The 70,912-nt window shown below is 39.0% G+C and overlaps 1 protein-coding gene across 1 annotated transcript; it reads left to right on the forward strand.

Moving 5' to 3' along the window:
- Positions 1-16,391: 16,391 nt before the first annotated feature.
- On the forward strand, positions 16,392-51,726 carry RAB11FIP2 (RAB11 family interacting protein 2). The gene is made up of 5 exons (XM_005508160.4): positions 16,392-16,992; positions 27,969-28,411; positions 29,103-29,565; positions 42,609-42,654; positions 46,892-51,726. The coding sequence occupies exons 1-5, from the start codon at positions 16,640-16,642 to the stop codon at positions 47,117-47,119; spliced, it is 1,533 nt and encodes a 510-aa protein (XP_005508217.2). The 5' UTR covers positions 16,392-16,639; the 3' UTR covers positions 47,120-51,726.
- The last annotated feature ends 19,186 nt before the right edge of the window (positions 51,727-70,912 follow it).

The following is a 70,912-nucleotide window of genomic DNA, read 5'->3' on the forward strand; positions in this document are numbered from 1 at the left end:
TATCAGTTTAAGCTCTGTTGTCATTCAATTAATCTCCAGCACGGCTTCAGTAAAGAGATGCTCTCCACTCCAGATAGCTGGGATAATCGTTAATTAACCCATTAGTCTTGCTCACTTCACAGTTCCTTTCCTTTCTCTGCTCCACTGTCGTGACACCACTAGATGTTTTTCCTTATTTTGACAGGGCTAAGAATCTACCTTTTTTATTTGTTTGTTTGTGTTTTTTTTGTTTGTTTGTTTTGTGTTGTGGGTTTTTTTGTGTGTGTTTGTGTGGTGTTGTGGGTTTTGTGTGTGTGTTTTGGTTTGTTTTTTTTGGGGTGTTGTGTTGGTATTTGTTGTTGTTTTTAAGAAGTCAGGATGTTTTTCAAAAGAATGTGAGGAACACCTGTGTTTTCATGTGGAAGCTGTTTTTATCTTCATGCTGTGAACCGCTAACTTCCAGATCACCTTCCCGTCCATATGTCTATCAGATGTGTTCATCTTGCGCTGGCTTGGCCAGGCTGCTTTTTTTTCCCTGTGAACTACGAGCTTATCTGACACTCAGCAATACCTTTGGCAGGTGAGTTTTAAAGCTATGTGCTCTTCAGATAAATCTCAGACGCTGTGCTACAGGTATGACCGCTGTTCCCAAGAGTCTTCTGCTGTGCTCCGGCCCATGGGGCCACCAGCCCCTGCTCCCCAGGGAGCCTCACCAGCTCCAGCAGCATCAAATACTACGGAAACTCTAAATAATTGCTGTGTTTCCTTGTTATTCATCACTTGCCCTACAAATTGTGTCGGTATCACTGTACAAGATAGATTATCGAATAAAGATCCCATTATTATTTCTTTGAATCTTTCTCAGGACAGAAAAAAACTGAGATGATTGTGTGAACTAAGGACTGATTAGTTTAGCTTGAGCAAGTGTCCCCATATCTGGCTTTGGGGTGTAATACAACCTTTCTGTTGTCTCTGAAGTATAATAACTCAGAAAATATAGGGGAAAAGACACCCTCAGATATTTTTTCTCCTTAGACAACAGAAGCTGGTAGACTTAGATCTAATCGTGATCCCTCTTAGGTTAATAGTGTTTTAATGACTGACTTCAGTAGCTATGAGGAAGAGTCCACATACACAAATACTCAGGAAAGGTCGGTTCACAAGAACACTCAGCTTCTGGGGACAGGGAAAGAAAAACAATTACTGTGTAAAGACAGTTGAGATCTTCTTCTAAATAAAAAGTTGAAAAAAAAATAAGACAGGTTTTCTGGTTGAAGCCAACCTTTATTTAATTTACACATTTAACTTGCATACCTGTGTACTACTGCTACACAACAGCTAAGGTTCTTCGTTATAACTACAGGCTTCTGAAATATGTTTTTCAGCCTATTCTGCCTCTATCTTGTATTCCACCATGATAAATCTTTAAACATATTATATAGCTACGTTTCCTGAGATTTCCAATGTATGGATATTTTAATGGCATCTACAGTACTGTTTAAATGAGCATAAAGAAATAAAATCTATGGATTTCAAATGCTTCGAAGTTTAAAAGCAGACAGAAAAATAAGGAAGTGAGGAACTGATGAGGTATAATGAACTACAATTGCTTTTCATTTGGCATTTGCAAACATGGTTAAACCATTGGAATCTCTTCTTGCATTCAGACATGTTTTAAAGAGCTTTAAAGATTCTTTCTTTGTATAGATGCTGCGTGTTTGGAATGGTGTGAACCAAAGCCCTACTCTAGACTCTTCTGTTCCAGTGTGTGGCTGTGCATCATAACCCAAATTCTGCAGCTGAGGACCCTCCCTATTACATCCAGGATTGCCAATTATGTAATTGTATAAACAGTGAGAAGACAGAAGGAAGGAGCTGCTGCTGTTTGCACAATGAGGAGGAAGATGCTGAGATACAGCAGTGTTTGAAAGAGTTGCTGTACATGTACCACACTGATGGAAAAGAAACAAAAGAACAAAGAGGAATGTCAGTTCTTATGATTTTAGACACTTCGGGAGTTGGAGTCAGCACAGAAAGAAAAAAAGGCCAATGATATTGAAAAAAAAAAATGAAAAGTAAAGCAGGACAGAGAAATGAATGAGTCAGCCTCAAGATCTGTGATGGTGATGATAGTTCCCACTCACTCAGTCACTGCTGCTGAAAAAATAAAGTGTCTTCTGATACCAAAAGAGAAACAGGTAAGAAAAGCACCGCTAACAACTGTATCTGCAGAAAGATAAACTTGCACATGCAGCTTCCCTAGCAAGCGATGATCTGAAAGGTCTGGATTACTGTCTGACTGCCTGGGTTAATATATTTATAGTCTATTTTTCATGTTAAATATTTCCAAGTTGGTGATAATGGATAATTTTTTTCTTCTCCTCTCCTAAGGTGTGCAGCAAGCTGAGTTTTGTATCCAAATACACGTGTCTCATTTGATATTGGCTTAACGGCTACTTTCCCAAATACAATAATTCCCAGCCTCAATAGCATTTCTGCTGTGATTTATATAACAGCCAAGTTCAGGGACTTTTTTTGCTTTCTCTGACAATATCTCCTTGTCCCCCCCATTTTTTTTTTTCTTCTTGTTTATTTCAACTCAAGATGGACTTGGGGACAAAAGTGGAAGTTATGCTAATGAAATTCTGTGTTTCCCGCTTAAAGATACTGGCATAATCTTTCAGTAACATGCTTATTGCAAATTTAAGCATGCAGGATCTCAATTCAAAATTATTCTCACTCTCAAAACTGAAACAAATACATAAAAATCTCTAGAACACCAATTTAAATCACAGCAGAGAGCACCACACCTTGAAATCAACCGTCAAGTTCAAATATAATCCTGAAATTCCACCACTAAAGATGCCGTGTGGTGAATCTAGCCCAGGATTTTGTCTGTAGATGCACTTTATCAAACACCCCAATGCTGGGACTGGGAGAACAAAGTGAAAGCAGAGTGACCTCCCCAGGAACTGAACCGACTGCAACCTGTCCGGAGCTGGATGTCTGGTTCTGGTTTTATTTCTACAAGGCTCAAGTTAAACTATATAAACTGTCATTTCACAGAAGAACGTACGCAGAGCCCTAACATTTGCACTGCCTGTCTTGCTGCCATCGTTAAGAGAACCTACTGCCTTGTAAAAATGTAACTACACGTGTTTCATAAAAATCGATATAAAAATAACAACACCAGGGTACTTACATCTTTCTGGAACAACTGAATTCTGAAACACGCATCTCTGGTTCTTCCTCCCGCGAATGGATCAGATTACATTTCACTAGGTAATAAAGTGCGGTACAACCGCCTGCCCAATCTGTTTTCATCTTGTCTCATACAAAGTCTCAGATATACTTACTCATTATTCAACCTAATGGGCCTGCGTTTGGCATATATTGAATGTTAGCGCTCTCCGTGGAAGCTGCAGAGGTTAACTGCTCTAAACAGTCTCTTTCCTTCCTTTCTGGGCATGTTTTCACCATTAATATTAGAAACAACAGAACTGAATACCATAATACCCTAGAATGAAGGTGCTGGTACAAATGACAGTGATGAAGTAATAGAAGCATTTTTTTTTTTGCCTTAATCTCTGATCATCCCAATGGAACTTGGCCCATACCTGGAAACATTTTGAAACGTGCCAGGGAAGGAATCTGCACCTGTCAAAATGCTTGCAGAATTGAAACTCCACATTATGAAGCATTATCAGCATTCTTTATTCATTTTATTGGTAGCGTTTGTGTGATTGTGGCTACGCATGACAAAAATGAACACGGTCATGGAGACATTACACCATTCGCTCAACTGTCATTTCAGTGCAGGAAAATAATCTTTCTAAATACAAATGACTTAAAGTTAATTATGAGCTAAATCACGGTCATTGTAGTCCTGTAAGTAGTCCTGCTGCAGCAAGTTAAAAACAAAATTAATTTTGAAAGCACAAGCTTGAAAAATATTTGTATGTAATTCGCAGGCTTTACAGCAAGGAATGACACAAATTGTTAATCATCCTGCACAAAACTGAATAAGCCCTTGATACAGTTGAAATATTTGCTCTGGTTTTGCGCTATAATGTATTTCCAGTCCCTGCACTCAAAGTAGATCCATCACATTTTGATGTGGTTGGGCTCTTTTCAAGGTGTGAAATTGGTAAGAACCAACACCAAAGGGAAAAAAATGATTTTAATACTGTGATGTGCCACTTGAAGCAGTATTACCCTTTGGCTTTGAGCCAGCAAACTCCAGCGAGAACTATTTTATAGCACATGACTATAATAAAAGATATTTAAACATGGCCTAACAATGGATTAAACTAGTAAGACATAGTTTGTGTTAGATCCCAAGGATGAATATCAAAAATAGAGGCAACAGTTTTGAAACAACAGCCAGCAGTGAAAAGTTTACATCTAATATAAACCAGACGGTCCCCAAAATAATTTGTGGTTTATTTAATTCTTACCGTTCATCTTGTGTTCTTTTGAGTAAGCTAAAGTAAGACACCCGCCTGAAAACACCAGCTGGTTTAGATTTTGGTTCTGGATCTCTAGTGATCTGAAAAACTGTAATCGGCATCTGCGAGGGTGGGAGTCATTTCTGTACACAGGAAAAATACGGGTTTTCGGGGGGGGAAAGGCAGCTTATGAGAAGGTGCATTTTGGAGAAGAGAGAAAAACCAACCCCGCTAATATATTATAATAAATTACTGTTTTGTCATTATCTGGTTATATTTGCACAAACATCAATTGCATGTGAGGCCTGAAAAAGAATGTCTCATTGCCTTTAATATGCACTGCAGTGCGCACCCATACAAAATCATTACTGTAACAAAACCAGCTGCGTGTAATAGAAAGCAAATGATTTACAATGTTACTATAAGAAACTACTTTATTTCATATTATCATAAAAAGAACAGCACTGGAAATTTGCATGACAAACACAAGAATCCAGGAAATTCCAAATCTAATTCGTTTTTACGTTTTAATAGGTATTAACTTACGGAGGTGAATTGTTAAGAGCATTTCTTGAAGAATATTTCCAGAGAGTTTAGCTGCAATATTGGACCTCGCATTTAGTGAAATGCAAACTACTCTGGTAGATGAAGAAAACGCATATAAGCCTTAAATAGTGGATTCACTGCTGGACGTAAATACATATATTTGTTTTTATCACCATGCTATGGCTGAGGGTTCAGCTCTATCAGGGCATCTCTCAGGTCACCAGGACATCACTCCTCTGAACAAATATTGCTGGATTACATGCTGTTCTTAAAATTTCGGTTCCATTATCAACGTGTGCAGTTACTCTATTCAGTTATTGTGAAATTTTAAGAAATAAACATAAGCAGTTTCAAACCCAAGTTCTGCCCGGTCATACAGAACAGTTGGGTCACTCAAGTGATTTAGCAGATTACGAAGGACCAGCTCCCACGAGTAAGGACACAGAACTCGATCTCACACACGTCACGGAACACGTTTCTGCGGTATTGAGGAAGGTAAGCCGATTTTGTGTGACTATTGAAGGAGATAACAGCTGTTACCAAAAAGGTGGCAGGCACGTAAAACAAAAACTGAAGTCTTGAACAAATGAAGTTTTATAAGACCCAGGCAGGACTCAAACAAATGTTCAATGAAAGTCACTTTTATGGCGTTGCTTTGGTTTATCGCAAGGCAGTAATAAATGTGTCTCATTAAAAGCCAGTAAAAGAACACCACCTACACCACCAATTGCTGTAACTGCAGATATAGCAGATCTGGAATAGTTACCTAAAGACCCTCATTTCCTAGCATTTAATGCTTCCCTGTCCATATAAACTAGCTTTCTATGGATTTAAAGACTGTTGGATGCTAAAAGCAGCAGCTGTTGCTGGGAAAACGACACTTTCAAAGCCCCGTTTTCTTTCTCAAGGTGAAGTTTGAGGGAGGTTGAATGAATATGGAGCTCTCCTTGGGTAAAAAAAAAAAGAAGCCAGAGGAGACCATGCCAACAGAAAGACAAGCAATTGCAATTCCCCTATTCGGGCTAGAGCGTAAGTGTTGTGCCTCAGCTTTATTGCTCAGCGGGTCAAATTCATTCCTGGTGAAATGGCAGTTCCCATGGTGAAGCCGCAAGAAAATTCTGAAACCTTCTGGCACCTGTCAAGAAACGGGGCTGTGAAAGTGGGGGGAGGAACTGGCATGTAGAAGCTGGGATTAAGGGTGGGAGCCACCACATAAAAGGTTATTCTTGTTCTCGTTGTTAGAACTTTTTTATTGCGTAGAATTTACATACATGCTTATTAAGTGGTTTAAAAAAGAAGCCTGACAGATATTAAACAGCATGCCACACTCTTTATGCTGCTGCCATACAGATGTGTCCAAAGCATAAACAGACTTACAGTCAGCACTCGGTTGCTCTATGGGAGAGTATCTCTGTAGTAAAATTCTCCAAACTTTTCAGGACAATTAACTTGAGAATTGGAAAGTTTCTGCCCCCCCGCCCCAGATTTGATCCTTTGCTTGATCTCTCACTGCTTTGCAATCATTCAGGGAAAATATATAGCAAGTGTTTTAATACCCTAGATCGAATTTCCTAAACCTAAGCTAGCAGCAGAATTACTAGGCCAGGGATTCTGGCACAAGAAGTACAGCTGTGTGTGAGCTGGTGGGAAAACTACTGGAATATCATGACTAGTCTTGGTGTTCACACTTCAAAGAAGCCATGGAAAATTGAAAATAGATCAGAAAAGAATGATCTCAAGATCTGGAATATCTGCCTTGTAGGGATAGATGTATGCCGCCTAATCTGTTTACTTTATCAAAAGAAAGGTTAAGAGACTCGATCGTGATGTATTAATACCAACATGTGGAGAAGATTTGTAAAGGCTGTGTAATTTAGCATATAAAAATGAATCAAGACCGAGAAGATGAAAATGGTCAAATTCTGATTTTGGGTAAAGCAGATTGGATGAACAGTGAAGTTCATTAGTTATCAGGAAAATGTCTACAGATTGTGGGTTCTTCAAACCAGAAGCTTTTCGGTCAAGGCCTGGATGGGTCTGACATCAGAAGACTGGGGTTGCTGGGAGAGGAATTCTGGCCAGGGCAAATTTGTTACTCATGATGATTCGTATGACCAAGGACATGCTGGGGCAGGTCAATCTTATTCAGTTGAACTAGTTGGCAAAAATCAGTGTTGGTATATGAACCACGGAAAAACTTACACCCTGGATGATCCCCTGTTCACAGGATCGCTGATGCTCTGGGAAGCCCTGTCAGCTGTGCTTGGCTTGGTGTGCAGCTCCCTCTTTCCTTCCCGATACACTCCGTGCCTGGACTTTTTGCAGAAAATACAAAAACGGAGCCAGGTAATTTGCTTTGTCCAATCCCACTGGTGCCAGCACAACCCAGCTGCTCTAATCTTCCTTCTACCTCTCTCCCTCTTTTCTCTCACTGGCTCCTAAATCTCAGGTTTGCAACTGGAGAGAAAAGTCTGGGAAACTGTCTTACTTGGGAACATATGCTGGATACCTAAACACTAAAGTGAATCTCTGTTTCTGCGACCTTGATATTGTCTCTAGGGACAGAAGGACCCAGGCAGTGGCAGGACACTCTACAAAAGATCCTGAGATAAAATAACCAGCCAGAACATCTGATTGCCAAGGTGGAGCATTTAATGACAGAGCCTCTTCTATCACTGGGAATGAAGGTGGACATGCTGCGGCACTAGTATGGGGGAGAGAAAAAATGAGATTGAGCAGCAGCAAAGAAACAAAGGCGAAGCTGAAGGAAAACGAAATATGGAGATGATTTAAAATCACTTATGAGACCTGTGCCTGCTAATGCATTTTTTCAAATGATTATGACTTACATAAAATACATTCAGACATCTTCTTCTCATTAGAAATACTAAGTTGAAAAAGATATAACCAGTATCCCAGTGTGTTCCTCTTACATGAGCTTTTGAACCACAGCTACGAAGTTGCATCCAACATTGGTATGCCTTAACATCATATGTTGCTGGATGATGAGACATCTGTGTTCTTACATGGACAATCATATTTATTCCAACATCAGTGAGAGTGTTTCTAGAGAACAATTGCTGATGTGTTAGCATGGTTTCTATTTTTCTGTTGAGACTGGTACGCTTCATCTTTGATTTCATATTTTTCTAACAGATGGGAGTTTCAAAAGAGCTGTTATAGAGAGGTTTTACTGTTATTCACTGCTCTTTCACTGTTAGATAGCCAATGCTCTCAAGCATCAATGCAAAAAAGAGGGAACGCCATTGGCTTAAGCCATGAAGACGCAGTGAAAACCCCAAGGTAACGACCAAAGTAAGAAAACAACTCATTTTTGCCAAGAGCAGGTCCATTCAAAGTGTTGGGTGAAGCAGCTCAGAGGGTGACACTGTTAGTATTGACTTTTTTTATGAGGCTCAACCAGAAAAAGCTCCGGTGTCAAACTTGCATAGCAATTCCTCTTTCGGGAGCAAAGACAAAGGATCGTGAAGTGCGAAGCCATATATATCCAACAAAAGGTTGTAACACCAAGTAACTGTTTTCATTTTTATTTACTCAGACTCCAAAAAGACCTAAATCTGACTGCATGGCTTTGCTTTCATCCACAGGTACATTTTCCGAGCGCAATTCTAAAGCGATAGCGGACAAGCTGACAGAAGAGACTCAGCAGATTTCCAGTGCAGGGGAAAGGGCTTCAGAGCTGCAAATAATAATCAGAGGCTAAATTCTGCTCTCTGTCACACTGGAGAAAATTCAAAGTAATTACCCCACTGACTTCAGTGGAGTGATCCTAGATTTATATTACTGTAGATGACAGCAAAAATTGGACCCAATATAGAAATAATTTATCTAAGGCCTTAAGTGTAGTTGCACAATTCAATCTGTAAATAATGCCACTAATGCACATATGGCTAATTTACATTGAGACTATGAGAACATATCCAGTGCTGATTTCCAGGACGCCTGAAGCACTAAGCAATGCCAAAATAAATTTGCAGTATTCCCATAGCCCTTACAATACTTCCAGCTTTTGGTGTTGGGAAGAAGATGCACTACAGATATTTTGGAAAAGTGAAATTGTATCTGTTGTGTGACTAGGTATTGAATAATTCTTACAAAAGAGACATAGGAGGCTGCAAACAGCACTCCACGTCTACTTGCACGAGCTCTGCAAGCTCTCTCCTCTCAATAAGTTGTTCTTATCTAATTTGTCTCTTACTGGGAGCAGAATTTTAGGAGCAGCTTGAGTTTTCTAAGAATAAACCAAGCTTCAAAGGAAGGAGGGTTGTAAGCAACACTGGAGAAGAGTGCTTGGAGTACATACGTTTAATGCACATAAAACTTAACTACAGCAATTTAATTTAGATTCCTTCTCTAATCACATATTTATATTAAGACCTCGCTGAAGCCAAATTGAAATTTATATTGCTAGGAGGAAAAGATGATATAAAATCTGAATTATTCATCAACTCAGCAAGAGAAAAAAATTCTCCCCAAAATACCAAATATTGTTCTGGGCTTTATACCAGCCCTGCAATGTGGGGTGAAGATTTAGAAAATCCATGTCATGGTTTAGCAGCACTTGTAAGGAGACATGTTAAGTCTGAGTCTAACAAATACATCTACGCTCCTTCCTTCCTAAAATATTTTATGCTATATTAGTTTATTTTACTCTTTTGTATCATCAGGGAAGAAGGGTTCTCCTGTTACCAACATGCGGGAGGTGTTGAGACCCTGCAGTTAACTCCAGATTAATCACGGCTGACTCAGTGCTGCAGGTGGATTCCATTAGACCCTTCAACAAGAGAAAAGACATGGGGTAGTCCTCTGGTAGGAGAAAAAGCCCTGGGAAGAAATTTTGGGGGTAGCTAAGCCTGGGAAAAAGTCTTGAGAATGAGCAGGAAGCTTAAATGTGTTGTTTTAGTTAAGAAGACCAAACTTCAAGGAGAACTTTTGACTCTTTTTGAGGAGCACACTATGCTTTAAGGTGGGTAGATATTTTACCAGCTTATTGCAGCTGCTAATTTAGTACACAAAACAATGATGGAAGTATAACAATTTAATCTTCTCACAAATAATTCCCTTGTGTCTGCCCTCATATGGCAGCCTGCTGGTGTTGAATGTGTAGGTCCTATAATGTGTTTTGAAGTCCTAAGGAGGAAAAAGAAGCAGAAAATTTCAGAGCTTCCATTATTAGAACTTTTTTTTTAGGGTATAATATTTTGGTATTTGCTGAGATTCTCCTTAAGAGAGCTGATAATATTGGACAGTTTCTGAGGTAATGGTCTCGGCGATCCTCAGAGACCTATAAAAAGAGAGTAAATGCATGAGTTATTTAAACCCAGGAAAAATACCTCTGAAGAAATCTCATACTCAGACAATGATAAAAAACTTCTTTTTTTTTTAGTTAGTTCATTAGGAGACCAGAAAAAAGGTCATAATTTTCAAGTTGTTTGTTTCTTTTGCTAATGTTTCTTAGGTTCTGTCAAGCATGAAAAATCCTATTCTCTGCAGAGGTGACCAAGTTATTCTTGACTGTCCTTTTATGCATTGGAAATGGACATGAATCATGAAAGTTGTTTGTGACCTTCAAGCATGGGACACATATTGAAAACAAGAAAAGAATGTGAATATTTAAGTCTGAAAACAGCTGTCATGCAGCCAATTTTAATTTCTAATGTAACTCTTCAGTTTTGACCTGCCATTTGTGTTTCTATGATTTTTGGGTACCTCTCTAAGAGTCAGTTTTAGGAGAGCTAAAGGCAAATTTGAATTTAGCCCTTAGCATTCAGTTTTAGAAGAGTTGCTTGTGACTGGTCCTGTGCTACGTATTGCTGAGGACAGTCTGAATCCGGTCAGGTCTATGGCCTTTCAGGGCGTCTGTATGTATCCCGTAGCTATTTCATGTTAGAAGTGCTCAAGGAGTTTGTGTGATGGGGATGCTTTGACAGAAGAGCAACATCTTTTGCCTACTTCCCATTTGTGCAAAAGCTGCTGAGAGCTGTGTGTCTTCATGTCTTTAAAAGACTGAACTGAAATCTAACCCGGGCACCTGACTCACATCTTGAGACACAGGCAGTTTGGGTCAAATCTGGATGACTGGCAAGTTTAATTATAGCATTTGATGACTGTTTTACAGCATTTAGGCCTCTTTGAACTTCACAATGGATGACAGTGTTGAAAGGCTGTGAAACAAGTTCAGCCAAAAACAAACCAAAAAGATGACGCTTCCAACACTCCTAGTGGTACCTGGTGTTTATTTGAAGTCTGACACTGCACAAAATTTTAGTGTATCAGTGACTTTGGGTTTCTGGTTGAAAAGTACCAATTTCTGTCAAAACTATAGACAATTCCATGGGCATCTGCCTGATCTCAAGCCCCCACTCCCCTCTTTAAAGATACATTTCCTTTGTTATGTGTTGTATGATCCTGTTTATTGCTGTCATGTAAAAAAGCCAGCAAAGAGTGAGGCAGGGGAGACACAAATTGCATCCTAAGCAGAGGGGAGGATAAACCCATACCTGGCTGGAGAGAATACGGGCACAGAAGTGATGACAGTGGCTGTACCCAAGAGCTGGAGGATGAGATCCCACTTCTGAGATGTGCTGTAGGATTAATGTGAAAGGTAAAAGAGAGCACACAGAGCAGGACAGTGCCAATTTCACCCAGCCTCAGAAAACCATGAATGCCTGGGGATGCAAAATTTGGGTTCGGGACAGAAACATGATGAATATTCATCTAGTTTTGTTAATATTTACGTCAAAATACTTCCCGTTAATGCATTCTTCTCAAGCCAAGAGAGCAGACAAAAACAGTAGCTTGAGAAAAACTTTCCAATGCACAGTGGTGGGTTTGAGCCCAGCTATTTGATTTCTGCAATCAATTTAATCCTAGTGAATTCCTGGAGAAGTCACTAATTGAAAAAATAACAACAGCTAAGATAAAGTTAACAGACAACAATGTTCAGTCTCAAAATTTGCATAGTGTCTCCAGAAAATGTGCAATCGGGACAGTTGCAAAAGCTACTGGAAGTTAAGAGTCAGCTGGGCAGAAAGGAGGAATTTGTTACATTTTTGTACAAAACCCGCCTGTGCCTCACAACTGTATAATGTTCTAAACAAACACAGTGCCCGAGATCTGCCAACAAAGAATTATTCAGCAAGTAATTTCAAAGAAGCGATAGCCTTTTCATAAAAAATAACAAAATGCTTCCTACATCGTAAACAGAAAGCAGGGAGAAATTAATTCACCAGATTATCTGCCACGGTTTCCCACTGTAAGCACAACTGCTCTGATCCTCTTTAGCAAGTACGCAACTGGAAATGAGAAGCAGAAGATGGAACTGTCTCAGCAGCACAGGCAAAGAGATTTTCTTGCATTTTCTTTTGCAAGGGCAGCCAGAATATCAAGCCTGATGTTTAATCAGATGCACCGTTGGCTCAGGAGGGAGAACTGAGAGGCTATTTCAAATTGCTGAAATTGAAAATAATCCGCCATAATTCTTGGAATTCCCTCTTCAAAAAGCAATGTAGAACTCTTGCGCCAGAAATGCCTGGAATAATGTGTAATAGAGATAGATGGCACACATGAGGATTAAGGTTCTGTATTAAAACACACCATAGATATCCACTGTTGTTCTGCGATAAACAGTTTTTAAACTCTCCCTCATCACCGTATTGTGTTTTCTGTCCAAGTCCACCCACTCTGAGGATGTTCTATCACAAATTTTCCAGTCCTTGGTTTTGTTTCTTTTAAAGGGTTTTCAGCTCAAAATGTTACGTTTGGAGCTTAAACTTAAAAGTAGCTCCTTTGAGTGCTATACTGAGTAAAAAGGATTTCTCTCCGAGGACAGTAGCTCCTGTACCGTCCTCTGCATTGTCCTTTTCCCTGTCCTCCCACCACCTGTGTAGGGTTTGAGAAAGACAGCTGAGAAAAGCAAGCCCAGAATTCTCACTGCTGAAGAAAAAGCCATCAAAGCTGGAACATCTGGCCTCAGAAAGCTGTTCCTACATGTCTGATTTGCACTATCTGCACTGTGATCCTGGTGGCTGCTCCAACAGCCCCTCTTCTTGTAGATGATGTCCCTCTCTTCTCTCGTGCTGTTAGTCCACTTAGCTGTTCCTTCCTAAATAAAACTCTCAAAAGAACAAAACTTTTGGGATTAAGAAGCATTTTGCTGATGTGAGCTACCTAGAAGAAGGAATATGATGACCTTGATACATAAAAAACTGTAAGCCCTTTTCACAGAGAAAGCATGAATTACAGATCTTGGCAAAACTCAATCTAAGAAAAATTCCACCCTTTACCCAGGAGACATCTGAGTTTTAATTATCTCTTTCAGAGTCCCTAGACTTTCCTTCTCTTGTATGTATTTTTGTCTGTTCATTCTAATCAACGGAGGGACAGTGAAACCAGAATTTGTCCATCACTTCTGTCAGCTTCACAGTATCCTTCCCTACGTGAACTGCTGTTTGGTTAGCACCCGCTTCAAATTCAGGCAGAAAAAATGGTTTCTCAAAGATTAGTCATCCTCATTAGCATTCCCACCGTACTGCTAAGGCAAAGTATTTAATATTAATGACCACTTATATTCCCGCGCTGTTTGTCCTGCATCCGCATTGTTTGGTTTCAACATGGGGAGGAAAGCAAAGCAACAGTACGGTCTTGTAACCAAAATGGTGCACAGAAAACAAAATGGGTTTTCTAATATTCACTAAATCATGGAGAGCGATAAGCAAAACCTACAGTGCATACAGCCACTGAGTGGTGGCGGTGGTTTCGCAAGCGGGAATCTGAGTTGTTTCTGGATTATGCTCTAACACAGTGCCAGGGGACACTGTGTTGCTGGAGATATCATTATTTCTCTGAGATGTTTTGTCATTTATATCGCACGTTACATTTAATGAGACAACAATGTCCCTATTCCAAAGAGAGCAAAATCAAAAGGCTGGATTGCAACTTGACCCTAGAGGGGTCTAAGAGGGAATAAAATATATCTGGTGCACCTTTGAACGGGATTCACTTGGAGCGCAGGGCTGGGGGAGTTGAGGGCACATGTCCCCATCGCCTGCTCCACCAGCTGTGCAGAGAGTCATGAGAAAGGCTCTGCTCTCCTCACATGCCACATTGCACACAAGGAGTAGAGGCCTAATAATCTTCTTATTTTTGAAAGCACGAAAGGCAGATTGGGTATTGTATGGATATATTGTATGCAGAGGTACTAAAGTTCTTCCCCTGTTCAGCTGCATGCATATGTATTCCAGTCAGATCCCATTTAAAAACAGACAATAACGAGAAATGAGAGAATATCAATAAAAGACAAGGAAAAAGCAAAATCCTGCCTGTTGTTAGAACCCATAAAACTCAGTTCCTAAGACACAGCATGCAAGACATGATGTTTGACTTAAATTTCTGATTAAATAAATACATTCTGCCTACTGGAAATTCATATCTTGTTTTGATTTGATGAGTGCATCATGATTGATTTCGATTTAGTGCAAGGAAGAATATTCTATTAAAACAGAATTTGTTTGTGGTAAAATTCATTTAAGAAATAATGTGATGTACAGCTGTCTCCCTGGTTTCCAACAAGAACCCCGTGGCTTTCCCCATGGCCTAAGTCTCCTGCAGAATGCTGTCACCAGAATCCTTCCAGGCTTTTCCAGCCTGAAACAACTGCTACTCTTTCCCCAAGAACAGCAGTTTGCCTTGGAAGCTTAATTGACAACTCATTGCAGAACATGTGGGAAAGATACCTGAGGAGGGAAAGCGATTTTCAGGTGAGGGGGATGGTGATTTATCCAAAAAGTTGAATGTAGCCTTAATTTGACCATTAGTATCTCACCAATACAAACCGTAGCACTCGTAACTCTTTAATAAATTATTACCCTAGATAATCCATTTACATGCTTTTGTCTACATACATTCCCAAGACATGTTTTAAAGTTAGCATTTCCAACTGGGCCATCTACTTTCCAGCATCAACAAAAATCAAATACAGTGTGGAAGAGGAAAGCAGTGCCAGGGCTGTGTTAATTATCACAGCATGCAGACAAATATCATTCCTAGTCAAAACTTAAGGGTTATTTAAGTATCGTGGTTACTTAAATTGTGTACAGAGATAATATGAGCTGGGACTCAGACTAATGACTCTGCAGACCAGTGATCCCCAACCTTTTCTGACCCCGGACAATAACTCGCTCAGCATTAAGTGTTGTGGGCAGCATCATACTTTATTCTCCCTAATGGCCTTCAGCTTTAACTTTTTAATTTCCTGTAGGTCTCAGCAGTATGAGAAGGTCTCTCAAGCTTTTTGTTGCTCGCTAACCCGTGAGCCACGGGCTGGGGACTCATGAGTGAGGGGTGGTGGATGAAGTATTATCTGACTTGGCTGCTGATTTCCCTGCTCGTTATGGTGTGTGGGGGTGGGATATGGACCCCTGCAACCCTAATTGCACGTGGGCTTCTCTTCTTTTTCTGTAGAAACAAAGTCAATACCTGTGACTCTGCTCACAGGTGTGTACTTGCACACATACACATGTAGCCTCCAGGTGTACCATCAACAAAATTATGCGCCTTCTAAACATCTGACAATTATTTTCGCTTTCTCATTTAAATCCAATAGAATTGCCAAGCAGGTGGTTGGGGTGGGAAATAAAGTAGTTCCTGAAGCGGCTTGAGGCAGGACGGGCTGACCGAGAGCTCGCTGCCGAGCAGCATGAGTCCCTGGCCACCCCTGCACCTCTAATGGATAATATTCAATAATCATGATGCTGATAATAATAACAATAGATGTCTACGGAAGTTCCCTCCTCAGCTCCAGTAAAGATCTCTCTCCCTTACACAAAAAGTGATGAATTAATTAACGAGACGGGGCTTTGAGCGGGGAGGGGACCCCGAGGGCCCGGCTCCCCGTTACCCCCGGGGGAACCCCGGCCTCTCCCCGCCGCCCGGGGGGGACCCCTCGGTGCTCTCGGCAGCGCCTGCCCCCGGTGACCGGGACGGGAGGGGAGGGGAGGGGAGGGGGCGAACCCTGCCCTCTGCCCTGTGACCGCCGCCGGCAGCATGGGGAAGGCGGAAGCGGCGGAGCCGGCCCGTCAGGCCGGGCGGCGGCGCGGGGGGAGCGCGGCGAGACGCTGAGGCGGGCGGGAGGGACGGAGGGCAGCGCCGTGACGGCCGCGGCAGCCCGGCCCGACACCCCCACGGGGAGCGGCGCGGCGGCGAGTCCCCCCGCCGGCGCTGCCCACCGAGCCGCGAGGGGCAGGGGGAGGCCGCCGGCGGCCTGCGGGGCCTTTCGGGCCGGGCCGCGCTGAGGGGGCCGCGGCGCTGCGGGCCGGGCCGGGTGGCGGAGAGGCCCTGCCCGGGGGATGCGCTGGGGGCGGCGGGGAGCCGGGCCGGGGGCAGCCGCGGGAGGGGAGGGGGGAGCCCGGCGGCGGGGGGGGAGTCGTGTGGGTGCTGCGGGGGGACCCCGCGGCCCCCGGGCATGGAGCCGCAGGTAGGGCTGCGCGGGGAACGTGAGCAGCGGGGGGTGCCGCCCGCGGCCCGGAGCGCCGGGGGAAGGAGCGGGCCGAGCCCCTGACAGGTGTCTCCGCGAAAGGGCCCTTTCGCAGCGTCTCGGAGGCTTTGAGGCTCGGTGTTTGTCGTTATTGCTGCTGCGATCTTCAAAGATGATGCTGGCAGAGCAAGCCCAGAAGTGGTTCCCGACTCACGTGCAAGTTACGGTCCTTCAAGCTAAAGGGCTGAAGCCAAAAGGTAAAAACGGCAGCAACGATGCCTACACCATCATACAGCTGGGCAAGGAGAAGTACTCCACCTCGGTGGCCGAGAAGACCCTGGATCCCATCTGGAAAGAAGAGGCCTCCTTCGAGCTCCCTGGATTACTCATGCAGGAGAATCCAGAAAAATACATCTTGTACCTGATCGTCATGCACAGGTCGCTGGTGGGGCTGGACAAGTTTTTGGGACAGGTGGCGATAAGTCTGAATGATATATTTGAGGACAAGCAAAGAAGGAAAACAGAGTAAGTGATGGTTAGTTTTTTTTTTGTCATTATAATTTGTGTTACTTGTACACTTGCACTTGGAGGAGGGAGTAGTAGCCTTATTATCAGCATATCTTGAAATTAAATTATTATGTTTCTTCTGTGGTGTGTTCAAAGCCCCTGACTTATACAGTTATGTCACTGCGGCCTGACCTCTTCCAGAGAGAAGTTTGCTGTAATCACAGTCGTCGCCCTGCACAGGGAGGGACAGTCAATAACATCAGCACTTTTTGACAAATTCTTGTGTGCATCACTCGTTATGGTCTGTTTTTCTAAAGGTTTTTTCTTAATTCTGCTTAGGGCCATATTATCCTTCAACCTGTACCTCGCTTTGAATCACCTATGGGACTCAGACTCCCTCGAAGCTTGGTGTGGTTCTCTTTAAAAATGTTTTCCTTCAGTTACTGCAGGAGTCTTTAAGTATTTTATATTTATGCTTTAGCGGTCAACAAACTGTGACTTTGTGAGGGTTTACCACAGCAGCACGGTGTTTTTCTGGTCCTTAGGCCGCGATGCTGCGGGCTGCTCTGTGCAGCAGGCCTCACCAGAGAGGACTGAAGAGAAATTTCTGCCTCCATGGTTACCTACAGAAGCCTTCGTCAAATCATATTGCTGTTTGCCAGCAAATTCTGGCACTGGAATGCAACAAGGAAAAAAAAGTATCACAGGAGTTTATTAGGCTGACCTGCAAATGTGTCTAACTCTGGGTTTTTCAACTGAATTAGTAAAATTGTTACAATTTCTCATGAGGGCATGGTTGCGCAAAGATGTTGGGTACCAGTGTAGTTTATCCTCCAAAGAGTATGGGAATAAACTGTAGGTGTAAGCGTATTGCCAGCGTGCTTGTGACTATGTGATTTCTGTTTGCTTTAGCAGTGCCTGACCCACAGAATTGGTCCAAGAACAGCATGGACACCTCCAAGTTAGGGATATGTAGGCAGTGATGTATGAGCGCTTTCTGCAGTGGCTAAAAATTGCCTGCCTCAGGTGCCTTTCCTCCTTCAGTGCTTCTCCAGTAGAGCAGAAAGGCTCCTGTGCCCAAACCTCAGGTGTTAGAATCTGGTATTTCTTCTGTTGGTGATGGTGGGTCTATGGTAAGATGTGATCAGAGTGAGCGGTTGGCGCCATTGTCCATCGCTGACTGTGCTGGGGAGGCAGGAACCTCCAGCAAAGTCGGAGTGGGCAGTTGGGGGCAGGAATCGGTACAGGAACACCAGCCAGGTCCAGTTCACCACACAACTGTTTCTGCAGAAACCATCTCAAAACTTGGTCCTGCTTATGTGCAGTGGCTGAGGGTGAAGGAGCAGCTGTCCTTGCCCTGGTATTTGGCTATTTTTGTAAATCAATTTTTAGCAAAACAGTCCGTTCATCAACCATGTAATAGGAAATTGCGTGTCCATGCAGAGTCTTATGTGCATTCATGGTCTGAAGCAGTATACTTCTTAATCACTGATCTTTTTCAGGACAAACCAGTTATCTTGATGCAATACATGGTAATGCCTGTAGCCTAAGGGTCTTAATTTCTGTTTACACTTACTCAAGAAGTGCTCTTTAGAGATGCATCTTAAATATTCTTTAATCATCAGTTGTAATTGCCTTGCAAGTCATAGGCAACTGCTCTAGCTTAAATGCTTAGCTGCTCTACAGAAAAAAAAAGGTGAATTAATCAAGTAGAAACGCTACTAACCGCAAAAACTTTGTAAGTCTGGGTAGAAATATGTATTTAGAAGCTGGAGGAAAATATGTAAATTATTCATGTATTACTGTGACTAACAAAACTTCTTTTTGAGGAGCCACCCGCTTTTGCACCAATTCTAGTAAAAGTAGTACTGAAGTCTTAAAAAATTATTGCAAAAACTTGCAAGCGAGGTAATTGACATAGTCCTTGTGCTAGTTAAATTAACATTCGTATCTCTTTGGTATTTTTGTGTGGAGTTGTGCTCGGCAGGGCTTCGTAAGCGTTCTTTATGTTTTAATTTCTTTCTCTGAAGTGAGAGAGAGAGGAACTCTCTGTAAATGTGCTTCTCAAGGCCACCGCTGAAGTGACCGGAGCTCCCCGAGAAAGCTGCTGCAGAATGGGGGGAGGCTTTTCCAACCAGCCCACGTCCTATTTTCAGAAGTCACTTGAGCGTTTAAGATTAAAAGTTGGTGGGTGTTAGGCTTCTGGAGCTGAACAGCCGTACTTGTAAAATCTTACATACATGTAAAAGTGTGGATAGGCGGTTAGTGGGATTTTTGGCAGCACATACTTAATGTCAATTTAAATTCTTACGAGATAGGAGCCACAGAAAGCAGCCTGCTGCTTAGAACCTAGAAAATGCCCTGTTTGAAAGTCACTTCTGAAAAAAACAACTCAAAGTCCTTAAGTGTTTAGATGTTTTGGAAAAGTTACCGGGGTTATCTGCTCATGTGCCTTCGTGGAATGCGGGTGTGATGTTGCTGACTCCGTGGAGCTGGAGATGTGGATGCAATATTTGTGTGTGCATGTGGGAGGAGGGCAAACTTTCGAGAGTATATTTGCAAATGCGATTTTAAACAAAACGCTCTTTCTTACTCTCCATTTATTAAATCCTTTTTGATACAAAATATTCCGAGTCCTGTGTTGGCAGTAAACTAAGAGTAATATATTTGGACCCAAAGACCTTTGAGCCGTGACTGTGGTGTGGGAACTGAGATACCCAGTGCTTTTCAAGACCAAGTCCAATGTCTTTATTACCAAAGCATTCTGATGGTTGAAAGCTATATTCATTGTTTCAGAAACACTAATCTGTTTTATTAAGCAATGTTTTTACTTTCAAATATGTTCAACAGGCTTGTGGTGTTATTAAATCCAGAGTTATTTTCTCATGTTGATGTAACCTTAACATTTCTTGCTTTGTTTGGGGATGAATGAGATCCAGTTATTTGATGAAGTGTCTATTGGTAATATTTCTACTTTTTAATATATTTAATAGCTTCCTCTTTCCAACACAGCTGTACATATGGTGCTGTAAGAGACAGACTCAAGAGTCACCAGGGTATTGCAAAAAAGATATTTAATATTCTGCACAATGCTGAACCCTGTCAGCAATTCCCTAGTGCTTTTTTAGTAAGGAGGTAGGAGAAGTGAAGGCTACCAGCTGATTTTGAATTCCTAGGAAGACTGTGCGGTGTGTGACATTCAGCTCTTTGTATTTTTTTTTTTCAATTTAATATTTTATACTTTGGAAGAAATAAGTTTAAAAAAAATCACTGCAGCTTCAGAAACATTATATTTGGGAAAAACAATCCCTTTTTTCTCTATAGTTTTTTTTGTTACTTGTCACATCTTAAGAAAAAAACTCTCAGCAGTTAAGTTTCAGGCAGAGGCCTCGTGATAGGATTTGCGGGTCTTGTGTTCTAATAAACTTGCTCCGGCACAAGATTTAATGAAATGAAACAGTATATATTCTATAATTTGATAGTGAAAATTTTGCACACACCATCACACAACGTTATTTCATTTTCTTTCTGAAACTGATGATTTTTCAAATTCTTAAAAGTGAAAAGTCCTGGAACTGTGAGATCCAGATGTGGCTCAGATGGTCCCTTACAAGGTCTCTTCCAGAGACTTCAGCCAAAGCATCTGCAGGATCCGAGTTCATTTTCTTGCTCTGTTGGGGCAAAAGTGCCCATCGCACTCTGCTAGCTTTGTAAATTTATGTCTCTGGCATCTCTGCTGTAGTTGGAAATACATGGGCTTTTTTTTTACTTCTGCTCTTTTGTCCAGAGTTGAAAACAAGGATCCAGATGCTGAGAGATTTTACTGAGGTTTTGTTAACAGTTCAGAAAGCTTGGGAGATGCTGCTTTGTTGGAAGTATATTTAACATACATTTTCAGATCTTGGATTTCTGACACGGTTTTATTTTTTGTAATAAAATCCTGTGGTTTGGTTTTTTTAAATTAATCCTGAGAAATACATGACATTTTTTTGTCTGCTGTTGCAGAAAGAATATGCCTCTTTTGCTCTTGTAGTTTAAATGTAAATGATGATCAATGAATGTGTTGTATTAAAGCACATATACGTTTTTGTAATCATTTCAATTCTGTTATAGTTGCCTTAATGTTGCTGATGATCTGACAATGCGAAACATCAAAACAAATTTTTGAATGATGATGGAATTAAAAATATTCATTTACTGGCATGTCTTAATTTACTGAAGTATTTTTTCAGTAGTTTTTCTTAACAACTGTGCTTATTTATTTTTTATTAATTTATTTTCCCGTGTGCTAAATGAACATGGCCATAGAAGAACAAATTTCTTTTAGCTTTCACCATGATGTTACTTATCCTTGTTACTTTGTCCTTGTTGCTCTCTAATTCCACACTATTTATTGTCCATTCCTTTATTAGCTTTTCTGGAGAGCTGATTTTATTATGCGTTCAGCTGATTTAAGATACAACACTTGTCTGGAATGTTATAAATTTGACCAGGGCGGGTGATTGTAGAGTTTTTATTTCTTATGGAAATTTTGTTGGAGGAGATATTTTTTTATTTGTGACTTATTCCCTTTCTCCTTGGTTTCTTTAATACCTCAACACCCCTCCAATTGCAGCAGTGTTGTACAAAATATTTACTTGAGAATAGTCCAGTGAAGGAATCTTGGCCTTATCCGAGATGCTTCTCCTCTACTTACATCGATCCTATAAAATAGTCTAAAACAGCTTCTCAGCAACAAACAGAATTAACGATTGACCGCGATCAATGTGTTGTATGCACTTATTCCTTAGACATGCTGAGCTTCCTGGAAATTGTGGGTCTTCCTCCAAATGAAGGTGAATTCCTTCCTGGCAGCCTCTCTCTTGTGTAAGGACAAGCAAGAGACGGATGCTCGAGTTGGTACCTTCAAATACAACGTGAATTAGGAACAAGCAAACAACTAGTAAACAGATAGTATATATCATGGGCTCAGTAATGAACAGTGCCTTTTTAAAAATAATTCAACAAAACAACACTTTATAGCTATTACTTGCTATTTTTGAGTCTTAAATTTTGTTTAAACCAGAAAACTGCATTTTAGATTATTTTACGTGATTAAATAGTAGTGGAGGCTGGAACAGAAATTATCAAAAGGTTGTGGTTGAAGTAAGAGACAAAACTTGTTCCACTCCAGTCAAAAGTGGGAAGAGGAATAACTCAGAAATTTGTTAAAGGCACAGAAATCATGAGCCTGGAGGATCCTTACAGGTTTGTGCTGCTGCTTTCATGGTCCACTCAGTAAATGTTATAAAAAAGAAAGAAAATTAGTAGTGAGGAACAGAAGAGAAAGACGGTTATGGGGAAAACAAAAAGTTGTGCCCAGTTGTAGCTTTATGGGAACGTAGCAATATTTTCAAATTATCTAGTAATATTCCCAGCATTTACACTTTGACAACAAATGCAAGCACATCCTCTAAATAAGTCGTAATTCTGAGTAAGTCTGAGTGCCATCTGGATTGAAATATTTCTCTGTTTTCTGTGTATACATCCATGCTTGTACACACACTTATCAACTGGCCTTACTTCTCATACCTTCAGTTATTTTGTTTCTAAGATAAAAGTTTTCACACATGGTTTTTAGCCAAAACAATAAGTGAATAAGTGACCACGTTAATTACTTTGATTCCAGTTGATGTTAGTTAAACCCTTAGGAAGAGTTTTGTGACGTGTGTCAGTTTCCACGTGTTTTGTGGTGTTACATGTCACTCTGTAATACTTATTTTTAAACTCTACTTTGTATATCTCATTTCACTTGGCTTCCAGAAAGTAATAGTATTCCTCTTTGCAAATGTCATTGCTTATTTTAATAAATAATCTGTTTTCTTCTGCATTTCTCTTCATACACAATGTAGACTGTGCTCAGCCCCTTGCCTTAGTTTTCCTACTTACTGACTTGAAGGGCAGTCTCTTGATATGGTGTCTGAGTGATTTATCACAAAACGTACTTCTGCATTTTTCAAAGTGCATTTGCTGCTAATGAAAATTTTAGTTCTGGGCTTTGGATGTTGTTTTTTATCCATTAGCTGTGGACATTTGTGTTAGTGGAATTTCATGAAGCACGTTTCTTCAGCGTGTCCAGCTTGAACATAGTAATCTGAGATGAAAAGTACTTCTCTCCCCTGACAGCTCATGGGCATGTTCTGTCAGTGTGATTTTGGTAGTTTTAGGAGGCAGGAAATTCTCCCCATCCCTGTGTAGCAGATTGAAACTGCTTAGCTGATTTTTCTTGTAAAATCAAGGTTAGAAGCCTTGTGGATGCTGTGATGGTTTTGTGGCTTTTTGCAGAATTCCTTCAGTAATTCATGAATTGAAACCAAGATTTTGCAAAAGTCTTTGGGTCCATCTAATGGTTTCATCAAAGCAAAATCAGATCAGTTCAGTAGATATCTGCAGGTAGGGTGAAGGCAGAGCGGTGTATTTGAGAAGCAGGAAAATGAGTGAGAAAATTCTTTTAGTAATTTCCGTCTTCAGCACTGACAAGAAGATGGAGTCAGAAGGTCATCTGTCGTGCACAGGTTTAATGTGCCAGCTAGAAGACATCTGATTCATGTTGAAACTAGTAGACAAGTATCCCAGTGGTTTTGGAGGGCATTAAAGTTTTAAGTATATGATTAAAATGTAATTAAAATTACATAGTGGACTCATACTATTTTTCTTACCCATACTGTCAACCTGGCCTGCTCACTCTCACATGGTGAGCAGAACAGGTTGAGGGATGCTAAGGCTTGGAACTGTCAAATTCCATGGCAGATTTGGAGCGTAAGACATCATAACATCAGCTTCCTGCAATTAGGAGAAATGAGATATTGTTTTCAGAATATTTATTGAATGCAGAGTGAAGGGTGCAATGAGAATAGTCTAGATGAGCTAAAGTGAGTTGGAAAACCACGTTCATGGAAAGAAAATGAAATCAGGAAAAGAGGAGAACAGGTGAAGAAATTGTGTTGCAAATATGTTTGTGGATCACTAGATGTTTAGATGGAATAGGCAGGCCAGAACTTTGTAACTTGCTCATTAATAGTAATTTCGTTTTCTCCTTCACTCTTCCTGTCTACTTTTTTTAAGGTAAAGCGTTCAGTATTGCTGATAGTGTGCAATTTACTTTAATAGTGTGCAGAAGATGGTTACTGTCTTTCAGAGAAATAAGGGAGTTTGCTAATTGTAGGTATGGCCAAAGCTGAGGGTTAGACAATAGCCATGTTTCTTTAGGCTGAGGTTTAGTTTTTCAGGGCTGACTGGGCAGCAGGATTTTTCAGCCTTGAATGTTGATGTTCTGTTTACGTGTTCCAAAAAATTGTGAGCATACAGAGTGGCAATTTATTTAATACTTACAAAATAAAAACTATCAGAAACCTGTGCAAGACAGGTGAAGCCCGTTAGCGCACTCAAAAACAGATGAGAAAAAGAAGCAAAGGTTGTTCTGATGGAAACCAAAGGGGAAAAGTCGAAATTAGAGAGTGTGTGGAGGACGTTGTCCTACACAACATTTGAAGGTGAGAGCAAGAAGCATGAATGTGATTCGGAAGGCAATGGCACTTCCTTTGAAGTTGGGAAAATTTGCCAGACTTTGTACAAGGTCTGTTTAAATAAGGACTGTCTGCAAGACTGGATGTAATATTTGGTATTAAATAAAAGGGCATCTGCTCTCATAAAAGCCACCCCGTTTTGTTCGTGTATGTTATTGGCTATTTTCCTACTTTGTACAGGCTTTCTATAGAATAAGCTCATGGCAGCCTGACAAATGGAGCATTTATTGTGGCTAAAAGTACTGTAAACAAAACCAAAATAGCAAGTTTTATTGGCTTTTATAATACATTACAATTTTTTAAATTGGCAGCGGTATAGTGGAATTTAGTATTTTAGGACCCAAATGTTGTTATCTGAAAACAGTGGACTTCATTTTCCAATTCTTTTTTCTATTATATACAGCGCTGTTTTTTTCTGTTTGTTGCTCACGCCCATGTGTTGTAGAAACAGATTCTAATAAGAAACATTTACGGACTCAGTTGCTCATTCACGTGCAGCTCCACACAAATGCATTGCCTGTATTTGTTCTCATCTGTTTAAAAAAAAAAGTAATTATTTGCCTTTGAGTTTGAAGAAAATCATTATTTGAGTCTGCTTCTCATATTGTCTTGTTATGAGCTGAAGCATATGGAACCTTCATTATGACTAAACCTAGATAAACTCTCCAAGGTAACAAAGAAACCTCCTTGAAATGCCTACGAAAATTAAATATCCGTGTTTTATACAAAGATTTGATCCAGCAATCATTATTCAAATAGAAATTCCACCGAAGTCCAGAGGAATTTTGCTGGGGTAAAGAGTTGATGATTAAATTCTGTTGGAACCAGTAGTGAGGCTGGGCCTGGTCCCAGCAGGCCCCGTCCCTTCATGGCTGTGGCACCTTCCTGTGGCAAGGCGAGTTTCTTTGTTTTCCCAGCTGAACTTATTTTTAGTGTGAAGTTCTTCAAACTCTACCTTGAAAACAAATGTCCAGGCTGCAAAAGTAATGCGGATTAGTTGTGTGCTGGAATTCTCCTTCAGAGCTGGCGAATGTCAAAGTAGTATGTGGAGATATGCCATTAGGTGGGTGCTGGTAGTGGCACAGGGTGGTTGTTGATTCATGATTAAAATATCAATAGTTGAGTTAAGCTTTAAAAGAAAAGGCTTTCTTCATATTGTGCTACAAGTCTGCAAGCATCATATATCAGTTTGGGGTTTTTTTTGCTGATTCCTAAGTATGATAGAAACATGAAAATTTAGCAGTTTTATCAGAAATAGAGTATTATTGTTTGAGACCTGTGAGGGGAGGGAAAGAGGGAGAAGAAGAATATGTTTTATTACAGCGCAGGCTGAGCCATTAAGTTTCAGTGTCAAAACCAGAGATCCTCTGCCTATTAACCCTCTTAAAACACTCATAAGCCTTATTTATATTTATGTTTATGCTTAGTATCTAAGGAATCATGAAGACTTTCTCAGTTTCAGGGAGTTTTTTGGCTTGGAGGTTTTTTCTGCACAGGCAAGATCTGTCAGGTTGAGATTTATAAGCAAGGGCTTGCTCATTATGGCTATGTATTCTTATTTTTTTTTTTGGAGAATATATGAACATGAACACATTTTCTTTTAAAGAAAGTAGGCTATCTTATCTTCCAGGATTTGTGATCTATCACAAAAAAATATTTACTCTTGGTGCTGTTGTGTGTGTTTTCTGTAATGACTCTATAGATGGATTAAAGAGTTTCTGGAATCAGTTACCAAGAAGTGAAACATTATTAACTACGAGGAAAAATGATCCATCTTGTTCAGACATATAACGTATTTCAGGTTTTGTGTTTCATTTAAAATACATAAATGGAATTACAGCAGAAGAAAAACTGTGCTCCTAAAGGTTTAATTGTCCTCCTCCCAGTTTGAACTTCTGGATCTACTGGTCTGGATTCATGGTGTCCAAGACAGAGAAGGTCTGATATTTCTCCATTATTCTGGTTTAGTAAAAAACATCTTGGACATCACAAAGCAACAAAAAAGTTATAATACTCTTTATCCTTTTGGTATTTCTTTGGCAGATCACTTTTACAAATACAGGATGTTTCAAGAAGGTGGACCCAATTTTAAAGTAATTTCAATTTGAAATTGGGTCCATCTTTTTGAAACACCCTGTATTTTCTTGGCTCAAAAAATAGTACCCCTGCCTGAAAATTTGATTTCAGCTGTCACCTTCGGAAATATTTATGAAATCTGAAAGGAAATGGAGGGTTATTTTTCTCCTTTCCCGACCTTGTTTGCCGTATTTGGCAATATTGAATAATGTATGTGCATCTGTGCTGATAAGCAATTTCATTTCTTAGTCTCCAGTTCAAAAGTTACTTCATGGTGATAATACACTGTTGTGTTAGCACGTTGTGTTAGTGTGCATTTCTCCTGGCAGTGGCTTTAGAGCAATTCTTTGGAGCTGGTGAATCTGAAATATGGCCTTGTGCCCTTTTTGAAATGGGAAAAGGCTGTTGGTGATGGATGTGGAGAAGTATTTGTCTCTTGGTCATTTGTTCAGGTGAAGCTGTAGAAAGGAGATTGAGCGGTAATTCTGCAGATGCTTCCATGGGACAGCAGAGCAAAATAGGGAATGAATAAGACGCTTGGATAATCATAAAGCCTTTTTTGGACCTGGCAAGGAAGGACACTTGGTGTTTTGAAACAGATGATCACAGCTTCAATCTCTTTTCAAGGAGTGGGGGTTTATGTCATGGTTCCGGAGGCTGTGGAGGTATTTCTGAAGTTAGTCCTACCGGTGACCTGCAGAAGAAGGGAGGGCTGTTAGTTACACCTACACGTTCTGCCACCGGTGCTTGTGGAGTCAACAGTAGGAGGGGTTACGGTTGCAGAACCAAACTGATAATTGACTATTCAGGGGTCTCAGGTATTTCTGTGATAGTGCAGTTGACACAAATCTGAAGCAGTGGTTAGAAGGAGAGGGCATAGAGGAAAAATGTTTGCTAGCATATAAGCCTGAGCGTAATCAAAGGAGAAAAAGTTACTAGATGAATTATTTGCTGCGTAGTATACATTCAGGTAATAAACATCACTGCTTGGAAAGTAAAAAATCTTCTTTTAAATAGCAAAAGAAAATATATTCATATTTATAGTTAACATTAGATACAAATTCTCCTTTGTAAGCAGATAGGAACCCATTAACTTTGATGAAGTTCTAGTGAGCACCATGGAATTGACTTTGGTTCTTGAAACAGGTGAAGAGTGCAGAGAGCTTATTGCTTAGTTAATTTTCTCTTCAAAAGCAAGTACAGACAAAAAAAGTTTATCAATACAGGAGTGTATCAACTTTTGGTATAGAATTTGGTTTAAATATTTGATGTTACATGAGCCAAGTACATTAACCAACCAATCAGAGTTTAGCCTCCAAAAAACACAACTGACTTTGTTTTTTCTCCTTTAAGGTGGTTTCGCCTGGAGTCCAGACAAGGAAAGAGAACTAAAGATAGAGGAGAAATAAAGGTCAATATTCAGTTTATGAGGAATAACATGACAGCAAGTATGTTTGATTTGTCAATGAAGGACAAAACGAAATCCCCTTTTGCTAAACTAAAAGACAAAATGAAGGGTCGAAAAAATGACGGGACGTTTTCGGATACATCCTCTGCAATCATCCCAAGTACTCACATACCTGATGCAAACATGGAGGTATGTAGTGGTGAAGTACAAATGAAATCAAAACCAAAAAAGCCTTTCCTTTTGGGACCTCAGCGGTTGTCCTCGGCTCATTCGATGTCAGATTTAACGGGACCGCACGTCTCCTCAGAAAAAGTGAAGTCCAGCACAGTCGGCTACCCTTATCTTTTCAGGCGTCAGCTGGACTCTTTTGGTTCGGTTGATGAAGGCGGTAAGTAAAACTCATGACCATTATCATGACAGTTCGCTGCCATTGGAGCATTCAAGAGTGTGTTTCTTCAGGTTATGAAGCAATTTAAAGGCCAAAAAGTTAAGAATTATCGCAGGCCTGGTTGCTTTTTTACACTTCCATTCGTTGATGGTAACTCATAAGCACTGTTTCTGAGCATAAGAAATAGCTCATATTAATAATAATTTATGGTCATTTAGCATTTTTATGATATCCTCATTTGAGTATCTTATAGAAGCATTGTATTCTAGAAGGAGCTATAGGCAAAACAACATCTTGTAAAAAAAAATTCTGTTTAAAAAGTTGAAAACTATCACCAAAGCTTTAAACCAGATTTATACAAAAAACTGAAAACACTTTGCGTTGTTCAAAGTTATTGTTCAGCAACAGACTAGTGTTGCTTTCTGGAATGGCATGCTAGTCACAGCTGTTTTCTTTGTAGAACTTAGTTTTCACACAGTTTGCTGTAGTGTCTATCCATAAACATTTCTGAATCGCAAAGTCAAGGCCACAGCTGTTCAGTTTTTTTAAAAATACCTTAGTTAATCAGCGATGTTTTGAACTGAGACTTAATTGCAAAGCTTCTAGACCTGAGCTAAAATGGGTTCTCTGCCTGTCATAAACTATGAAATAGTATCTTGTTGATAACATACTAATGACAGATTGTTTGCAGGGAGTCTAAAATCCCCACACAGAAGGACATTAAGTGTTGATACTTCCAAACTGAACCAGCTTGACAGCACAGGTGATGAAACTGCACTTGAAGCCCAAAATGACCCATTTACCAATGTGAGTGCTTCGTTACCCCAAAAATTTGCTACATTGCCAAGACAGAAGAACCCATTTGAAGAAAGCCCAGCAACATGGGATCAAAACATAAGTCTGTTCTCCAGACCTGTTGACATCAGAAAAGAAATTAGAAAAGAGAAAAAAGAGAAAGTTAGTCTTTTTGAAAGAGTGACTGGAAAAAAAGATAGCAAGAGGTCAGATAAACTCAGCAATGGGGGATCAGAGAGTTCGACTGACTTGAAATCGCCGAGTGCGTTTGGTGAAACTCATCAGGAGAGTTTTGATTGTGAATCGACTAATCCGTTTGTGACGAACTTCAAGCCTACAAGCACGTTGCCATCTTCAAGGTAGGTTTTTGCTGTGCTTTGATCTGATATCTTGAACATGTTATATAATTGAAAATGTGAAGTTTGGAGGAACACAGTCTGTGTGCTTTATATACATTTATATCATTGCTTATCTGTTTCTAAGTAAAAGTGATGAACTTGTTATATAGTTTGATCTTTTCTCACTTCATTTTGAAGTTATATTTATATTACTAATATGTACTGTGAATGCTCTTGGGTACTTGTATTTGTGGAGCACCTTGTTCTTGCTTCAGAATGGGTTCTTCCCAAAAGTCTTCTGCTTTCACTGAACACTCATTGCTAATTATTATGCTGCCCTAAGTCAGGGTTTTAGAGAGAAAGTTTTCAACTCTAAGGGAAAGATGAAATGGAATAAATAAAAGGGTGAAGAAAATGGGAGTAATGAAAACAGTGGATGTCACCGTTTGGGAAGAAAATAGATTTAGATTCTATAAATTGGAGCACAAGAATTAAAACCCATTCTGTTTCTAAATGAGAACACCCACATGGGCACTTATCACACTTGCATTTGTTTGGCTCACTAGAGCTTGGCTCAGTTCTGACGTGTTTAAGTTGTTGCACAAGGCAGCAGTTTATGTGGTAAGCAGAGTGAATTAAGTTACTGGGGCTGATAAGAAACTTTGGTTTTAATAATCCATTGTAATCTTTGTTTGTCTGTCAACATTTTACTTGTTTTCCTTATAAAAAAAATGTGTATCTCACAGTTAGTTTCTTTTTTGGCTTTTGTTTGCTAGTGAGGAAGACACATGGTCTCTCTCTTTCTCTCTCCACATATACATCCTCCCCATATACTGTTCCCAGTAGGTAAACATTTAAGCAGTTAATTATTTAACGTATGTTGATTTGCATTCTTGTTTTTTTCTGTGTATTAATACCAGAAATTAACAGTCCTTTTGTTTTCAAGATAATGATTCATTTCTATTCAATGACTTAAATTTGGTAGAAATTAAATTAAAAAAACAGAAACTTCTCCTAAACGTCTCCAAACTGGAATTTTAAGGTTGTGAAGTAAATGACTGTTTTAAATGGAAGGCATGATTCTAACAAATTTGCCTTTTCCCTGTCTATTAAATCCTTAATTAATAACACAGTAATATTTTTTTAAAGGTAATTTGTTTCTTGTTATCTTTAATATGTTATATGTTGTTTATATGTTATCTTTAATATGTTCTTTAATATTTTGGAACAGATTGATTGCATTGTATCCCAGCTCAGTTTTACTCATAGGTTAGAATGCATGCACTCCTGATTTAAACTTATAATCATTTTCCCAACAAAACTAATCATGGATGTGGATTAGATAAATGAACTGAAATGGAACTGCTATAGAAAAGTTTGGTTGCTAGAAGCTCGTACAGACATCAATGAATTATCTTCTTAGTGTCTTCTACAAGTCAACTCAGTTCCTAGTGTCTTAAATAACATGTTTACAGACAGAGCCTTAGATTATTATTTATTTAATAGAGGATTTCTCTAGATTAGAGTAAGGTTAGGATGTGGCTTGGTTTGTCAGAAGTTAAACTTCCATTTAAATAAGCTCCTCTAAAGAGAAGTGATTTAAATAACAATTCAAATTACATAGCATTTAATTTTTTTTAAATGAAAAAATGTATTCAGGCAGATGGTAGATACAAGTGGTGAAATCTTTTGAAGTTCTTGAATGCAGCAGATCTTGATAAATATAAATCTTTAACGGTAATCACGATGGACTTTTTTTCTCTTTATTTTGTAATTAAAAAGCTCATCACAGTGCCCATTCAGAAGGGCTCTAGTCATTTGTTCCCCCTCTTTGTATGAGTCTCTTTTACTAGTTCTTGACTTTTATGTAAACATAAACTTTTGATAAGGCAAATAGATATTCTGTTATTTTCAAAAAGCCAAAAATAGTAAACATTCTGATTTTTTTCCTATAAGACAGCTGTTTATGGAATAATATCTTCCATGCAATAATTTAAATTAGAAGCTCTAGATTTTTATATGCTCCTGTGAGAACCTTTTAGAATAACTTCACTTTCTTTCAAACGTGTATTGTACAATGCTTTTCTTTTGAAGTGAAAACTAATACAAAATGTGCATATTTAATAAGTTTACAGTTTAAGTTTACCTTTTATCTGTGGAGGATTTGTTGAATAGAATCCATTTTGAATTTTTCGAACCAGTAGCACTGTGAAGAAAGAATTGTATAAAACTGCGGGCACAGAATGTATGAGGTTGAGTAACAAATTCCGTATGCAGGGAATTTAGACTTTGAGTTGCTTTTTATTTACTCAACATGCTATTAAGCTCTTTTGGATGTTTCTGCAAGTAAAGTAGGCAGCATCATTTTATTAAGGTGTGCCTGAAATCCGTGTTCTGCTGTGGATGAGGAGTTTGCTTTGCAGGTGGATCTCCCAGTTAAGCCCCACTTAGCTAAGCCTTGCTTTGAGTGACCGAACAGTCTGAGATGTGTGAACTGGATTCCTGTCTGAGGAAACTCAACTGGAATATGTATTCCAGGGCTTCCAGTCCGTGCGACTGGGCTGGAGATTGTGCAAAGTGGAAGAAAATAATATAAACCCCACAGCAACCCTCTTCCCTCACCCTCCAAAGAAAATGACCAAACCAAAGTCCTTCATGTGGGGACTGTCAAGGTCAGGTTCTCAGCACTGCTGAAGCCATGTCTGTAAAGTTAGCGGGAGTCTGTTCAGTGACTTAGAGCTTTAGGTCAGGCTCAAGTCCATGCTAATTAATCCTGTTTGGTAAATTTGAGTCATGGGCAGGTCAGCAGCTCGTGACCGCATTGCTCACTGCCGGCTGAACAGCCCTTCACCCATCCAGGCGTTAAGAGCGAACTGGCTGTATGCATACTCTGTCACTAATTACTCCTATTTACTAATTAAAAGAATGAAGATAAATACATCTTCCATGTGTTTCTCAGTTGCTGATACAGAAAATGAAGTAGTTCAGCAATAGCTACGGGATTTTTTTTCCTAAAAGCAAGAAGTACACCTGGTTTATTTGATATTTCTTATTTATTTTTATTACTATTATTTATTATTGTTATTTCAAGAAGGTTTAAGAAATATTTTGGAGAAGCAAAACAAAACTTGCCTGGTTTGTATATAGTACTACTTGCCAGGAAATCACAAAATAAGGACCCCAAATTTCTACTAATCTCAGCTCTGGCAAAGGTTGTTCTGTGGCTTTGACTAAATCACTTAGTCTCCCTGCTCCTGATCTGCAAAATGGGCATGATATTTTGTTGCCTCTTACAAATGCTGAGTGGATAAATTAGTATTTTTAAAGGATTTTATAGAGACAAGATTACATAAGTGTTAAGATTGGGGGTTTTTATTATATAGACACTTACGAGCTGATTTCTTGACAATTTAAAAATGCTGCGGTTTTATAGTGAAACAAAAAACACTGCTTTGTAAATATTACGAAATTCATAAGTTCCAAGGATTTATATCATACTGCCAATGAAGAATTTTTAAGCACACAATATATCTAGTGTTTGTAACCAGCATTTACCAGCAAAACCTATAGTTTTGTCTCTGTACTTCTGAATCCACTGCTTTGAAACTTTTACCTAATAGCATCTTAAAATGCATTTATTCTCACAATTAGTGCTGTTGTCATGGCTCTCGAGGTTAATTTGCTGTCAGGAGCCACGTAGATTTTGTATTGAGCACAGTTAAAAAAACTGAGGGTACTCCTGGAAAACAACGATTATTTTGTGCCGTGACCAAACCTTGTGCATCATTTCTCTGAATTGTTTGTGTTTAGGAAAATGCACTACAGTAGCTTAATAAACTGATGTGAAAATTTCTCAATTTACACTACTTGACAAGTGCTAAAAGAAAAGCATCTTTAATTTTAATGTGTTATTAGGACCTTTTTAGAGAGATTGTACAAGTTATTAACAAGGTCCTCTGAGACAGGAGACGGGTAATTAACAAGACCTACAGAAAGAGAGTTTGGGTAATTAACAGGATCTTCAGCACTGGACACAGGGAAACAAATAGTCCAATACTTAAAGCTGACAGGTTGTTACTGATCAAATTCCAGATCTGGGAAACTGAACTGATGGGTGTTTGGGAGCCTTCTAAGAAACATTCTATATGTAATATAGATCTATATATACACAATATAAGTGTGTGTCTGTCTATGCATATATCCATACGTATATGGAGAGATACATTAAAAAAACCTTTTAAAGTAGCACTTCCATGACCGAAGTATTGTTAAACTTAGAGAAAAGGGAATAAAGCTTGTGCCTGCATAATGGTTATACTTTATCTCAAGTTCTTGCAATAAACATGTTACATTCTAAGCACTATGGAGAATGGAATAGTGGAGGAGAAAGAAACATGTATCTTACTAGGATTCAGTGTAATAATTATGAATAATGCTCATTTTATAACATTAATTATTGGTCAATAGGAGCATAAAATACAATAATATTAATTTTTTTTCTGTGTTCTTTTACTTGCAACTCAAAAAAACCCCCAAAACAAAACAAAACAAACCCCCACAACACCCAAAAACCCCTTAAGCTCATTTCTTGCATATTTCCACTTTGTCATTGTTTTCTTCAGCGTCTGTCCCCAATAGTGTCATCACACGTGGCTGTTAGAGCTGCCTCGCTCTCCACTGTTGCCTGTTCCAAACAAATCAATATCTGCAGTTTCATCTTTCCCAATGGATGGCACATTTGAAATAAGCAATGTCTCTACATTTTGATATGACCATTACTAGATTTGGACAGGAAAATAAAAAAGACATGAGGCACAATGAAAACGTGAGGCTCTCGAGAACCATGATGTGTTCAGATCATATTAAAGCGTTAAATCCAAAGAACAGCTGGTGTCTTTTACATTTCAGCAAATGTTACAATTTTGTATGTGTGCTGGTCGATTAGTTAGAGAAGCGATTGCAAAGTCATGGTGAAAGTAGGTGACTTTGTAGGTTACTGCCTGTCAGTTGAGCTGTTAGCAGAGCAGGTGCCTGGCTCTAGTCAACTGCAGTTGTCAAGTAAAATCTGTTCACTTAAACCTCAGTGAAGGAAAGTTATTAGTTGAAAGTTATAACTTGAACATCAGCAAAGATAAATGTCTATTAAATGTTTTCACTCTCGACTGTTACATATGATGTGCCGGAGACACAGTTACTGGCCACGGGGTCCATTGGAATGGGTCCCAGAAGTTGCCTGACCAGAGCAGAATGCTGTACCAGCCGGTCATCCTTTTCCACTACACAATACAACTCACTATTTGTAATTTTCATATACCTTGTTCAGAAATGTAGAACTCTAACAAGTTTATTACTATGCTTGCTAGAGTAATAAAGTCTGTTCCAACGTTTTAACGTATATTTCTCTGTTAGTCAAAAAATGACATCAGGTGAACTACGCTGTTCTGTTTCCTCTGTCAGTGTTAGCATGTGTTATTTAAACTGCATCCTCCTGCTTTGCTTTTCTTGAAATGAAAGGCTTTTTTCAGTTCCATACTGAAGTTAGACTGCACTTACCTCTAGTCAACTGTGATTATCTATAGTCTATTGATAGACTATGACTGTGCGTTAATTATACTGTAGACTGTTAGTAGTTTTAATTTAGTGGAGTGAAGGTGTAGAGTATTATTTCAACAGAACACATACATTACAGGTGCGTGAGAGGTAAAGGGAAACTACAGAACGAGCAGAAGTCACACAAGGTTGTCTGCCCTGCCAGGACTGTTATCACCCGATTTAGAAAGATCACTGCATGTGATGAGACAACAATGAGATATTTGCAAAGCTACTAAAAAGCAAGAGTCAAAGAGCATTTTGGACATTATGAGAGTGGTTTGGCGCAATCGATTCTTAGAGAGATGTTGTAGAAATGCATAGTATTAATAGACTCCTCACCAGCAATCACTTATTCCTAATTAGTTGTCTGGTTTAGGAACATTGTTTTGAAAGTTCATCCTGCTGGCTGCATGACAAGGTGTTTTTCAAGCTTTTGCTGTCTGTTGGTGCACATTAGGGTGCGTGAAACCTCTTCTGAGTGGCTGCACGAGGCGTATTATCTGTCCCAAGGGGGAACGCACTGCCTGTTCTATTTTCTTTTAAAAAAATAATTAAATAGTATCTTTATTAATAAATGCTGAAGCTATGTAAAATTGATGAACTTTTTTTTTTTTCCTGTTTCGTTTTAAAGAACTAAGAATTAATGCTATTTTTTTTTAAGCATTCAAAAATGGTTCTGGATGTTTCTGTATTAAATTTTATTTTAGGGTTGTTGGGTTTTTTGGTTGCCTTATAGATCTCTACCAGTAGAGTCTTCTAGTGGATGTGCTGGTCCACCTTCTAGTATAACAGTTCTTTTGAGTTTTTTTGAGAATAAAACTTTGTTGTTTTGTTAACCATAGCACAACTACCTAGGAAAACAGGGAATATTTAGATGCTTAAAAATATTAACTTTTTATGCAAAACTGTTGGTGTTTCTTTCCAGAAACTTAAATTAAAATTGAGTTGAGTTCCCTGCGTGAGATCATTTTTGATTATAGAATGCCGTGCAAATCCTGAATAATAATGAATTTGTATAAGTAACGTGTCCAGTGGTGTGCAAGTACAAGTGCCATTCTTTTCACAGAATCACAGAATCACAGAATCACAGAATCGACTGGGTTGGAAAAGACCTCAGAGATCATCCAGTCCAACCCTTGGTCCAACTCCAGTCCATTGACTAGATCATGGCACTAAGTGCCATGTCCAATCTCAGTTTAAAAACCTCCAGGGACGGTGAGTCCAGCACCTCCCTGGGCAGCCATTCCAATGCCTGACCACTCTCTCTGGAAAGAATTGCTTTCTAATATCCAGCCTAAATTTCCCCTGGCAGAGTTGAAGCCCATGGCCCCTTGTCCTATTGCTGACTGCCTGGGAGAAGAGACCAATCCCCACCTGGCTATAACTTCCCTTCAGGTAGTTATAGAGAGTGATGAGGTCACCTCTAAGCCTCCTCTTCTCCAGACTAAACAACCCCAGCTCCCTCAGCCTCTCCCCATAGGTCTTGTGTTCAAGTCCCTTCCCCAGTCTTGTTGCTCTTCTCTGGACCCGCTCCAGCACTTCAATGTCTTTCCTGAACTGAGGGGCCCAGAACTGAACACAATACTCCAGGTGTGGCCTCACCAATGCAGAGTGCAGGGGAAGGATCACTGCCCTTGTCCTGCTGACCACGCTATTTTGGATACAGGACAGGATACCGTTGGCCTTCTTGGCCACCTGGGCACACTGTTGGCTCATGTTGAGCTTCCTGTCAATTAGTCCCCCCAGGTCCCTTTCTGTCTGACTGCTCTCCAGCCACTCTGCGCCCAGCCTGGAGCGCTGCAGGGGGTTGTTGTGGCCAAAGTGCAGCACCCGGCATTTGGCCTTATTGAACTTCATCCCATTGGAATCAGCCCATTTTTCCAGTCTATCCAGATCCCTCTGCAGAGCCCTCCTGCCTTCCAGCAGGTCGACGCTCCCTCCCAACTTGGTGTCATCAGCAAATTTGCTGGTGATGGTCTCAATCCCCTCATCTAAATCATCAATAAAGATGTTAAACAGGACTGGACCCAACACTGACCCCTGGGGAACACCACTAGTGACTGGCCGCCAGCTGGACGCAGCCCCATTCACCAGCACTCTCTGGGCCCGGCCCTCCAGCCAGTTCTTAACCCAGCGTAGAGTACACTTGTCAGGTAGTTTTATTTTGGAAGGAGAAGGCCAGCATACCCTGTGTGCCTCCGCTTCCCTGGATGGGATTCCAGCAGTACCAGACACCTCAGAACTGGTCACCAGCCTATTTGGGATCCAAATTAACGTCTGTTTTCAAAATGAAGTTGTTTATACATAACGCCCAAATTTTGTTAAATTCTTTGAGCTGTTTAAACTGAAAGTTTCTGTGCTTCCATATAGTTACATTTTCATGTTCCTACTGCACTAAATTGGAAATATATGTGAGCCACAAGGGAAGAGGCTGTGTCCTTGAAATGCAAATTGTTCATAACCATTTTGAGCACCGTATCCTGAGACTGTAACTTGTTTTATCTTGTGGAACCTTCTGCCATCTTTAAAGGGCTGCACAGAAAGTACCTGTATACTTGTGAACAGACCATTTCCAGAGGAGTCTGTGTAAAGAATATATAGCTTGAGAACAAATGATTTGCAAGAAAAGTGTGTCTTACATTCAAAGTTTTCGTCCAGTTTCTTAACTCTTGGCATGAGACTTTATAGTAATATTAACAAAATGGAGCAGTAACAACAAAACCTGATACTCTTTTTGTGTCCTCCTGGGGTTACACAGACTCCAGGAGGCCTTGGAGCGTGGCTTGAGAGCAGGACAATTTATATAGTGAAGTGTCTTAAGTGATGTTCCCCAGAATCTGATTGGGAAATAAATGGTAATATACTTACTCCATTCTTGTTCAGCTGCCAGACGTGACAGTCATTCCTTCTCAGAATATGAAGTGATGTCTGCATTGCCAGGCACAGCAGGCTGCTAATGTTCTATGGAAAGCAAAGTTTCTGAATTTCATTAACTGGATCTGATTTCATTAATTTCTTTTGTTTTTCTAGTGCATTGGTACTAACTTAAACTGCATCCTAATATTTCAAGGTTTTGATACATGTTGTGAGAATCCAAATAAAAATGCGTAAGCAATGTAATAAGAATCAGTCCAAAGACCAAGAAGTAGGAATAGGAGTAATATTTCAACTCTAATGGAAAAAGAACATGGTAGAGCTTTGCTAATAACTTGTACATAGGCGTTCCATATTAATGGAAAAAAACCTGAAAGCTCGCACCGAGCACATAGCTATTATGGTTATTTTACAAGATGTCAGGTTAACAAAGAAGGTATCAGTACTTTGAATAGTAAAGATTAATGTAAATATGATACTTTTAATTTCTAATAGTATACAGTACAATGATCATATAACTAATACGAGTAGCTAAAAGTAAGTAAAAAAGCTTTTGCTCCTTAAGAAAATAGGCTTTCCATACAGCATAATTTAGGAGTCTGATCCCCATTCATTATGTTGTCAGAGTAAATGGCTCAGGCACTAAAATGTTTAAATCAGTTATAGCAAAGATATTTTAAACATTGTTTTAATCTCTAGGCATTTAGAAACTAAATATTTAAGCAGCCACTAGACCTAATGTTTCAATTTTTAACTACCATTAAACATCAAAGGCAAAATTACAAACTCCACTCATAAACTTGAGCTTGTGATACATCCTAAATTCAACTCGGCTGTGTTGAAGTTTCTATACAAAGTGCAAATAATCAGCACACAATGTATTTAGGTGCCTCATAAAAGGTAGGCGTTACAAAAAAATAAGTTTCATGTAGTTCTAATGAAATGTATTTAAATAGGGAAAATAACAAAGGGTAAAAAGTGGGCTTGTTATGATTATGAAGTAGTCGTCCAAAACACTGAGCAGTATCAGCATTATAGTTTGTCTGTCTCCATTATTAGTGTATTTAGTTTTCATTTCTCATCTCTTTTTCTCCCCCCAGCAACATGGAAATAAGGAAATGTTCTTACCTCAGATGAGCTGAAATTTAAATCTAAGCTAATAAAACCCCAGAAATTCAAACTTTACTATTCAGTAAAAATGTCGATGTAGAGAAAAATTTGCGATAAAATATTGGATATGAATTTAAAATGATTTTAAAATATCTGCTGCAAAATAAGTGGTAAGGAAACTGAATTGAATTCCCAGATGAGCGAAATGGGGGGACACAACTAATTGCTGTGCTAACTGAAGAAATCTGTTCTACCTACAGTGGGGTGGGGAGAATGTACGAGTTGGGTGACTTGCTTGGGCAGTGTCACCTGCATCATCCTGGTGCTGGTGTGATTTACCTGCCTTTTACTGGTTCCTAACTTTTTTGAAGGTGATTGGAGTGATGGTGAATGAAAGTTTATTAGTTGTGAGAGACAAACTGGCAAAAGTCATTATGGGACCCGAGATGTCACCTTGAGGCACATGAGGCTCCATAGTGGTGGAGCCGGGGGCTTCTCACCGCGTCTGGGTACGTGGAAGAGGTAGAAAATGACTTCATTCCTTGAGATGATGAAGGACGCAGGAGCAAGAAGGTAAATTAGCTCTTTTCAGTGAGTAAAAAGAGGAGCAGACAAGTTCATTTGTTCAGGTTGGAATGTATATCCAGTCAGGTGGTGTTAGACTCGGATATAACACCACCTGGGACTTGCGCTGTGTGTTAATGACGATGAACCAGAGAAACCCGGTTTGACTTTAGTTTTCAGCGTGAGTTGGCAGGAAGTCCATTTGTAAGAACAGAAACATCTTTTTACTCATAAACTGAGCAAATTTATTTTGGGCATAATTGAGAAACAATGAATGTAAAATCTCACAATGCCATTATTTTTATTTTTTATAATCACTGTTCACAGAAAAATGTACTGAAAGCTACAAGAAAATTTTGCCTAAGCTGTGAACATAGTTTTTTCACACTTCCATGGCAAAAATTCCCTCCAGTTTCTCAAACCCTGGGGAAAAAACAGAGATGGGCATCTGGGCTGTGATCCTAGAGGCGTATTTTCTATCAGCTATGATGAGTAATCAAGTGAGATATTAACTTCAGGTGTGTAAAGTTAGGGATTAAATTTAAATTAAAAAAGAAACGCTCTCATGGATTTCCGTACACCATGCGTGCTGCTCCCCCAACTGTATGTATCCATAGTTTTACAGTATGTTTTATGGAGATATTACTTGGTCCTGGGACAGTGAATTACAAGTGGGACGGCGGGAGCCTGTGTCTGCTCACACTCACCTCGGGCTGGCAGGAATCCCCACAGGGCTCAGCTCCCACCTTACTTAGCAGACAACCTGATTTAAAATGAATTTATATGCAGTCTCAGCACCTGTTTCTTCCTTGAGCAGCAGTATAGTTTCCACATATCTCTTTAAAATAAGGGTATTCCTGGTGCTTGGGTTTTTATTGGGGGATATTGTTTAATAGTTTTTCATTTTTTTTTGCGAGTATATTCGAATTGTTTCGTGTGGAATACACGGATGTGCTCTTTTGTAATTGCAGCTACAATGTTTGCAATGTTGCAGAAATGATTGCAGGTTTTTTTAGCTCAAAAGATAAATTAGTCCGTATTGCCAGGGATTTGTATTTCTAATTTTCAAAGACCAGTTTTCATAGTTAGAAGTGCTTCTCTTTTAAGCTGCTGCTATGAAAGACAGTCCCAAAACTTATTTCACAGAAACTATAAAGTAATTCAAGGCAATGAAAGATCTCGCTGCTTTAACCTTTCAGAAAGTCACTCAGTTGAGCAGTCAGGCCGTATTATTCTATATCTTGTCTAACATGAGGAAACAGTCCCAAAAGAAAGATATCCCAAATTAACGCCACACTTCCTTAAATAGAGACATTCTTGGTTTTCACCAAGCTAATTCGATCCAGTTCAGTTAACTCATTTTTTTTTTGTGCTGGGATCACAAAAGGCAGCCGTGAATGAAGCGAGTTCATCATGTGTTTGACACATCAGTGTGAAACTCAAAGGCGGCCGTGAGGGAGGGTTCCCGCCTTTGGCTTCTCAGACAATACCCGGTGAAAGGGGCCCCTCATTCAAAACTGGGCTCCAGCAAACAGGGCAGGCTGCTGCGGATCACTGTTACAAACAGGTATAATGGGAATTAGCCAGAACTTGATTCATCAGACACCTCTTGAGTTCGAGTTGTGACTGTTGGTGTAATCCAATCTTTATCTAATACGCTCAGCCCAGCAGATGGTCCGCGGGACTTCTGTATGAGCGAAAGACTGCCTGCTTTGGAAATAGAAAATAATGTGCAGAATAAAAAATATTAATAGAAAATAACGTGCAGAATAAAAAATATTAATGTAAAAAAAAAAAAGAAAAATAGGTTTTTACACTTAATGTAGTATACGTTTGTAAATAATGTCCCTTCCATTTTTATACCGTGAGATATATGGCATATAAATTCAGATAACAAAGAGTGATGGTCAGTCACAAAATACATGTTTTGTACCTTAAGCTTAAAATAAAAGAAGGAAACATATTTTGGTAACTTTTAGCATTATTCTCAGTCAACAAACGCCACTCTTGACAGCCAGTACGCGCAGTCTCACTAAATAGTGGATTCTGTGATGTGAAAAGATGGTGTCTGCTGTGATGCTACCAAGTAAATGTTATTGGAGCTGTATCCAAATTCTGAATGCATTTTCAGAGCGTCAGTTTTCTCTCCAGACTGGCTGTACCAAGTACATAAGAACGTAACAGCACTGATTTTTCAGGATATTTGCTAATAATTATGTCAAGTTGAGGGACCAGTGGTGCATTTCTGAGGCCTGACACTCTGACAGCGGCTGCTTTTAGCAATATCAACTGCACTTCTGCAGTGGAAGAAGGGAGAAAATCTCAACAAAACCATGAAGTAGCTTTGCTTTCTGGATATGTGCGTTTGTAAAATAATAGATTATTGACTCAATTTTAAGTACGACGCAAATGTTGCTGACAGAAATGGCTTTTCAGCCCTCTCTTAAGCTGGTGATCCCACTGGAATTTGTAAAGGACCTTCTATTTCTAGCAGCTGCTGTGAAAGCTGGGAATAGATGTTAGTTTGTGGGGGTTTTGTTGTTCTTTAACAATCTCATTCCTGGAACATGTTTCCAGAATGTTTCATTTCAAGTATCTCTTTTTGCTTAGAAGCTCAAGGTAAGTCTAGAGATAAGAGAGCACCTAGTGAAGCCCAATCCATAATATTCTTTATTGCATTTCTTATTTACTTACTCAAATTTTATGACAAAAAGAATACAAGAAATACAAAAAATTGTGAACAAAGAATAATGACAATTTTCATTAACTGTGAATATTTTCTTATTTTTCAACAAATCAAGAAAATAAATCATATTAAACATTTTATAGCTATGTACCTAATTCATTCGCGTCTTCTAGCAGCAGATGCTTTGGTCAGATAAATATGCGCTTTTAATATTTGTGGTTTTGTTTATTTCCTACAGTTTTAATACGAAACCTTCCGGCATTGAGGACCTCAGGAAAACAATGGTGAGTTACACAGTGGCATGGAAAGCCATTGGTACATGTCAGCCAAGTGATGCTTGGCACAATAGAAGCTATTATTCTTGTCTAACCTCTTACAAGGAAACATTGAGGGGTTTTTCTTTTGAGATATCCAGAAAATCTAATGGGAAGATTACAGGCTTAATATAAATTTGGAAATGAAGAAGAGCTTTGTGCTCAATGTGGTGTAGAGAAAAAGGGTAAAATTAGATATTTGTACAGAAAATTAAGAAAAACCCTGTTGCTTTGGGGTATTTCAGATTATTCTAGAGAAGTGATAATAATGAGGAGTTCTACATCAGGCAGGGATGTGTTGGTTGATCTAACAGGAGTTTCCTATCGTGACAGTCAAAAGGAAAGTGATGAACGGATTCATGGCAGGATTGAGAACATAAATAGATTAACAGCCTCTCAGAAAACACTACAAATAAAAATACTAGAAGTTATTATTCAAAATATATTTTGACTCTAAAAGTACCTAGAATAAATCGCGTACTAAGAAAAAACAGAAAACCCCCACATATTTCCTATGCAGTGTCTTTGTTTGAAGGAAAATGTGGTCTTACTAGAATTTGTTCTGTGAATAGATGAAATCTTTAAAAGGGGGTTTGTTTTCAATCTTTAAAATATATAAAAAACAATTTCCACAAGCAAATATGACTTTGTACTGTTTGTTTTTTGCTGGTTTATGTAAATGACTTGTAATAACATTTGATGTTATTGTAAATGCCCAAGTTTTTATAATGTAAGTAACTGGTGGGAGATGTCAGAGTATATGAAGGCTGCCTTTGATCAGATAGCGAACTGAATTCTACCAGGCGGTTACTTAATCTCTGACAAAAAGCGACATCAAAAAATTGATTTAACTTAGCAGCTATTGTCTGTAATGTAACCATAATTACAGTTTCTATGTGCTTGCAAATGTACCACCGCAAATCATGTAATTTATTGCTGGTAAAAGCATCGGTTTAATTCTTTTAAGAAATAAGATGTGAATTGTTTTATTTAAAGGATTTAAAGGTGATAAAAGAAATCCTTGATGATTTTTCTTTTGGAATACCAGCTATCCTAAATGTCAGCTGTGGGATTATGAGGTGGTGCTCATTTAATACAAAATACAAATTAGGAGGAGGAGAAGCTATATCTCAGTGATAGTTTTGAATGAAACCATTTGAATATATTCTTTTAATATTCACGATTGCTTTCTAAGGTATTTGAAGTCATTTATTCTTAGGTTCTGCAGTAATAACCCTCACTGAGTTATTATATTTCTTCCTTGTGCATCACATTTAGTAATTATGTTTGTGTGTCTTCTACTCTGGTGCCAACACCTGTCTCTGAAAGCAGCGTTTAAATGGGAGCAGTAGCCAGTTGAAAGGGCAGCGTGAGCTCTTTAAGGCCTAATTAAGAACTGAAGGGAAGATGAATAAGTAGGACAAAAGATGTGAAAGTAGCTTAGATGATATTCCCAGAGCAGAATTCCTCATTAGAACAATAAAGAGATGATCAGAGATTGCCAGGCCTTCATTTTATCTGACTGCGTTTCCTCTGGCTGTCAGCGTGTACCCCAATAGGATTTTGTAGCTGAGACAATCATTCTTTGCATAGCTTATTATTTAGAATCTTTTTTCTTAATAATTCATTATAAGATTAATGTTTTGTATGAAAATTTTAGTAGCTGGTTTTGTGAAGATACAATTGTTCCTTGTACATGTAAGTATCACTTATTTGCTCAAACTGAACATTTAAAATCTCCAGAACTTTAATGATATTTATTTTCAAGTACTCACAACCTTTAACAAGAATTTTGTGTAATTAATGTGACAGGTTATTCCCCCCAAAGATCCATATAGAGCATGCGTATGGCAAAACATCTTTAAAGCATACGTGCGACAAACAATTCTCCAGTGAACTTTATATAATAATTAAAGACATTCGTTGGATCTTAATTCCTGTTCCTTTGCCATACCAGAAAAGTAGGAAGACCCTATATTTTAGACATGGAATTGTTAATGTTGTCTTTTCCAACATGTACAAAAATTGAGTACCATAAACAGAAAATTTTACTTCTTTCTTGTAGAACAAAATGCGCTAATGATATAATGACCACGAAGGGAAGTTATTTGCTCTTTGACGCTTGCTGGAAGTCAATTACTAACCAATTTATAAATGTCATCACATCAGGCATTTTAATGATGTGGGAGTTATTGATCACTTTCAATATTGTAACTTGATACTACAGTTTAAAATACTGGATATGTATACATAAACGTGACATTAAATATCTCAAATGTAGTGAGAAACCCTTAAAAGCACATATTGTCAAGATCAACTGTTAGAATATAATTGATGGAGAGAGGCTGATTGATCTGCCGTACGTCAGCCTGTTTGCAGTGCCCCATCACTTCTAAATAGGTTTATTTGCAAACTTCAGCCACCTGTGTATTTTAATGATTCGTTGTGTGCCAATGTGTGAATACGGAGCTGTAGGAAAGAAAAGGAATGAAGCAAGAGAAGGAATGAGTTTGACTTTGTTCTGTGATGCGCTTCCTTCACCATTTTTAATGACAGGTTTCTACTGTAAACAAAAGATATTTTGTGTTATTCTGCCCTATTAGAGGTGCAGGATTTGAGAGGTTAGATTATTTTACATAGAGGATCCATATCTTTTTAATGTCTCCACTTCTGAATCAGCTAAAACTTACTGCTTTGCACGTTTAACAGCGTTAATACTTTTATAAACCAACTCTCACAGTCTTTTTCTCCGTTGTACATCTCCAAATGTAATCTGGTTCATTAAGGTCACAGCTAATTCGTCTTGACATAGAATAAGACAGTCAAGTTTATAGTGTTTTGAATGTTAAGGGGACTAATTTGTCCATGTCTGTTAATACCCACATTTATTGACTCATCAGAAATCATTACAGAAACAATTCTGGTTTACCTGTTGCTTCGCTCTAGGCCCCTCTTGCTTTAAAGCAAGCAAGCAAAATCTTTTAGTAGTACATCCCAAGTACATCTGGTGCAAATAAGGTGCAGCCTTTAACATCACCTGAAATTTAAAATTGCAGATTTTATTATATGATTCAGAAGCCAAAGCCCAGAGAACCACTCATGACTAAAAAGAGAATATGAAAGACAGATGAGGGCTGATGTCATTTAAAGCTAAGTAAATGTTTTGCCATGGTATGCTCAGAAGGCAAGAGCTCAGGAAATTTACAGTAGGACTTGAATTCTCAGGGCTTTCTCTTGTTCTGCTATAATAAAAGTTACTACATAGTCAGTTTCCCAAAGCGGACCTGCTGACTGTTGTTGTGGTTACTGCTCATATGGTCATTAACTGTGTATGCATCTCTCTGAGAAGTGTATTTTTTCTGAGATGACAGTGTGGGAAACTTATTTTAAACTGAGCACCCTAGTTGTCAAGAGACTTTGCTTCTTTGCACATGCGAAACATGAAAAGTGATAACCCATCAGTGTAGAGGAAAGGGACCTGGGGGTCCTGGTGGACAACAGGATGACCATGAGCCAGCACTGTGCCCTTGTGGCCAGGAAGGCCAATGGCATCCTGGGGTGTATTAGAAGGGGGGTGGTTAGTAGATCGAGAGAGGTTCTCCTTCCCCTCTACTCCGCCCTGGTGAGACCCCATCTGGAATATTGTGTCCAGTTCTGGCCCCTCAGTTCGAGAAGGACAGGGAACTGCTGGAGAGGGTCCAGTGTAGGGCAACGAAGATGATTAAGGGAGTGGAGCACCTCCCTTATGAAGAAAGGCTGAGGGAGCTGGGTCTCTTTAGTTTGGAGAAGAGGAGACTAAGGGGGGACCTCATTAATGTTTATAAATATATAAAGGGTGAGTGCCAAGAGGATGGAGCCAGGCTCTTCTCGGTGGCCAACAATGATAGGACAAGGGGTAATGGGATCAAGCTGGAACACAAGAGGTTACGCTTAAATTTGAGAAAAAACTTCTCAGTAAGGGTGACAGACACTGGAACAGGCTGCCCAGGGGGGTTGTGGAGTCTCCTTCCCTGGAGACATTCAAAACCCACCTGGACATGTTCCTGTGCGACCTCACCTGGGCGTTCCTGCTCCAGCAGGGGGATTGGACTAGATGATCTTTTGAGGTCCCTTCCAATCCCAAACATACTGTGATACTGTGATACTGTGATCAACTTGCTCAGAACTATTTAATAACATCTAGTGGTTTTTTTGACCTTATCTGTAGGATGGAAATCCTTTTGACGCCGCTGCAGGATACCGTAACCTTACGTACGAAGAGGTTTTGCAGGAGCTCATGAAGCATAAAGAGCAACTTAAGAAGAAGGACACTCATATTCGGGAGCTTGAGGATTACATTGATAATCTTCTTGTACGAGTGATGGAAGAAACACCCAGTATTCTCAGAGTGCCATATGAACCTTCTCGAAAAGCTGGCAAGTTTTCCAAAAGTTAAGACACTGATGCTTGGTGGTGCTTCCTGCTGAATACGTCAGTGGAAGGAATTCCCACTTTGACATTTTGACTTCTCTTCATTCCTTTTCTCCTAAGAAATTCCAGGAATCGAGGGAGAACAGGACTATGTTGTGGGGGTATTTTTGTTTGTTTTTTACTCCAAACACTAGCAGAGACTGCCAAAAGTAATATTCTGTTAGATTACCTAAATATTTTTCTTTTCTTTTTGAAAACACCTTTAGGTACAGAATACTTACGGTAGAGTAAATAATACACATTAAATATGTCCATGCAGTTTATATAATAGCTTAGTATTCACCATGTGGCAGTTTCAGGTGGGAAGCCTGTGCCGTTATGAATGTTTTCTTGAATGATTATTGGTATTATGCAAACATATCAATTCTGATACTACAGCATGCCATCGAGACCACTGTTTTCGAGCCAGTGCGGTACACTTTACTAGACCTAAGTGTGCTTTGTCGCAATGGAATGTGGTTTGTTCAACACATATTAGAGGAAAACAGTGATGCACAATCTTTGCGGAGCAAATGCTGTATTCTGTATGATGTGCTTTTTCTATAACAATGTGAAAAATACCTTGCCGTGTTGGTAATGGCACATGCTGGAATCGGTTATTTTACACTTAAACGCTGAATTTTGTGAATAATGACTGAACTTTGGTATTGAGCTCATGACATGAGGTTGTTTTGAGGATCTTTTTGTATGAGGTTATTGCATGCCTTTTTATATGTTAAAGTACTTTGAGCAGTGTTAATAGAATGGGACTGGAGAAAAGTATGGAATAAGTTATAAATACTTTGTTCAGTCACAGTCTGCTACAGTGAAAATGTAGGAGGCATGATCAGGCTGACTTAAATAGATATGGTACTTGAGAAAATGGAGAACTGACTCAATTTAAGGTTGAGTTTTACATTATATATATATGTCTTAAGTTTTTTAAATCTTATGACAACAAAGTATATGCCTTTAGATGTAGGCTACGTTGCTTAAACACATAGAGTACTTAGAAAGACTTTTCATTATAAAAAAGTAATCTGTATTTGTTGTAAGGACTTCTAAAAGTCAGTTTTCATGGAGGCAAATGAAAGAAGAATGTAGTAAATGTCTTCCTGATCATTTAATAATTGTTTGTAAAATGACAGATGAGAAAGGTATCTATTATTCAATAAATCGGCAAAATACAGTGATGAGCATATAATAGGCAAATAGTGTAGAAGAATAATCCTCACAATGTTAACATAAATAGACTTTAATTTTCTTTATAAGAGCCTCATTTGTATAGTCTGTTGCTGCAAAACAGTAAGATGATATTAACAAAAAAAATACAGAGATTATTTTTTATTTGGATTTAAAAAACCCGACTGTCTTCTCCTCTTCTTTTTCTACACCTGATCTGTTTTTCTTCTTACAGCACCATGAAATGGCTGTTGCTGAGGAGGAGGAAAAGGTTGAAATTAAATTCCAATTTGTTGTTGTTGTTGTTAAAGATCCAAATATGTTTTCAGTTTTAAAACTGTGAAAACTAGTATTATCTTGAATAATTATATTCTGGAAAAGCTGAAAAAGATCTATCTGAATGCTTTTGACAATGTTAGTATTGTGTGACAGTACAGAATTAGTCTTGTTAAAAATATTTCTTTGCACAGTTGCTCTAAGATTTAGTTTACTCTCCTCCTTCTCCTTCTCCTTCTCCTTCTTCTCCTTCTCCTTCTCCTTCTCCTTCTCCTTCTCCTTCTCCTTCTCCTTCTCCTTCTCCTTCTCCTTCTCCTTCTCCTTCTCCTTCTCCTCCTTCTTCTTCTCTTCTCCTTCTCCTTCTCCTCCTCCTCCTTCTCCTTCTCCTTCTCCTTCTCCTTCTCTTCCTCCTCCTCCTTCTCCTCCTCCTTCTCCTTCTCTTCTTCTCTCTTTTATAATATTTCCCTCTTTTTTTAGGAGCTACCTTCAATCTCCCTAGCACGATGTCCCTAAAATTTGTGCAGTTTGAGTGTTCCCAACCCAAGACAGGGATCCCTTAGCATAGATGATTGTGCCTGGATGGAGCCGGAATGGTTCAAGCCCTTCCTCATCATAGCGCTCTGTGTTTAGATGTTCCTAGCCCACAAACGGGCCCACTTCACCAAGTTGTCCCCTTCTGACAACATAAGGATTTATCAAGTTTGGTACCTCGTAAGCCACATGAATGTTCTTTTGACCCACTTAAGATCTAAATGACTGTAAATGTGTTGTAATATATTCAAAGTGCCAAAGGTTATGTCCTAAGTTACGGTACGTTTACTCTTGGAAGTTAAGTTTTGCACTCAATTAGATTTTAATTTCCTAATTACACCAAGATGTATTTCAGTTACTCAGTATTTCCATAGAGGTTCTTAAGCATTTTCAAATGTTTGGCCGAAGCAAGTGGTTTTCTCATACTGTCAGTGAGGAAATGTTGTGCAATTGTTTTGAATTCCACAATCATTTTCAAACTAACTGGTATGAGACCATCTGTAGCATCTACGATGATTAAATCACACACACCAATGGGGTTTAACAAGTAAACTAACCAGAGAACATGCTCCAATGACTTCTCACTTGCAAGCCAACTTATAATTATTAAAATGAAACTCTACTATATTTAGCACCTCTGAAATCACTTCTTTTAGAATGTAAATGTAGAGTATCAAACTGCATAATTGACTAAAAGCAGATCATTTGACATATTTGCATACCAAGAATGATAAGCAGATTAAAGGTAGCGAAAAGATCAATTTTTGTGCATTAATGAAGAAATTTAGTGAAGCTTTGAATGTGCTATCTAGTCTTTATCTGATCTGTAAGTGAATGAAAGCACCTTTTGTTTCTAACAGTTTATCAAGAAAGAGGGGAGAATGACAAATGCAATTTAGGAAAAGGTAAAGTTACTAGGAGAGGCAGAATGGGACATTTACAACTATAAAGATATTTTTATAGAGCTCTTATAGCTAAAGATATAGGCTGGTTTTGGAGCAATTCTGCGAATATTACGTGCACAGCATTTTCCTCTTATAAAGAAAATGTTAACATTTTTCTATAGTTTGAGGTTATTTTTGAAAAGCATCATCACCCTGCATCTATTTTTTGAAACATGCAGCTTTTGATTGAAAACATTTCATAGAGAATCATTTATATGTTGAAAACAAAGAAAGTTCTGTTTCTCCCATAGGATAGAATTGTAAACTTTCTTGCAGATCATTTTAAAACTATAGCTTGCCAGTAATGATGAGTCTTTCTTGCCCTTTAAATTGTAGGGATGAAAACTGTGGACATCTCCACGTTATTTTGTTATGTTTTTTAATCTTAAAAATAAGCATACGAGTTCATCTATGCACACACTATACTTTGAAGTTATCCTTTGAAATATTTCCTCTGCTCATAGCCATGTACTTTACTTTAAAGAACAAATATTAAGGCCATACTTTAATGTTGTAAGTAACAAATTTAAACTTTCTGCCATTCAAGAAGGATGTTTAATATTTATATATGTTACCTCTTGCTGCTGTATTTTACATTTAGCTGGCTTTTCTCCCTAGGTGATACATAACTACATTTATTGCTGTTGGCTCTGTATCAAGAATTATTTGTAATTTTCCAGCTGTCAAACTGTTGCCTTGAATTTAGAAAGGTTTTGTGATTGGGGGCCTAATGAATCTCGTGCCCATTAGGTACTAGTCTGCGTTTCTTTCTGTATGGAATGTCCTTTCTGAGATGCGTCTTAAAACAAACAGAACTGCTGTCTTAATATGTTTACTGCTGCACTGGAGGTTTATTTACACTTCCAGCTTTCAAGAAGAATTATTGTCGTACATCAAGTATGTAAAGTAAGCTCATACGCTTTTGCTCTTTCTGTATCCATTACTGTTGTAGATATGATGGAGGCATTAGCTGTGGGCTTTTAAAATGGTGATTTTTAAAGCATGTTGACTAACTTCTTCTCTTTGAAGTACATGGTGAAGGATTATAGCGCTGCTGTGTTGATGATGCTAGATTTAAAGGTCTGTCAGCACTTCTCGTATGAAACCCTATTTTCAGGGATTTATAACTTTTAAATGTAGTTACAGTTGCTGGAAGTATTTAATATGCAATAGGTAGCACTTTAATCTGTTTATGAAGGGTTTTGAGAATTGTTTCTGTTGAAAAAGTCATGGTGGGCATTTGCTTTATCTTTTATAATTTGTACGCTGAAGAAACCACTGTGCGTTACTAGTGGTAGAGCCATCCCTGTTCATCTTAGAAGCTTCCAGAAGTCTTGTATTACAATGTGCTATAAAAAGCTGAAGATCCAGGTTATATAGGAAGTCTGTAGAAGTACGAACATATAACTTACAGGTTGATTTTTGTCTCGTGCAATCAGTGGTAGTTTGTCTACATTTAATAATGGTACAGAATCACAACTATATGCACATGTGAGAACTAGAAACTTAGAATGCATGAAGAACTTTATTTTTGTTTCATTATTGCAACTTCAGCGCCTTTAATTTGATTCAAATGTTATCTTAATATTTTAATTTCTGTTCATTAAATAAATATTGCATGTCTAACACTAATAAAGCACCACAATGCACTACCACAGTATTTCTGGAATTGTGATATTAATCTGTGTTATGCAAAGCCCGTGACTCCTCAGCTCCGCTGAAGTGTTTGTAAGAACCGCGCTGTTAAGACTCTCAGACCACAAAGAGGTATTTCCTTAAGGACGATTCTAAATGAATATCCCAGCTGCTGTTTGCAAGGTAGCCATTAAGGGAAATCTCTCCAGTAGGGTCCAAAACTTATAATTAGTGAAAAAAAATGGTACGTCCTTAATGTGCTAATATGTATTTCTTTTTTATATGACAGCTGCGGTCTCTTTGAATGCACCGTTCCTCTGGTTCTGTGGTTGTGTAAGTATTACGAGGAGATGTTTGGCTCTGCAGGCCAGAATGGTGCTCAGCCTGAGGACAAACACTTTTGATATGGAAAGCACGGTGCATGTTTCTCTTCCTGCTTGGGAGAATAAAACCCAGCCAGAATGGGAGAAAACCGGAGCCTCCTCCACACCTGCCGGCCCCATGGGTATTTTTTCAATGCTCCCACAAGTTTTTCAACGCACTTTTCTCAGCCAAAAAAAATGCCTTTGCCTGTCTTTTCCTCACGGCAGCAAGACAGCAAAGTCTGTCCCCTCACAATAGTAGATTTTCTGGATGCTGAGGAGGTATGAAGGGTGGTCCAGGAGAAGAACGCTGCGAGAAGTTCACCCAGTTATTGAGGTTTGAATTTCCCTGTGGAGTGCGATTCCTTTCCTTGCAGTTCACTGGCTCTGTGACCACATCCTGCGTCCATTGTGGACTTGATATGAGGTTCTTCTCTTTGAGGTAACCATGAAACATGGTGGTTATGGGAAATCAGTCAATTTTTGAGTTGTACTTAAAGACGCTTTGCTAGTATGTTTCCATCAGCTGTTTCACCCCACATCTCTCACTTTGCAACTGGCTGAGTAGATGAGGAGTGAGGACGGAGGAGGAAGGCAGGGTTCTGAAAGCAGCGTGCTGCATATTAAACACCAGTTTCCACCTGTAATTCACATCTGGTAACTTTAATCTCAGTCCCTATGCATGTTTGAAAATGGAGCCAGTGCGATTTCCCTACCTCAGAGGCATAATGTTTGTTAGTTGGTACCAACTGTAATTCTGTTGACAGTGTAAGAGCCCAGCTTGATTAAATAGCTCCCAGTTTCCCCAGCATGGAGTTGGTTTTTGAGATGTCATTATTTAGCGTCTCAACCCCCTAATCAAGGTTCTCAAGGATATTTTAAATGTAGTTTAGCAGTTAAAGAGCTATTGAAATATTTAGATGTAACCTAGAAGGATCATTAAGGACAATTCTCTCTCCAGTTACATTCATTAAAGTTAATTCTTTATGGAATCATACAGAGTAAAAATCAGGATTTCATTTCCACATTTTAAGTTGTTTATTCTGTTTTTATGGGAGCGTTGTGCAAGCTGTGGCTGCGGCTCACTTGGGATACGTTGCCCTTTGGTGCAACACTGGGCACATTAGTAAAGCTATAAATAATGATGATGAAAAACAAATCCCAACTCTTATTCTGCATTAATAAACTAACTGTCGGATTATTTTGTTGGATTATTTTGCAATAGTACCATTTTATGAGAGAGAGGAATAAGACTATTTGCTAAAAGAAAGCTGTTTTCTCTTGTCTGCACTACTATTGAGTAATGGTGATAGGAGTCTGCCACACTAAGTACAGCCCAGTTTGCAAAGCACGTGGCATTGTCTATGTGATGTTTATAAAAACACCAGTATATTCAATGCTGGAAGCCAGTGGCTTCACGTGGAGATGATTGCAATGTATTTATAAAGTGTTTTTACAGCATTTAGCAGCATAGATTACCAGCCTTTGATAACTGGATGGTGATTTGGGACAGAAAAGTACCCTCCGTGGCTAAATACTGACCTGCTTGTATTTTAAAAGTAAGCAGTTTAAAAAGGTTTTGGGGACATGCAGCATTTAAATGAAGCCAAATATTAAAAAGGGGGAAGACTTCCTGGGATGGTGTTTGGTTTCAGACTTAATAGTATTTAGAGGGAATGAGTAAACACAGCATTTGGGGTGATTCCACAGTTGGGATCCAAAATAAACCCAACAGAAAGTTAATAGGACTCAGATTCTGATTTTAAGGGATTTATTTGCCCAGGATGTGCCAGGTTGTTTTTGTAGTAGGAGTTAATACAGCATCCCTACCTGGCAGGGTCAGGGTCAGGCTGAAACCCCATCAAAGAGTGGGAGTTTATGAGCAGGATTGGTTCCCAAGGTGGGCGGCAGGTGTGGGGCAGGTGTGGGACTCTGCTTTCTGAGTCCCTCTGGTGTTGCAGTGTTAATTTGGGGGATTAAGCGAACCCCTTTCCTAGGGAAGTTTGGAAGCATCTGTGGAAATGTGGTATCCGCAGCACACGGGTGGTCCGGTTGCCTCTGTTGTGACTTGCAGTAGGTGTCTGGCGTGGGGTCTCACAAATAAACCCCCAAAATGTGTCATTGTGCCACCTTCTCTAAATGATTCATTCAGGGCCTTCTTAGGTGATGAATGCCTCCTTCTCCGATAACTTGCTGCTTACATTATGAATTCCTTGAAAATTGACTCCCTGGGACATCTTTACAGGAGACATCAAGGGTCTCCATTTAAATTTAATGAATATTATGTAATTTGCCAAGGACTTCTACAATGCATTAAGGAAATCTGCCTCTTTGAGGCCAGAGCTTTGTCAAAATAGTGGCAACTTAATGGCGTCTTTTAAAAGCAGCTTCTGACTCTCCAGCTATGAGTATTTTCTATTTTCTAAGAAAGTGTTTTCCCCGTTAAAGCAGTTTATTTCATTAACTTCTAATCCATAGTTTAAATATATTTTGCTAATTGTAGTTTACCTAGTACTTATTTTTGAGGAACACTGAAGCACAAAATGCGAAATGTCAAGGTTTTTTAAGTCTTGCCTCGTTCATAGCAGTTGCATTTGAATAAGCATTTTTCAATACGCTATTTTTAAGGAGTTTTATGTGCTGTTTTAAACTAAATCATTACGTGTGTATAAAAAGAAACAATTTAAAGTGTTCATGCAATTTATAGTTTTAATTCCTTTATACATATGTGCTCCAATATTTTATAGGTGAGATTCAAAAGCTACCACAGTTACATGTTTTAAATTGTAAGGTAATATTGTGAGAAACCAAATTATTCTCTCCCAAAATGTAGAGAGCCAAAGTATCTGATATACTCTTTTGTGTATTGTAGAAGTCCAAAATGAGCTCTGGGAGAATTAAGGTTTTCATAAAAGATTGTACAAACCTTTGTGTTGAACTGCAGTGCAGCTGAAGTTGGGTATGCAGCCTCAGGCACTGCTTTATCCAACAGGCTGGCATCAGGTTTGCTTTAGTTCTTTATAGTTGGGGACAAGAGGGTGGGAATCAGTTTACAACAGGTACCAGGTACTGCTCTTGTGGACCAAGGGAAAAAATGTTGATCCTTTGTGAGGTGTGGTCTTGACTTTTTGGTATGTGTGAAGTACATTGAGTGTGAACATTGAGCGGGTTGGTGTCTGTGAAGTACATTGAGTGGGATGAAGTTCAACAAGGCCAAGTGCCGGGTCCTGCACTTTGGCCAAAACAAGCCCCTGCAGCGCTCCAGGCTGGGCACAGAGTGGCTGGAGAGCAGTCAGACAGAAAGGGACCTGGGGGGACTAATGGACAGGAAGCTCGACATGAGCCAACAGTGTGCCCAGGTGGCCAAGAAGGCCAACGGTATCCTGTCCTGTATCCAAAATAGCGTGGTCAGCAGGACAAGGGCAGTGATCCTTCCCCTGTGCTCTGCATTAGTGAGGCCACACCTGGAGTATTGTGTTCAGTTCTGGGCCCCTCAGTTCAGGAAAGACATTGAAGTGCTGGAGCGGGTCCAGAGAAGAGCAACACGACTGGTGAAGGGACTTGAACATAAGACCTATGGGGAGAGGCTGAGGGAGCTGGGGTTGTTTAGTCTGGAGAAGAGGAGGCTTAGAGGTGAGTTCATCACTCTCTGTAATTACCTGAAGGGCAGTTCTAGCCAGGTGGGGATTGGTCTCTTCTCCCAGGCAGTCAGCAACGGGACAAGGGGGCATGGGCTTCAACTCTGCCAGGGGAAATTTAGGCTGGATATTAGAAAGCAATTCTTTACAGAGAGAGTGGTCAGGCATTGGAATGGCTGCCCAGGGAGGTGCTGCACTCACCGGCCCTGGAGGTTTTTAAACTGAGATTGGACGTGGCACTTAGTGCCATGATCTAGTCAATGGACTGGAGTTGGACCAAGGGTTGGACTTGATGATCTCTGAGGTCTTTTCCAAGCCAGTCAGTTCTGTGATTCTGTAACATTTATGTGTTTCCAGGATCAGATATAGAAAACTTCCCATTTCTTATATCTTCACATTTTAAAACTTGTATAAATAGCTATTTCCATATTGTTAAAGGCCAGATTATTGTTGGCTACAATACACGTAACGATTCAGTTGATTAACCTGACTGCTATTGGAGACCCTCTCGTAATTGGCCTCCTGATAATCCGCACACAGAACACTGTGAAATTGTGTGAATTTTAAGTTGGGAGACTAAATTAAAGGAACATCCAACAGCAGTGAGAAGAAATAAAATAATCCTAATTAAAAGCAAAAGTATGATATGAATTGAGATTCAGTTGGTGGATACTAGAGAGTATTTTTTTCTGGTATTTTTATGATAACTGTCCAGTATAATTGCTTTTGAAAAAAAAACACATCCTTCGTGTTTGATGGCATAATATTTAGCAGCTCTTTATAAACCAACTACTAAGTTAAGGACTCATGTATAACCTTTGTTTCAACAAACATGATTTCAGAGAGGTGAAGCAGCATGTTATGGCTGGAGATGATCACGACAATTATATTTACTAATGGGGTCTTAGCTATTCTTTTATCTGTTTCAGGATTTTCTGTGTAGTTTCAAGTTCTGAACATTTCACCACAGTCTATTTAGAGCACTGTTTAAAACTTGTTCCAGTTCTCTTTGCTCTTACACGCACTGATGTGCTAAACTGCTCCAGAAACCAGCTCAGCTCCTGCCATATTTGGAGGCTGTTCCCCCTCGTTCCTCTTGGACTGGTTTGGATGGGGACTTAACGTCTAAAACAACAAATGAAATATGTGACGAGAGCTGACTGCCAAAACTGGGATCAAAGCAAGTTTCTGAAGGGCTCGTTGGAAAACTGGTGAACTTTGGAAGGATGACTCAAAGCCAGAGTCTAAATAGAGCAAAACAGGGTGAAATAAACACCCAGGTGGGGAACAGAGCTGTTGGATGTGGTTGGAGGTGTGTGTCCCTAAGACTAGTGACTAGACAGTGGCTCTGGTTTTGGGGCAACAAAAGCAAATCAGCAGCTAAGTTTCCAAATGCATGTCAGTCAGGATGGGATGGTCGGGGTGTTCACCAACGAGCATTCATTTGGTAGCATTTGTTAATAATGTCCTGCAGGACATTAACTTGTTTGAAAAGTTGCCAACTTTGGAGATGGATTCTGTTAAATACATCCAATGTCTTTCCCATCTAACTTAAAAATATGAGAACATTCAGCTTCGATACGTTAACTGCAGCCAGTTCATCTGAATAAAGGGGAGACAACAATTTCTTTTCCCTGTATCCCCCTGAGAAACATGTGGACTTGCAAAAGACAACTGCTGTAAGTGGATGGATAACTGTACCTTGCGGTTGAGTATTAAAGGTGGCACTGGGGAAAAGAGAGGAGTTCTGTGAAAAGCCTGAGCCTCCCTCACAGTCACAGTATCTCTCAAAGTCCTAAGATTTTAAGGTGTTCAGAAATAGCAGGAGAAAAGCATTTACACAAGGGTGGTTTTTAGTAATTGGGAGTTGTGCATTTAGGTAAAAAATTGTTTTTAGAAGGAGAGGAAGACAGGCTTTACATAGTCACTGTGTTGAAGACTGACCAAATGCTGATATATGAGGGAGCTGTAGAAGGGAACAGCCTCTCTCAGAATATAAAAGGTGACGAATGAGCTTGTTGCATTTTCCTGTGATAGGCATTAGAAGCAATCACTGATTCCTTACAGGGGGCAATAACTGACTTGCTACGGTAAGCATCACACTTCAAGAGTGTGCCAGATGCTGGGAACACAAATAGCAACAGATTTCTTAGATTTTCCTCGTGCCCGGACAAAGGTACACAAATTGTCCCCCAAAACAAATCGCTTGAATTACAAGCCCCCGATTTTATTTATTTGTTAGCCAAAGGACAATTAACAGATACACAAAACATGAAATCTTTCACTGCTTCACTGCTTTATTTGTTTCCTCCTTTGGCTTTGAAAGAAAAAATATGTATTTTAGTGTGACAAAAGACCAATGGAGTCAATGCTGTGTTCAGAGACTGGAATATGAACAGAGTGATGCAGTTATAAAGGAGACATATTAGGCTAGTAGTTCTTTTATGAATGATTTTTTGGTGAAATGGTGGATTTCTGGCAGGACCAGTGACCTTGATGTCCTGGGAAACATCCTTCCCTCAATTAATCCCCAAACGCAGTAGCCGTCATTCTCACTTGTGAATACAAGTGTTTTGCTGGCCACTTGAAATAACCGCTCACTGCAACTCCAAATGCAAAGTGATATATATTTTTGGAAGTATTTTAGAAGGGAATGCTTTCTCTTTAGAAAACTTAAAAAGACACTGAGGGATAAGATCATCACTCATTATAAAACTCCCAGGATTTCATCGTTTCCTCATTGCTGACCCAGGGCACTTGCACAACTGAACCAAGGGCTGAAAACCTTTCAAGCAAGTTGTTTGTAGCCCTCGCAGTTTCCACAGTAGCCACGCTCAGCAGGACATTTGCATTGGCGTTTTCCTTTTGCTACGGTACCTGATGGAACCACCGTATATCATATCAGCTCGTATCCCGCAACTGCTGGATGTTAATTATTTAGACCGTAGGAAAACTGATCCTCCCCTGTTTCCCACAGGTATAAAATGTGTTTATTCTAGATGTGGCCCTGGAGTTTCCCGTCTGTGAGAAAAGCTGGCAGCGTATCTGCCGACAGCCATCAACCTCTTGTTCTCAGATGGCTCGCTTTTGCTTAAAACTTTTCCCTATTATTTTTTGGCCTTAGCCAGTAACTAGAAAGTCATGAAATTCTCAATAAGTGAATTTTTTCTTCCAAACTTTGGCATTAATGCCAAATTTTGGCATTATACTAGCTCAAAATGAGCTTTAAAGGCCACTAATTTCAATATTAACAGCTATTTTCACTTTGTAGTGGTTTTAATAGCTATCTTAGATCTGGGGCAGCAGACCCTTACCACACCTGTTTTCAAAGCAGCAATTAGCTTTGCTGACAGGGAGGAAAATTTAGGGCTGAGTGTAAATCCTGGTCCCTAGGAAGGAAATATTTTGGCCTGTCTTATGGTAAAGTTACACAAAAAATAAAGCGTTTGTAGGCCAGGATTTTCACCAGAGAGCAGCAGCATCGGGCTGTTTCTTTCTGAGACCTTTTCCCCCTCTGGCCCACAGTTGAAGCCATTGATTTAAACCGTTTCAGTTCTAAATAGAAGCTTTTTCTTCAGCTGTTGAAATACTTTCTCACATGTTGATGCACCTGTACTTTCAATTTAGCTTCAGGTCAGTATAGAGCATGCACTTTGGAAAGTTGTAAAAATTAGTTGGCGAATAATAATAAATAAAATGGCATACTGCCCAAACACATTGTATTTTCTTTACTAATATAATTGCTCATTGAACATATTTTCCAGATACAGTTCTGTATATTTAAGCGTGTATCTGAATAACTGCACTTTTAAATTCAGGAGTCAAGTAGCTACTTTGTATTCTGCGCTTATCTTAAATACGGTTTGATTTAAAACATTTATCTTCCCTGGTATCATCTCCCATGTCAAAGCACATTTAAATCGTGCCTTGTTCCTAATATCACTTGTGTTTAAAATGGTATCCAAGCACAAAAAAGTTTGATGAGCACTCTGTTGTTTGCCTGCTTTGTAGTCATTAGCTGCTCTGTCATTGTTGTGAATATCACTGAAGCTGGGAAGGAGAAGCTTCTGCAAAGTAAACTGTTAAAAATTAAAGGCAAGGTCAGGCTCCAGGGTTAGCAACACTAGGAGGCTGCAATTTAAGATGCGTCCAGTTATGCAAAATCGTGTGTTGAGTTACAGCCTCGTATCTCCATTGGGATCTGTGGGGTTGCTTAGGTAAAAATATCAGAGGAATTGTGGGGTTTTCTTTTGTTTCTCCCTTAATCTTGACGGAGAATGACACAATTCTGGCAGTAATTGTCATTTTTAGATCTGTAACTCAAAGGGAAAACTCGTATTCCAGGAATGTGTAGTAGGTGCATCACTTGGGTGAAGGAGGCAGAACCAGCACCAGACTTTGGAGGCATTTGGCACCTTGTCGTGTTTTATTGGTTTGCACATGTAGAATATTTAGGCAACACCTCTTAATCTAGAAATAAATCCGCCAAGAGACAGCAAGTGACCCACTGAGGCACAGCAGATTTTACTGATTATATTCTTAATATTTAAAGCAAATGCTGTCACGGCTGTTTCTTTTTTCCAAGAACTTTTCCTTATCCTTAGTTTGTCTTTTCCTTCAGATAACTGGAACACAGTGGTGCCAAGTGGTGGCTCCCAGAAGGGCTGGAGAGGTCAGATTCAGTGTACTTGGCTCATTTGTGTGGAAGTTTGGATAATTAATATGCCAAAAAGAAATCTGTTTTACTTCTCTCTTCTGGGTGAAAGAACATCATGTGCTATGCTTTTAGAGTACTTATCCCCAAGCCAAAACAATGTAGTCTTCCCACTTCAGAAAACATCAGTACTTACCACTGTTATGTATTCTCGACTTCTGTGTGAATCTGAGGTATTAAGGTTTCATAGTTTTTATCATTTGTATGAAAGCACTCTTCATAAGAGAGACAGATTATGTTCAATTAAAACAGAAACACAGTTCTGAATATGTTTAAACAAGTTTTTGCATTGATAACCAAAACTACTGGGTGTTTTTTTTTTCAATCACACACACACAAAAAGCCATCAGTACTTACTAAAGAATTTGTACAGTGCTCAGGGCAAGTTACAGCTGGATCCTCTTAAAAACCTCAATCTTTTCTAATAAATGACTCATAAAACTTGTAGGTATGAAGCTTTTCAGAAAACTTGTATAATTAAAAGGGATTTTCATCATTTAAACAAATGTTAAGTTCTTGTAAATATTAAATATGAGGAAAAAAACCCACGTGTTGCTTTTGCAAAGCAATCCTCTTTCAAGCAACCCAGAAACTGTTTCAAAAGTGACAAATTTACTGCAGGAATTGTTCAAATGTTTCGGACAGAATGTTTTGTTCAGGCACCTGGGGGGAGCGTCTTATGCATCTCTCTGCAGAATTAGCCCAGTACATGGGGATTTGTGGTCCGATAAACTCTGTAACAGCTCTACTGAGCCAAACACCCTCCTCTTATGCAAGGAAAGGGTATGTATTTATAAATATTAATTTGTAAATATTACTCGAATTCCATCGAGTCGTTGACAAAGCAAGAAAATTCTAAGTCATCTTTTGATGTTTAGCCCCCAAGACATCTCTTCTACCTTCCATGGCTTGCAGATGGAGTCCTGGTTTATGTTATTCCTCCTGTCAGTAGTTTTTCCTTCCTGTTCAGTATCTTCCACATGGGAAGCGCTTCCCTCTACTACCTGTGTATCCGTGTGGAGTCAGGAGACCATCGGGTGAGGCAGTAGGAAAACCACCAAGAAGCCAGTGACACAGCCTTAGAAATGAAGAAAAGCTGAATTTAAAACTTCATGTCCACTCTAGAAGAAACAGTCTGTGCAATAAGGCCATTAGCAAGTCTAACCAAGTAGGCTTAATTGTTTCTTCACCAAAACACTAGCAGGAAAGAGATTCCCAGCCCATTTTTAAAATATCTAATGACTTATTATGACTTAAGGGGATGTCTCCTTTCACCAAGTGCAATTTTTGTCATAAATAAATAGTTTCTTCACAGGAGTGGACCAACTCTTATGTTTTTCTATCGCAAAATGCAGAACTGAACTACATAACATCATCTAAGATGTAAAACCGAAAAAAACCCCCTTATAATCCATTATAATTTTATGTTGTCCTATTTATGTTAACAGGACATTTGTGAGTAATGGGTATGGGATTAGGACATCTAGTTAGCTGAATTAATAATAGTGAATTCAAACTGACATTGCAGAACTCCCCAGAGATGTGTAAAGGTGAGTATTGTCTCTATGCTGACGTTAAAAGTGAACACTACTGATAGGAATTCAAGAACAACCTTTTGTAAAAACTAATATGGATTATAATGACAGGAAATATTGAAATTTATGGGTTTATTCTGATATTAAAGCAAGCAGAGCACCTTTAAGGATGCTATAACTTTGGCTCAAGCTTGCTTATATGTCGGGCACGCTATATCTTGTATCTGTTATTTAGGCACATGTATAGATTTATATATATATATATATATATTTGCATTTCATATGAGTTGGATAATAATTGTATCCTCATTTGTGTAGAAATTATAATTCCAATGGATAAAAAAATGCAGGAATTAATCTTGTTGATGCCACTGAAATAAATTACCCTAAGTAGGCTAGATATATAAGAAAACAATATAAATTCATCTAAATTCAATTATTAAACAAAGATAATATTGTATTTAATTAGAAAATTGAATCAATTTACTTGCATTTGTTCTTATCCTTCATAATTTTAGAGATGATAGATCTCTTCCTCTTACACTGTATTGTTATACACAGACAGAAAGGAGAGAATAATAATCTCTGTTCCATTTTTCAATTCTTGTTTGATTTTTTTCAGCTGCAGATGAACTAATTACTGCTCAGAACTAGTGAAATAATCTGAGGCAAAAATATTGCTGTTATACAATAGAAAATGATAATGTTATCAAAACCTGGCTTAAGACTTCAACAAACTGGTACAGATGTTTAGCCAGGACTTCAACTAGCTCAGGTAGCTTGACTTTCTTCAAAATTTAGAGAAAACTTGTATGGATATTTGTTATTTTTAAATAGTTTAATAGATTATAGTCAGGTTAGAACTAAGAAAAGATATTATGAATTTCTAGAAATGCAATTATTTTTGAAAGATTTTTAAAATCTAACTTTTACAAATTGTTTCGGTTAGTCACCCAAATGTACAGTGGATAAGCGGAAGACGAATATGAAACTTAAGATGCCTAATCCAGCTGTTGGAGACTCCCTTAATTGTTGTTAGGGCCTAGTGCAAAGTCTGCTCAAGCTGAAACCAGAAGATTGAGCACAACAAAAGCTGAATGAGAAGAAATATAAAGCAAGCCTGAGCAGGACATGAACTGCGGTCTGATTTCTATATAAGTAAGATCACAGTTTTCTTAATTCTGAATGCAAATAAGTAAGAAAGCATTTTATCTTGTTTTAAAAGAGTGGAATTCAGCCACAGTGCCGATGCTCATAAAGTAGAAATTATTTTTATTCCTCACATTTTATCATGTATTTATCATTATTTAAGCCCTTCAAACTCCCCTAAAGTAAACTGATACAGGCTTAGGCTGTAACTTGTAATTCATGTTTGAAATCCCAAGTCACTGGACTGAAGCAAAACTCCTGGTTCAGAAAGGCACAATATTTCCACACAGAGAAAGCAAAACAAAAAGAAAAGAACAAATTTCCTTTTGAAATAGACTTTATTATTTGGGTTTACTGGACATATGTTTTTTTTTTCTAAGGGAGACTTAGGGTACTTAATGTACAAAAATTTTAAAAATGGGGACTTTTAATGATACTTCAAGATATCAAAAAGGCTTATGCAAAGCAGAGTTCAAATTGCTGTTTGTCTAGTTCCTCAGAGCTGTTTAAGCCAGAAAGAACCCCTAAGTTATACAGTCTAGGTTTTTATGAAGCATATTATCCCAAATGGGTCAATCTGAAAATCACCGTAGTAAGAGCTTGTTATATTTGGCTGGGACCTGCAATTGTTAGGAGTCAGTCCAGAATTCATGGGTTTTCATCAAGTCAGTATAGATTAATACAGACTAGATCTGTCACAGTTCAGCTAACAATGACCTTTCTTTACATGTATGTGCATTCCCTTTCTGAATTCGATTACCAAGATATCTATTTCTTAAGCTCCACAAAGTACTTTTGCTTGAGAAAAATACCTTGCCTGTCAATTTTTCAACCAGTGATTATAAGTAGTCATGGTAAATCCTGCAAACTACAGTGAGACTAATCCTGGGAGAGAAAGACCTGTGCAAGTGTCGAGAGCACAGGTATCCAATTTTTCCAAAGAAATGCAAGTATATTTAAGTATTCAAATCACACATGAACATTGAAAAAGATGCACCAATAAGTTTACGGAGTTTCTTTGCATTACTTTTCCTGAGAAACTATTGGCCTAATATCACATACAAAATCGCTGCAGTTAAGAAAATTACTGTTTGATGTATGAAGGGGTGAATTATGCTTCTGAAAGCAAGGTATTACAGAGTTTGGCAGTTGTTACATTAGGGCTCATGAACTGTGAATATTCTACAATGTTCTCCTGTACCTAGTGGGCTCAGACTGTTGATACATCTCTGAATTAACCTTGTAAACGGTGGTCCCGTAAGTGTGCTCCAATATTGGAACACACAAAGGGAATAAAGATTTTGATAATCAAGTTATATATGTGCTCACTATATCATGTAGATTACACCACTTCTGCTTCTCTACATTAATTTTAAAAATATAGGGTTGGCACCGCCCACTTTGTATATGGTTACAGAGTGTTCTTATGTTTACTGGCGTATGTGGGAAAGTTTTTTGCAATACTTGGCAGATCATGCATTGATGCAAGTGAATCTAAGGACAGTATTGAGGTATTTAAGCTGGCATTTTGATTGACTCAGAATAATAACAATGTTCAGTGTTTAGGCATAATATGAGAGCTGGGCTCTGAACACTCAGAGGATGATGGTGGTGCTGGGCTATAGACATTGAGAAAGTTTTGCTGTTGAAAATGTAGGTGCATATATGACCCAAGGAGTTGTACATCTGTACCTGAGTGCCTGTGTTTTATTCTTGTCTTGCTTTTTGTGCCTGTGCCCTTTGGCTTTGGCAATTTGCCACAAATCATTCAGAACACTGTAATGCAGAGGGAACCTGAACCAAAGCCACCCATCTTTCAGGCTAGTGATATAATCAGCAAATCATCCTCTGGCCCTGCTGTTCTATTCTGGATGATCCCTATGAAGAGGATCAGCTTTGTTTGTGAGTTATCATCCTCTCCATGGCAGATCCTAGGGGCTCCACAATGGAGAAGGCTAACAGGCTTAATTAGGACCTGCTGATGTGACCAAGCAGCTATTTACAGGCAGCTATGGCAAAAGCCTGCAAGTCCAACAGGGCAGAGAAGCCTGTAGGGACACTGACAATTGTTCTGGTAGTGGTTACATCCATACACAAGGACAGAAGTCAAAAAAAAATCACAATAGAGATGTGCTCCATGATCTTGGTCACCTACCTAAGAGTCGTACTCTCCCAATATGACAAGCCTCCAATTACAGGTCACAGGCTTTTCCTTTTTTCTACAAAACCTCCACTTTGTTTGTCCATTGGAACAGACTGTGGGCTCTGTGCTTCCACCTCAGTTGCATTAGGGACAGTTCATCATGTTGTAAAATAATTAGTTAATGAGTATGAAACATATCAGATGCAAGACTGTTTAGGGCCTATAAAAGTCTCTTTAAAGCTTGTCTGCTCTCATTAATTGAGAAAGGGCAGGGAGAGAGTAAGAGGTATAATTTAAGCTCTTAATGTGAATGCAGTACATCCTGTGGAAAAAATTAGATGTGAATAATAAGGCAACCCTAATTCTGTTATTTCTCAGCTTTGGAGCATTTGACTTTATAAATTTAAATTCCTAACATTCCTTATGCTATAATTTGATGTAATTTAAACATAAGGCTGTTTTCTGCTGGCACTGGGAGAAGTTATGAACTCACTCTAATGCAGGTGTATAAGTTTACACCTGTGGAGGGTCACCCGAGAGCAAGTGGCATTATTAACAAATTTAAGAGTAATGATGCTGTTCACCGGTGTTCCAACAGACATCGAGGTGTCGCCAAGGTTGAGGATCTCATGATAAATGCTCTGGATCATCCTGTTCTTACAGTTTGGAGAGATATGAGCTGACATAGATGTATTTGCCTCCAGGGCTTTTGCTGGAGTGATCAGCTTGGTCGGTGTCTCCTCAAATCTCTGGTGCTGCTCCTGGGATTCTTTCTCTTCCTGGCGTGGGGTGAAGGTGCAGCACCCCGTCGTGCTCTGCTGCATTCCAGGAGCGCTACCCCAGCCCAAAACAGACACTCCTAACAACCAAAGGTGAGAACTCTGCTCTGTAAATCAAAGAGAACTGTTACTAAGCTGGGGGTGGCCATAGAAATGTATTTATTTAGCAGAAGGTCTATCCTGGAGCATAAATATACGCACAGCTCACAAAGAGCGTGGATTGTAGATTTGCATGTTTTAGATCAAATTCTGCTCTTAACATCAAGAAATTCTTTGTAAACCCCAACAACACTGACAAAAGCAGTATTGCTCTCTAGTTTCTCTGATTGAAGGGGTCATAATTTGCCCCAATTTACCTTTAGCTAAGCATAGATCTAAACTAAGTCCTTAGAGCTGATCCTCCTCAGATTTCCAAATAGTTCGGATGAGTTCTGGCTTTAAAGGTGTCACACATCTCCTGTCTTGCACTTTAACTGTGGTAGACGTTACCGTTTGAGTTTACCTCTGCATTTGCTGTTGGAGAACTTCAGGAGATAAAAAGGGAATATGATATAAATTTAGGGCCAACACGCTCGCACTGTGAAGGCAGATTAATCAGCCTCTTAACATCCTGTATTTCCCCTGGCAAGTAATGACATTATACCTCAATCACATCAACCTTTTTTTAACATTGCCCTCAAGAAAGATTTGGAAAAGATAAACATATCCTGTAACATTTTTTCCTCCCTGACTTGCATCAGCTATACATGATTTATCTTTTAATGTGTCCTCCCTGCCCAAGATAATCTCTCATTGACTCCACTAGATTTTCTCATGGCAAGAACATTAAACAGAACACTGACTTTGTTTTATTTTTAATTGGCTTCTGACCATTTTTTTTTTAATTTTGTATATATTTTTAAATTTTAATTTCTGTTTCTGTGATACGCAAGAGATAATTTATTGTGCTACAGTTTCCATGCTATTGTTTCAGCCCTTCTTTAACACCTGCCATGGATGATAAATAGATAGGCTGGCTGCTGATGTGAATTATGGAAGTGCAAGTATTGTATTAGTCTTTCTGAAACGTTGTCAGCCACAAATTACTTAATTGTACCCAAAGTTAAGAGGATGTTAATGGTATTATTGTGGCCACTTAAGGAAAGTATTATACAATTGAATGTGAAGCAGGTGTTTGCATCCCAGGTGTATAATATGCTATGCGCCAGTATATCATGAAATGTGATTCTTCCTCCTATGCTTTGCTTCTAACTTTATTTATTACGACAGTCTTTATGCACAGAACTGAGTGATTTCTGGATGGCAAGTGTGCTGTTATCAATGACTTTTTTCTTCGTTCACATTGGCACTTACATTATTTTCTGCTAACTTCAGATATTCATCCCTTCTTGCTACAAAGCAAAGCAGACCAGTCCTTGGGATCTCTGCCCATCTTGCAAGAAGCATCGTCTGCCACAGTGTCAGACCTTAATTATAGTAGTAGAAATGCGGTAACACAGCAAGAAGAGATCAATGTCTGCTAGCTTCAAGTTCAAAAAAACCCCCTTTGTCCCTGGGATGCTGGATTTCCAGGGATCCTCAGGCAAGTGTATGTTTTTCCACAGTTCAGTACCCTCCTGTGTGAGGCTCATCTACAGTGCTGTTGTATTTCTGGCCTGCTCAGTAGCAGCTACTTTACGTCAACTCAAAATATCCTCAAGTGTTACAAACACCCAAAAGCAAAGTGGCAGAAAGTATTAAAATAATGCTTAAAAGTGCTGCCACTGTCTTTAGTTGATTCACAGTCATTCCCACGAAGGAGGTGGTTTCTAGAACCATTTATTTTCTGTGCTTGCACTCATTGCAATGCAGACTGAATGCCTCTGCATAAACAATTAATCTGACTTCTTTGCATCAGGCACCCTTTTGATAAATACTGCTGTTGCAACTTGTTTGCACAGGGTGAAGACCTATCACTTAAAAACATTTACTTGATATATTTACACATAATTCTGCATTCTCTCAGGACCTGTTGGCAGCATTAAGTTATTCTCCAATGTCAGCTGTTACAAGGTTGTGAGTTTCTTGGCTCTTCAGTGTTGCACAGAAACAAAGCACTTGCAGTTGCTTTGCCATTTGGCTGTAAGGTTGCTTTCCATTTAACAAAAAAAAAAAGCAGTTCTTGGATGTCATATGAGCATCAGTATCAGATTTCTACATGATTAGATTGGTGGTACAGGTAGATCTAAAACTGTTGCTACTGCTGGTGTGTACTAAACCTTTAGTAACGTCTTTGATGTTCTACCTGAGTGCTTACAAACTGTTGCCACCTTAGTCTGTCAGCATTTTTGATGTTCCAAAATGCGAAAATGATAACCAAATATCATTAGCAACCTGTTGCTGTTCAAAGATAAAAGCCGGTGATGGCAGAAGTGACGTTAATAGCCACAGTGTAATCTTTGAGACATGTTAGCTGGGCTATGCCGTGCACTAGGATTTGTCTTGCCATCCATTAAAATAATTAATCAGCAAAATGGCATGTTAATGGCATGTAGAGATGCCTAGATGGGTCCATAAGAATGACCCTTTATGCCTGAGGCCAGATTATTTTCTCACTTACAAAAAGGGAAATCCAAAGAAAACCTGTTGGCTTTGGTTGCGTTATTCTTCTTACAGCAGCGTGTGCATAAAATCAGAAGCAGATCCATAAAGCTGAGACAAAGCACAATATGAACAAATGATTTTTAGAATGATTGTTGGATTCATCTGAGGAAGAAAAAAATGTGGAAACTATGAAATATTGCAAAAATTAGTTTTGTTACTAAGAAGTGACTTAGATGGGGCTGAGGTTGCAACTAAATCATCTGTCACAGAAATGTATGCAGACCTGGACGATAGTCAGGGAAAGAAAAAACCTCTAAATGTTGATAGGAAAGTGCTTGGAACAAAGTGCTTAGTAACAATCAGAAGAGATGACAGATTGTATTATTGTACAACAATAAGTCTTCAAGGTATTAGAGATATCAATTTACAGCGCTTTCTATACCATCATTACCTGCCACAGTCTGACTCTAATCACAGCAATAGAAACCAGGGTGGCTCCATGGGTGTTTGTGACTTTCTCTGAATATTTATGAAGGATATAAATGAAATCAGGATCTTGCTCTCTGTTCTTAGCCCATCTGTATAACCATGAAGGCCAAATGAAGCTTTTAGTCATTATACTTAATTGGATGAATGGCCTTCAAAGCTGTCAATAAGTGGTGTGTTCACAGTAAGGTAATTAATAACGCTATTTCCTTTTGGAAGACATATCATTAGCCATTATTTCTCGAGATACAACACTGATGTCTTTATTCAAAGAGGTAATTGCAGGTTACCCACCAATTCCCCACCAGTGACATCATCTTTGCAAACTGAATCTCACAATCTGTCACTTTTGAATTCCTAATTAGGATATTTTTCTAATGGCAAGTGAATGTTCTTGAAAGAAATACCTACTTTATCGTTACAGGAATAAGCACAGCCGTACTAAAGAGTGAGTGGTTTATAACATAAATAAGGCTTGTGAGTTGTTAGACCGAACATCTGGAACCTTCAGAATGACTGTATTGAAGGATCCAGCAAAAGTCACAAAGCCAAACTAGCAGCTACATCACAACTGGTGTGTCACCAATAATTTCGATGGCATACTTGAACAGACATGCTGAAAAGATTCACTGCTGCAGAATTTACTTGCTAGTTCAGAGTATTTTATAATAACAGATAAAGATGTTCTGTTAGATTGCCCCCGTTCAGAAAATAGGTACTATACAGTGTGAGTGTCCCTTTTCACCCCTTTTAATTAGCTAGTGTGCCATGCAGCACAGTTGATTTCTGACCCTATCCTGGCAGGTCAGAAGCATGGATAACAATGGGATACCTTGGTGATTTTTGTTAATTCCTTCACCAAGAGGTGAATGGCTCTTGCTAGTGTTGTAAAGCTATACAGGTAAATTATATCTATTTATGTCAGTGTAAAAACCTTAAATACAACCCTAGTTTTCAGCTATCTCAGATAATTACTCCTCTTCTTGCATGAGCTGTTTGGGTTTTCAGTATCTTGGGAATTTTGTAAAGGTATAAGCAACAGCATGGTTTAATCTGCAACCTTCAAACAAATACACTCTGCAAGTATTTGTCACAAACCCAAAAGTCTAGCAGGAGCTAGAACCCATTCTGTATCCAAACCCAGGTGTTTTGATTCTGGTTTTATATCCACACCTTACCAATAGTAGGAACCTACTGAACGTGGTTTCTGCTTCCGTGATCCCCACTGTTTGTTTGATCTGAAGTCACCTTTGCAGAGTACTGACAGGATCCACTTCGTATTGCCTTTTAGCTCTTAATTCTGCTGTTAGACTGAGTTTTTGTCTGCGCCCAACTATATATGTGTTTTGGCAGAGAACTGGCCTTCAGCTGACCCTCTGTCAGCTCGGCTGCCCCAAAGAATTCGAGATGCAGATGAAGGGTTGCAAAGGACTCCACTTAGAGGGGTAATGATGTGGCCAATCACCAGGCAGGACACACAATTTGGAACAGGTCCCAAGCAAAATTAGTGTTGATGGCCTTGGTGTTCTTGACTCAGGATAGAAAGATAATTTCTAACTTTTCCTGTATATTGCAACACTAACAAGAGTTGTCAGAAAGCTCTAATGTAGTGGAAACTCTCTGGAGTTGCTTTCTTAGTGGTTTAAAGATACGGTGCTAAGCAGTTTCTTCTGGTAAAATATTTTAAGTAGTGACATAATTTCCTTCAAATAACTATCATTTTCAGGCCCTATAAAAGTGAGAGCTTTATAGGCTGTATTAACTCAAACAGACCTTTGGAGAATGTCTGACATTTTATGAATACTTATTGTCTGTTTTTTCT

Source organism: Columba livia, chromosome 6, assembly GCF_036013475.1.
Source record: "Columba livia isolate bColLiv1 breed racing homer chromosome 6, bColLiv1.pat.W.v2, whole genome shotgun sequence".
NCBI classification, from domain to species: Eukaryota; Metazoa; Chordata; class Aves; order Columbiformes; family Columbidae; genus Columba; species Columba livia.

Excerpts from the sequence above, each read along its gene's own strand:
- RAB11FIP2 (XM_005508160.4), top strand. The coding sequence starts at position 16,640 with ATGATGCTGGCAGAGCAAGCCCAGAAGTGGTTCCCGACTCACGTGCAA. Across the intron at positions 16,993-27,968 it reads AAGCAAAGAAGGAAAACAGA|GTGGTTTCGCCTGGAGTCCA; the intron begins GTAAGTGATGGT and ends TTCTCCTTTAAG. Across the intron at positions 42,655-46,891 it reads AGGACCTCAGGAAAACAATG|GATGGAAATCCTTTTGACGC; the intron begins GTGAGTTACACA and ends CCTTATCTGTAG.